The sequence below is a fragment of the Chinchilla lanigera genome, unplaced genomic scaffold (genome assembly GCF_000276665.1).
Source record: "Chinchilla lanigera isolate Chin_1 unplaced genomic scaffold, ChiLan1.0 scaffold00035, whole genome shotgun sequence".
In the NCBI taxonomy this organism is placed as follows: domain Eukaryota; kingdom Metazoa; phylum Chordata; class Mammalia; order Rodentia; family Chinchillidae; genus Chinchilla; species Chinchilla lanigera.
In genome coordinates this window covers 8567634-8639722 of record NW_004955436.1, presented here as the reverse complement: position 1 = coordinate 8639722, position 72089 = coordinate 8567634, and the positions used below count along the sequence as shown (strand labels likewise).

Genomic DNA, 72089 nt, shown 5'->3' with positions numbered 1-72089 from the left:
CATGCAGAATCAAGTACATAAAAGAATTTTTTTTTTTTTGGTACTGGGAATTGAACTCAGAACCTTGAGCTTGCCAGGTAGGCACTTGTGCCACTGAGCTATATCCCTGGCTGTAAAGAATTTTAGAAAGGTCACAAAAACTAATACTTAGAAGTGTATTCTCCAGAATCACTTACCCTTTATTTAAAAGAATGGATTAGGTGAGATAAACACAACTTCTTTTACTCCTCAAGCAAGAAAGCTGAATGCAGTAATTCTAGGAAAGTACAAAGTAATAAAAGAGCCCAGAGTTTGTCCAAATCAAAGCTCTGACCCAGATGCAGCGAACACATAGTTAACACAGTTCAGGATCCAAAACACATGTACCTATATCCTTGCAGATGCAAAATGAACCAGGTGTTGGGTGTGTTGCCAGTGAGCACAGGAAATACAGAAGATGATTCTTGCAGGTGGAGAAGTTTATTTTAGAATTCAGTCATCCTGTAACTGATATTCCATAGATATTGCATAGGTTTTTGATTCTGAGATATCTGAAGAACTGAACTGATTTTGGAACTGTTATTTTGTTGTATGTTTGCAGCTTTGAAAATTTTTACTTCCTTTCCAAACGAGTTCCATAATATTGCAAAAATTTGCAAGTTGATGTGTGTAGTTTGTAGCGTTTCACCTCACTGTTCTTTAGAACTGCTCCACATGTGTATCTTCTATCTTTGAACTTTTTAGTTGACTTATTTTCTCTGGGTCTGTACCTTACTATTTCTGCCTTCTCCTGGACCTACCTCTTTCCATTTCTATCTCAGTCTGAAGTTGGCTGTGTAGATTATAATTCTGCATCTTTTGTCTGTGATTCATTGCCTCTTCTTCTTGCAAGTTAACAGCAAGAAAAAGAGTTATGAGGATGAATCCAGGAAAGTCCAAATTAGATGAGTAAGGGTACAAAACCTGGGTAGGAATTTAAAGGAATATCCATTCACCCAATTTTCACGAAGATAGTAAGGCAAGACAAAAACCAAAGAATTGAAATGCTACTGTACACAACTAAGACAAGCAAACATGTGGATATCGGTCAGCTTCCACCAGGAAATTGTCAGTGCTCATTTGTCTTAATATATTGTGACAATATACTTTCAGACCTCTACAAGGTGAAAATATTAATCACTATGAGTACACCACCTTTGGGCTCTAACCATGCTGCAAATTTAGTGTAAAGACTTCCAAACTAAGTCAAAGTTGGGGCAATTTCTGAAAAGCAAGATCTAAAGACTGAATGAGTCAAACTGCTTTTTTTGGTTGATTGATTTATTCAAGAGATAGGAAGAGTTTGTGAGTGTAGACATAGATTAAAAGATCTAGTTCTGTGAACAGAGGAAGGTGACAATGAAAGCATCGTTGCTCACCTTGATCTCTATTCCGTTCATAACCATCTTTTGCTTTGGCTCATGGCTTTAAAGAATTCATCCATGGTGGGCTGTCTCCAAGGCAAGAACAGCATGGAAGCAGGGGATCATAGTTCATAGCAGGCAAGAAACAAGTGGAATAACAGTGCCAAAAGGCGGGGAGCACAGAACTCAAGGTCATGCCTCCCGGTCTCACTCAGACACACCCTATGTGAGCTCTGCAAATCCCCTGGCTGTCAAACCAGTCAAATTCACAATTAAGTTCAACTACCTCAGAAGAAATTAAGAAAAAAACTTAAACATTTCTTGAAATGCATGAAAACGGAGATGGAACATACCAAAATTAGTCAGTTACAACAAAAGCACTACTCATGGAGGTTTACATCAATCACTGTCTACATCAACATCTTAAATCACTACTTCTCAATCAACTAGTTAAACAAGAATAAACTAAACCATAAATTTAAGGAAGGAAGTAATAAATATCACAGCACAACTTGGTTTTTCAAAACTATAAACAAAATAGATCAACTGCTACCTAAAATAAGAACAAAGGAGAGAGGAGGAAAATAAATTCTGACTTAAAAAAGAGACAGTACTACTACCACCACAAAAATGCAAAGGATCATGAGAGATGATTATTAATACCTTTGTGCAAATAAATTTGGTAATCTGGAAGAAAAACTAATCTAGACAAACTCCTAGACACATACACTTACCAAGATGGCATTATGATGGAATAGAAAAATCTGAACAGACCAACAAGTAAAATCAGTAATAAAGCCACCATCAAAAAAGACCAGTTCTTTACTGACAACTTCTGCTGAATATTTAAAGAAAAACACTAATATGTATTCTCCTAAATAATTCCAAAAATGAAAATGAAAGAAATTCCTCTAAGTATCTCCTATGAGGTTAGCATTAATTGATTCCAAAAGCATAATAGAACATTCTGATGGTTGATATGTTATGTCAACTTGAAGAGTCTACAAGCTTAAATAAGTAACTTAGCAGTTTTACAGCCTGGGATGAAAAGGACATACCCTTACCCTAAGGTGTTGTTCACTGGGTCAATTTTAAAACTTTAAAAGTTCAACTAAGTAATTCAGCAGGGGGTCAGAGTCCTTACTCTGTAAATATCCTCAGCTTGTGAAGAGGAGGGCATGGAGATGGTATAGCCATGGGAAGATAGCCAATATACAACATAAGGGGATAAAAGATGATTTTTCTCATTCCCTTGTGGTCTTGCTGCTTTTGCTGTCTTCTGCCACCTTAAAGCGTTGCCTGTGCCATGTGCGATCCTGCCTTGGAGCTAGCTGAGTATGGAGGGAAACCTCCACAAACTGTGAGCTAAATAAACCTTTCCTTCCTTAATTTTGGGCATTGGGTATTTTGTCTCAGCAATGATAGAAAAGTAACTAGGACAAACACAATGAATAGAAGAAAAAAATACAAGCCTATATTAATCATTTTCCCATTGCAGGCATAAAATATATGGCACCCAGTACTTAAAGAATTGGGCTTACTTGGGCTTTGGATCAAGTTGTCTCAATCCATATTTAGCTGACTATAGGCAGAAACAACACAGTGGAAAGACAAAGTGGTGAAATGTTGCTCACCCCATGCCAACCAGGAAACAGAGAAACAAGGACTTGGGGAAAAATCATATGATCCTAGGTCACACTGCAGTGACACATCAACTAGGCTGCATCTCTTAATGACACATTCAGCTAGTACCTCATCCCTGGATTAATCCAACTATGAGTTTAGCACCCCATGATCCAGTCATCTTATGAAATCCCTTCCACTGAACACAGGAGAGTTTGGGAAATATTTAGATCTAAACCGTAGTGTAACTGTCTAAAAGGCTCATGCCAATCTTATTATGCAAAATTTTTGTGATCTCCACTTCATCTTTAGCTTTTTAAAAAATAGCCAATATAGGTAAAGTTGTGTGTGCTTGTAATCCTGGCTCCTCTATGGCAGAGTCAGCAAGATCACAAGTTCAAGGCCAGCCTGGACAATTTAAGGAAAGTATGTCTTAGTATAAAAAAAATTTTAAAGGGTGGAATATGTAATTCAGTGTTAAAATGCTCTAATTTCAATCCCAGTACTACAAGGAAAAAGAAAAAACAGAAACAAGGGCAATAAATTTAAATAAGCATTTCCTAAAAGAAGACATACAAATGGCTAACAAATGGACATCACTAATCATCAAGGAAATAGAAATCTGAACTACAGAGAGTTATCACCTCACTCAGGTAACAGTGGCCATCATCAAAAAAGACAAAACAAGGACGGGTGAGAACGAGGATAGAAGAAAACACTTGCACACGCTGGTGGGAATGGACATTAGTAGAGCCATTTTGCAATAGTACGGAGATTCCTCAAAAAATTAAACACAATACTACCATATGACCCAGCAATCCCGCAACTGACTATACAGCCAAAGGAAATGAAATCTGTAACTAGAGAAGATACTTTTGATATCTCACCTTCATAGCAGCACTATTTACAATGGCCAAGAAATTGAGTGAATAGATTTTTAAAATGTAGTACATATCTAGAAGTAGCAGTTAAAAATAAATTTAAAGAAAAAAATTAAATTGAAAAATGGCAAGCTATATGAAATGGAGTTCACAAATCAAATACTCAACCATCATTTAAAGATGAAACATGGCTCAATTTCTTTAGGGTGAGGAATTGAGCGGTAGGTTCATGTCTTACCCCATCCTAAGCAGAATGACCCTGATAATCATTTACTTAGACCAAATCTTTCAATAAACCATAACAGATCCCCTAGTAAATACACTAACGATGGAATGCTAGCAGATATTTGCTCTATAAAAATTTTTGTCAGTTTGTACATGGTACGTTTAAAATCACTTATTGCAAATGAACACACTTCTAGATTTATGGGGCCCTGCTGGTAACGGGAATTAATCGTGTATTTTGCAAGTAACAAAGTATAAAACTGGTTGGTGCCCACACTGCAATCACTGCCTTCCAGAACAGTGTGTGTGAACGCATTGTTCACAGCATGTCTGTTAACCCAAAGTCAAATTGCATATTACTGCAGGGGATGAGGCCATCGGAATGCAGCATCTGAACATTTCTTGCCCTCCAAAAATAAATTCTGTTTCTAGCTTTTGCTAGTATCCTTAAAATCCTTTGTTAGGATTGGAGCTGGGAAAATTTATAATTTATTTAAATATGATTTGACAATTATCCATTTTGCGTTAACATATTCAGGATAAGACAAATGCAAATGAGTACTGCTAAGATACCTTTTCTCTACTGAGAAATTATTAAAAGCTGGACAACTTAAAACCTCCATTCCTTATAGCAGTACAAGCTATTACAACCTTTACAGGGGTGTTCATATGTAACAAAATAGTAAATTATCTCTTTTTTAAAAAACACTTTTTATTTTGCAATAGTATGGATATGTAGAAAGTGGCAAAAGAATTTACATGGAAATTCTGTACATCCTTACACCTAAACTCTCCCAAGGTCAACATTAAAACCTCCCAAGACCTGGCTATTAACATGGCTTCATTACCAAAATCTTGGTGCTAAACTGGACTACCACCGCTGGACTCTCGCTGACTGTGACCCCTGGCGAGGACTAATTTGTGCTCCATGTTGATATTTACTCTATTTCACACATATTGCTCAGCAAATGGAATACATAGTACGTTTCCTTTGGCCATTGATTACTTTCCAACTCAAAAGACTTTCCTCCATTTCCATTCAAGCTGTCGCATGTACCAACAGATCATCCCTTTCTTATTACCAAGTAGTGTATGTCACAGATTGACCACACTATGCTTATCCATTCACCTGCTAAAGTAAATTTGGAATTATGGTTGTTAAAAAGAAAGATGTGAATATCTGTGCATAATTTTCTCTGAAAAGTAAGTTCAGGTTTCTCTGGGGTACATGCCTAAGAGTGTCACTGTTGAGTGATCTGCCAAGTACATTTTTAATTCTAAAGCAGCTGTCTGTTGTACAGAACAATTGTGTCATTTGACCCTCTCCAGTGAAACATAAACAATCCAGTTTCTTCACATCCTCATTAGCACTCACAATTCAGGATTTTTAAAATTTTACTCTCTTCAATAGATATGCAATAATGGCTTATGACTTCAATTTTTATTTCTTTCTAAAATTTTTATTTTTATTAGTATGTTTGCAGCACAGAAGGATTACATTGACTGTAGGAAGTTGGTACATGGACAAAACACATCTTACATCCTCTTACATCTCCTCTCCCTTCCCCTCCCGCCACCTCCCTCTGTCTCTTAGTCTTAAGTGGCTAATGCGATCAAACATCCAGGTATATATACTTATTTGACTTTGACTTCTCTCTTACCTTTGCTACTCTCTTTTGACCATTTTCTAATTGAACTGTTTTTAGTTTTAAGAATAATTTATATGTTCTAGTTAGAAGTTATTTGTTGGGTATGCAGCTTACAAACATTTTCTCTTAATCTGAAATTTATATTTCATTCTCTTAAGAAATTTTTAAGTTTGAATTTTTTTAGAACCTCCTGAAGTTTGATTTTTAATCTTTCTCATATAAATTATGTTTTATATACAAGTCTGCAAACCCTTTACCCAATTCTAGGTTTCAAGGATTTTAACCAATTTTTTCTAGACATTTTGTAGTTTTGTGCTCCTGATCTACTTGGACATTGTCTTTTTGTGGAAAGGGTGTGGATTATTTTTTTTTTTTTGTAGAAAACGTGAGTACTGTTTTCTCTTCTGGAGGATATCTGATTGCTTTAGGACCATTCATTGACATAGTTACCCCTGCTCTATTAAATTGCTTTTGTCAAAATACATGAGAACCTACATGAAAGCCTAGGTTTGATCCCTTAAAGAAAAAGAAAAATGTATTGGGCATAGTTGTGTAGATATTTTTCAAGAGGCTCTAATCTGTTTTATTAATCTCTGTGTGAATATATTTCAAGAGGCTGAAATCTGTTTTGTCTATGTACACATTTCTTCAGTAGCACTACACTGCCTAGATTATCATGCTTATATAGTAAGTTAGGAATAATAATGCCCCTTATTTTATACTCCAAGTTCAAAATAGTTTTATCTATTATATAATCTCTCCCTTTTCATGTAAATTTTATGATAATGTTATTTATATCTAGAATAAAACCTGCTGAGAGGTCAATAAAAATTGTGTTATTCTTATAGGTATTTTAAAATTGACATCTTTACTCTAGAGTTTTCTAAACTACATATTTCTAAACCCATACAGCTTTTGTCTAAAAGTCCTTCTTCTCTTTGAATTCTTTTATCAATATTATATAATTTTCATCCTACAGATCCTTGACAGATTTTCTTAGTTTAAATCTAAGAGTTTCATTTGTGTACAGTAGTTGCAAGCAATATTTTTTCAAATTTATTTTCCACTTGTCAGCATACAGAAATGCAATTAATATTTGCTTGTTCACCTTGTATCCTGGGGAATATTCCTGGTGTAATTTTAACCTTGATTGCTGGCTCAATTTCACTGTAGTGAGAGAACACATACTTTATGGCTCTAATTCTATTAAGTTTATAAAATTGTTTATTGTCCAGGGTATAGTCTATTTCTATGAATGTCCCACCAGAATTTGACAAGACTCATTTTCTGCTGCTGAATAGAGCATTCTGTAAGAGTCTGTTAGTTCCTGAAGCATTTTATCATGGTTGTTTAAATTCCTGGCCAGACAGTTCCAACATCTATTTCATCTTGATATTGGCATCTTGGTTATCATTTTTCATGAAAACTGTGGGGTTTTTCTAGTTCGTAGTATGTCTGATGGTTTTGACTCTATCCTGAAAATCTTTAGTATTACTCCAATAAACTTTTGATCTTATATAAATCTTTCATTTTTTGGCAGGCAGCAGCCCTGCTAAAGTGCTCAGGATGTGGATTGTGGTTTATTTCTGTGGGCGTTAGTGCTAAGTACAGTTATCTTCCCTTTGCCCTTACGATAAGATAGGACCTGCTTGGTTTTTCTGCTGTTGCTGGGCTACCCATCTCTACTGAGCTGTCTGTGGAGGTCAAAGTCACTTCCCTGAGCCACCTTCCATCACTGAGCAGCATTCTGTATAGGAACAAAAGTTGTAGAGGCAAAGGAGAAAGAGAGACAGGGCTTCACGCTGTTGGCCTCTCAGCAGACAAGACAGCCCTCTTGTTATTCTGTATGGAGCAGGAGGGCAACAAGGGCCTGAGCCTTCCCCCAGTTCCTCCTTTTCACACCTTTCTTCCTTTGGCTGGAGGTGAACACATCCTAGTAGACCAGCTGTAGTTGCTTAGGTTGAGCAGTAGGCATGGGTTTCACTACAGTGTGCCCCCTGGGCTTATCCTTTCCCAGAATGTGTTCAGAAAGGGAAGCTTTCTTCTTCTTGTGTATCCCTGTTGGCAGTTCCAGGTTGTAGACCTCTGTGCTCCCTGTCTCAGGTTCAGTGGAGATAGACAAGACATAGGACGTTCGTCCTGACATGGTTCTTAGAGTCCTGAGCCCACTAACCTCTTCAGATTCTATGTCTTCTTTCTCAGAGACTTTCATCCTAATTTCTATGATATCGGTTGTGTTTAGAGGGAAGCAGCAGAGAAATGTAAATCAGTGTCATCTTAATTGAAAACTGAAAATCCTTATACACTTACATTTTGAAGCAGCAATTCCTCTTTGGGGAATTTACCTTAAAAATACACCTGCTATGAAAGGGGATAGGAGAATATGTTTTATTCAGTGTAACATTTCTTGTATTTTAAATGTAGTGGAAATTACGGATGTCTTTTGTACAATATTAGATGAATTAAGTCCTGAACACCCTCACAGAGATGTTGGTCAGTAATAGTAATAAAGTTAAAATGATGAAAATCTGAGGACAGACATAACCATTTTCTGAAAAAATTAACTGAAAAAATCAAGACACCAAAGGTACAGTACTCTACCTTTTATGAACAAGGAAAAAGTAATAGGTAACAAGATATAGAACTATAAAGATAGACTGACACTTTAGATATAGAAACACATAGTTTTGAAAATAAATGTCAGAAATTAATGGATTGACCATTTGGCAAGAGTGAAAATGAATTGTAAAGGGATTGTGAAAAGAAGGAAATATTGAGTGTTTCTTTACATGTAGATTTACATTTGAAGCAAGAATATTTTAAATTTTAAAAATGAAATTAAGATAGGTTAAAGGGCCACAGCTGAGGCTTAATGTAAACAAATGAACCTAAAAGTACATCAAAACAATCAGACAAATGCACAAAACTTGCCCTTGGTGCAACCAATGGGGTATTGTACTGTTTATATATATTTGCTCTATTTCATAGTTGAGTCTACAAACAAAGAGAAATAAGGTTTGTACCTGAAATCTGGTAGGTACTAAATAAATTTGTTTCCTGGAATATTACAATGTCTTCAAATAAATATTTGGCCCCCTCTGCTTTAATGTCCACACAGTTCTTTAATGTCACTATTTTATCCTTTTCTCAGATTAATTTGAAGTCTGTTTTCTGAGATAAATTTGAAGCTATTGCAATAGTTTGAGTAACAGAATACAAATTAGATTTGAGCACTACAACTGTGTATGAAAAAGTATTGTTAGACACTTACTGTTAACTAAGAAAAAATATGGTCTATCTCACAAGTGTTCAAATGATTAAATATTAAGTGATATTAAAATTTTGAATAAATTAGAACTCACTAACAATTGGCAGGAGATCTCCTGCTACTTACATTTTTACTTAGTACAGGAAATTAAATTTTATTTTATGAATTGTCAAACGAGTATGCACTAAGGAGAACTAATAAATATAAAGAGAAATTTTTATAAGTCTGAATGCAACCATTCTGTATAGACTGGTTAACTTAGAGCTGAACATTAAGAGGTGTGGAGTTGGTTTAACTTTATTTCACTGATACTATCTTTTCACTTACTACTATCGTTTGGATGTGATGTATCTTCCAAGACTAATGTGTTCCTGATACTGCAATGTTCAGAGCTGATGGACTCTTGAAAGGTGATGGATCACCTCTAACCTCCTCAGTGGATTTATCCATTGATAGATTTATGATTTGATGACAGTTTCAGAGTTGGGGCCTAATCAAGGGAGTAGGTCATAAAGGCATGATCACAGGGACTATAATTTGTCCTGAGTGCTCTCTCCCACTGTGTGACTGTCTGTCTGTCTGTCTGTCTGTCCTTTCCTGCCCAGCATGAATGAGCACCTTTGCTCCACTATGCCCTCCTGCCATGACAATTCTACCTTCGCAGCAATGGATCTAGCTGATCATGAACTGAAACCTCTGAAATCTTGAGCCAAAATACAATTTTTGTCTTTTAAGTTTTTATTCTCAGTTATTTTGTCACAGTGAGAGAAAGCTAACTTATTTGCTAAGGACAAACGCAATCAAGCCCCTCTAATAAAGTCTATGGTATGCAAGGCAATGTGCTAAGATCCTGGGTCATGGAAGATATGTGGAGGAATAGAAATTTGAAGCATTGTCTGGCTTAGCTACAACTCATATCACCTCCTCAATTGAGAACACAAAAGGAACACTCCCTTACATTACACCTATTCCCTCCTTCAACTCTTTCACCCAACCTGTCTCTGCCCGCATCTGGAGTACCTGTTTTCAGGGTTAAATAAGCTACCTCTAAGAGAAGCAATCATGTAAACAACCATGAGTTCCAACTCGTGCTCTTTCTTTGTACAATGCTCCCTTCTCTGGTGACTATGCTATCAGAAACAGGCAGATCAGTACCTATTCTCTGAACTTAGGTAACTATTCATAATTTTCTTAAAAATTTTTCCAAAGACTATTGTTTGCTTCTTTGAAGTGAACCTTATTTTTCAGTTTCAGTTTCTGTTAATGTATTGTACTTAGCTGGTGCTCATTAAATGAAGAGTTAATGTTATGGTTTGTGTCTGGGTGTCCCCCCAGAGCCTCATGTGGCCATGGGACAGGCTTTTAGAGTTTGATTGATTATGGGTGTGAGGCCTACACCCATCCTGGGGTGGATAGTTTGCATATGTAAGGGAGAGCAAGAGGGTGCTTCTGGCCATTTCCTCCCTTGTGTGTGCTTGTCGCTTTGCTGTGTTCTGCTGCCATGAGCTGTAGCCCTCTGCCATGTGCCACTCTGCCTTGTAATCTGCCAAGTATGGACTGAAACCTCCACAAACGGTAAGCAAAATAAACCTTTCCTTCCTTAATTTTGGCCATCAGGTATTTTGTCCCAGCAATGAGAGAAAAGTAACCAAGACAGTTGATGAAAGAAGGAAAGAATGCTTTTCTTTCAGAAGAAATGAAAAATTACGCTTTTTATCATATTAGATTAATGAAGCGAGAAGTTATTTGAAAGGTCAGCCTGAGTTCTGATGATAAGTAATGTCAATATTTTCTGAAGGAATAAAATAGTATCAATACAATTTATAGTTATTAAAATTTCCTCATCACATTAATTAGATATAAACTTCCTTTCCCCAATGCCAGAATTCCTTGGACTAAGGTAGTCTTTCTTTGCGGCTTCCTAATGTTGCTTATTTGATTAGTTCTCTCTTATAATAATAAAATGGAAAGTTAAAAAATCAAATTAAGGGTAAAGTTCATTTATCACACATTAGATTCTTTCACCAGTATTTACATTCTTGAACAATACTTGATGCAACATCTCATAAACAATCTTTTTACTTCATTTACCACTGGAAGCTTGTGTTGGTGTAGCAGCACAAATGAAGTCATTCCTTGGTAAATATCTGCTGAATGAGGCTGAGGCTTGAGCATGATTTTACATGTATACACTTGTGAGCAACTCATCGTGATGAGAATAAACACACAGCACATTCCTACAGGAAGTACAGTACTGGGCTTATGGGAGCTCATCACTGCCATCACTAAGAATCTCATAATAAACAGTGTAAGGATTCCAAAACCCACAATTTCCTGTGCATCACTCCTGAGTTCACCTCCTCTTCTGACTGTGGTCACTGATGTCATACCAGGTCCCCACATATTCAGACCTGCTTCCCATACATACAACGTGACAGTTTGACTTCCATCATGTCTGTGTCTTTCAGCTACTCTGGTGTGAGTTTAATCTTCTGTTGCTTCCTGGGACTCCTGCAAGTATCCGCTTAGCATACAGGCTTATGGAATCAGATTAGCAAAAGAAATTTCTATCTATTTCTCATCTTTGATCAATGAAAGGAGATAGGTTAATTCTTCTTACTTCTGAAACATCTTGGTCCAGTGGTTCTGAGCTGTCTTTCATAACGTTTCTCATTATCCTACAGAAAATCAAGTACTCATATCTTTCTCTCTCTTTTTTCCTCCTTTCCTTTGTTTAGCCTGCTTCCTTTAAATTTTCTAACCCAAACCAACCTAATAGAAATGCAAAAGGCTTCAGCTCAAAGTCTGCTAATGTGGAATTTGGGTAAATGAGTCTTACATATGAATCTAAACTGACATGTGAACTGAAATTTAGAAGAGATCTGAAGCCCTAAATACCACAAAATTGTCTTCCAAATTATATTTAGAATTGCTTTCTTTATAATTTTGGTTTTAAAATCCCACCAATCAAACATTAATCAGATCAACAGTTTTCTTTCCAATAAAAGTAGCATGGTAAAAATACATGTAATTTGTTAAAGTTAAAATAAAGACAGATTAGGGTAACCATGCCCTGACCCTCCTCTGCACACTTATGGGAGCACGGAGAAATCCAGACAGCTTTAGCAGTCTCAGTGACTGCACCCTCAGCACTCCCTCACCAGTGTGAGAACCTCGCACTGTGGGTCCAGGACAGCTATGGGGGCTGTGGTGAACACACCCCCTTCCTGCACCCTCATGGAAGAAAGGCTGAACCCCAGACTGCTTCAGGAACCTCAGTGAGCCAACCTAGCCCCTCCTCCACCAGTGTGGGAGCCAGGCTATGATCTGGACAGATTCAGGGCCCTCTGTGACCAAGCCCTGCCCCATCACAACTCCTCGCAGGAGCCATACAGAGTACCCAAAGGCTTGGCGAGCATTGGAAACCACACTCTGCCCCCACACAACGTCACAAGAGCCATGCTGAGCACCAGGTACATTAAGGTCCTTGCTCTGCCACTCCCATGCCATCACATGACTCAGACTGAGCTCATAGGAATATCCAGATCTTCAAAAATGGCAAAATGAAGGAGCACAATGCAATCTCAGACCTCAATCCCACCCAGAACAAGATCAGTAGACATCAATACAGAAGAACTTGGAAGTAATACACTTGAAATTTCTGAAATGATAGCAACCAAAGTAAAGAAAAAACTCCATAGGGCAATGGAAGACATCAGATCAGAAATACTCTCTCAGGTGAAAAGAGAAAGGACAGCCATAATGAAAGGATTGCTCAGAAAATCTAAAGAAGACATAAATAAAAAAAGAGAGGAGTACAAAAAAATGAAGGAAACCTTGAATGAACAATATAGGAAACAATTTGAATGCATAAAGCAGATTCAAATTGATATCCAGGAAATTAAAAATTCCATCAAAAGCTGGCAAAGTTGCTTGAATGAAGCTCAAGATAGACTTTCAGACCTTGAAGACAGCATGGCAGCTAATGATAGTGAAAGAAAGGATCTCTTAAAACTAACAAGGAACCAGGAAATATCAGTTCAAGAGCTGCAAGACAAAGCAAAGAAACACAATGTAAGATTAATAAATGTCAATGAAACAGCAGGGGGTCAACACAAATGACATAGAATGGCTACTTGAAGAAGTAATAGCAAAAAAGTTCCCAAGCAAGGAAAAAGAATCTGACATAGAGTTAGTGAGGCATATGAAACACCAATTAGCCAGAACCAAAAGAAATCTACAACCAGACATAACAATCAAAATCCCAGAAATTCAGCAAAAGAATTTTAAAAGAATATTAAAAGTTGTTAGAGAAAAGAAACAGATCACCTATAAAGAGAAGGCCCATCAGAATCATGGCAGATTTCTCAACACAAACAATCAAGTCAAGAAGAGCTTGGAGTGAAGTATTTTAGGTACTGAAAGAAAATAACTTGCAAACCAGATTGATGTACCCTGCAAAACTATACTTCAAAATTAATGGAGAAATAAAATATTTCCATGGTAAAGAAAAACTGAAGAAATTCATGACTGCCAAAACAATCTTACAAAGAATACTAAAAGATATTCTAGAAAAAGATTTAAAAACCACTATTTCAAGAACAACAATAGGAAGGAATCACCAAGCAGAGCAACCAATTAAACAGAGGGGAAAAGGAGGAACCAACAGCATGAAAATAACATGTGGAGGCACCACAATCCCAAATTTGAAATTATACTACAAAGGTACTGTGCTTAAATCAGCATGGCATTGGGGAAAAAATGGGCCTGAAGATCAATGGGGCAGATTAGAAGATGCAGACACAACTACAAACACACTCAGCCACCTTAGCTTTGACAAAGTGGCCAAACATATTTACTGGAAGAAAGATATCCTCTTCAATAAATGGTGCTGGAAAAACTGGCTTTCCACATGTGGAAGACTGAAACTAGACCCAGATCTATCACTATGCATTAAACAAAAAGTCAAAATAGCTCAAATATCTAAATATTAAAACAGAAACACTAAATCGACTGGAAGAGAAAGTAGGAAGAAATCTTCAAGACATATGGGTAGGCAGAGAGTTCAGGAGCAAAAACCAAACTGCACAGGAACTATTTCAAAGAATTAACAACTGGGATCTCACCTTATTAAAAAGTTTTTGCACATCAAAAGAAATCACCAACAGAGTAAAAAGAAAGCCCACGAACTGGGAAAAAAATTTAGCCAACTGTCTGTCAGAGAGAAGACTTCTATCTAGAACATAGAAAGAATTAAAAAAAAAAAATCAGGTCCCCAAAATTCAAGGACCCAATCCAAAAATGAGGATCTGAGACGATTATACACTTCTTAGATGAAGAAATACTAATGGTAAATAAATATATGAAGAAATGTTCAACATCATTAGTCTTTTGAGAAATGCAGATTAAAACAACACTGAGATTCCATCTCACCCCAGAAAGAATGGCAATCATCAAGAAATCAACCCATAAGAAAATCTGGAGAAGCTGTGGGGGAAAAAGGAACACTTTTTCACTGCTGTTGGGAGTGTAGATTGATGAAACTACTGTGGATATCAGTGTGGAGATTCCTCACAAAACTAGGTTTAGAAGTCCTACTTAACTCAGCTCTTCACCTTCTGAGTATTTTCCCAGAAGAATTAAAAACATCATACCACAGTGATATATGTGCACCCAGGTCTATAGCAGCACAATTTGTCATAACTAAATCTTGGAAACAACCCAAATACCTATCAACTGAGGAATGGATAAAAAAGATGTGGTATTTTTGTACAATAGAGTATTACTCAGCTATGAAAAGATAAACTTGAGGCTTATATATGTAAATGCATGAGAGACCATACTCATAAGTGAAATAAATCAGACCCAGATGTGTAAACATCACATTGTCTCCCTTGTGTAAGAATCTGCAAGAGTAAATACAGCCCAAAACATACAACAGATATTATGAAAGGAAAAAAAAATTGCCCAAAAGAATAAATAACTGGGATGAGAGAAAGGAGAAAAAGAAAGAAAAAAGGAAGAGAAAATATAGATAGATTAGATAGATGATAGGTAGATAGATAGATAGATAGATAGATAGATAGATAGATAGATAGTAGAAGGATAGCTGGGATAATTGCACTGCTTATGTCTAATGGTTTATTGAAAGGAACAGTTAATGCTTAATTTTTTGATCAATTTTGCATTATTCTATCTGGTAATCTGAGCAACTCATTTGAAGACAACAATATGCAATATAACAACCATTACTGAATTTCTACTATCTTGTTTAGTGGTGCTCTGTATCATTTCTAATGTTTTTCTATTATTTTTATTCTCTTTAATTATTTGATCAATCTCACATTCTTACATCTGGTAATCTGAGCAAGTTTGTTGATGATAACAATATGTAATATAACCACTGTTAGTTCCTATCATTTTGTTCTGAAACCCTATGTCTTTTTATTGTTTTTCTTTGTTTTGCTTCTGTCTATGTTGTTGTTATTTTGTTATTGATTTTTTTATTCTCTGTAAAACAAAAATAAAATAAAGACAGACCAACAGAAGACAAAGACCTAAATAAATTTGAAAGAAAGTAAATCTTACTAAACATTGTAGAGAAGAATATCTAATTGCATTATTTATTTGGAAAACAATTTGCAAAGGAAGTACTCTGTTATGTTCAGTGTGGCAGTCTTATATCCTCCCAGTCATTGGTAAGCAATGGAATTGAGTGTTGACTGGCAGAGATGTGGAAATAATTACATGTATTACTTCATCACTTCCTCATAAAGTCTCATCATTGTCGCTGTCTGTGTCTCATGCACCATGGCCTTCAACCCTGCGGTGGTCTGTCTCCTGGCTGCCTGTATTTCTGCATCTTTAGCAGTATCTTCCAAGATTTCTGAGAAGTATCCCCCTCTGTGGGAGGAGAGCCCTGGTCAGGTCAGCGATTATAAAGTAAAAAATGGAAAGTACATCATTAATATCTGGAATTATTCCGAGAGATTAGGAATGTATAAAATCTTATTGAACCAGACAGCCAAATATTTTGAAAAATTTGCTCCAGAAAATGAACAAAATCTTTTATGGGGGTTACCTGTGCATCATGGATGGCAGTATCATACAGGTAAGAGTGACTGTTTTCATTACAGTGATATTTTATTTAATCATAAATTTTTAGGAAGTAGTATCTTGTATATAAAAACATCTTATTGAAAATTGATTGCTTCTACTTCCTATTTCCTTTCCACCTATTTTTCATGCTTCCTCTGTTATTTTTCATTTTATTCTTAACTAACCTTCCCTTTTCAAACACTGATAGAATCCTCTACATACACTGATTTTCTACAAGCACTGTGAAATAGAATTGTGTATGATGAAAAATTTTTATATATCCATTATAAGCAAGAGCAGTACTGTGCTCATATATTCATATATGTGGCTATTAAGCACTTGCAATGCCTAATACTTGGCAGAACTAAATTCTTAAATTTATTTAATTTCCATTCAACCAGCAGTAGCTAGTGATGATCACATATACTGACATGCAGCATATTACAAAAAACATAAATATGATTGGCTATAATAGAAACAAGTCTCCTAAACTGGCAGACTTGGGGAATGTGAGACTGTTGGGTGGTTAAAAGGAGAAAACTAATTGGGGCCAATTTGAGAGATATCTTCAAAAGGAGACAGGGTTTGGATTGGGCTCTTCAACAATAAGGACTTAATGCTTTCACAACACTTAAGCACATTGCGTGTTTGCTTTTTGCTTGCTTACTTGAGTTTTCTACTCTCCTAGAGGTGTAAAATACAATAAAATATACACTCTAAAGGTATTATTTGATGGGTTTTAATATATTTATATAGCACTGAATCTGTCACCACAGACAATGACTATATGAAGATTTTTTAACCCCCCCCCTTTGTATCACTGTCCTCAGGTGTTTTCCTAGCACCTATGTCCCCTCCCCCTATTTCTGCCCTTCCCACCACTGTGCTTCCCACTGTTACAGAGAACCACAAATCTTTTTCCTAGCACTGCACACTAGATTGTACTATTCACAGTTTTCATGGGAATAGCTATGTACTGTTTTGTGACTATTTCAATTGTCACAAATATTTTTAGTTCAGCTTGCTTAATTATAATGTTCTTATAATTATAATAAAGTATGCATATATTTATGGGAATGTGTATAATAAGTTACTTGTCAATATTTTATTAATTTTTACTTTCACATGTTAATAGTTCATACATCTTTTTCGTTCAACTGAAATTTTAATTGGGAAAATACCAAACTAGGAAGAAAACATTGGAAATCTGAGACAGAGAAAACGGCATGAATTATAGCAGGTGTCCAAGTGCTTGAGGCAGAGGTCAGGGCTTCCCTCCAAAAGCTTACAATATTTAGGAAGGAAAGTTAGAAAAACAACAGTAACAACAAGAGGACAATAAAACCTCTGAATCATAAGATTCTAGATAAATGTGAAAATACTGCGTGCTGGAAAGACCTTGGAATAAAATAGATTTGACCTTCTAAACCCTTAGAAATTTGGATGGCTCAAAATTGAAAGGACATGAAGACAGAGACAACGAGCTAAAGAAAAGAGTTTGGAACTGAGGTGGCACAAGTGAGAAACAAAAAGGGAGAATGAAGAGAGTATTGGAAACAAGATGCAAAGTTCAGGCTTCAGATATAATAGAGGTGGGAACAGGACAAATTCAGGGCAGGAATTTGGGTTTGACTTGCAACAAAGATTGCATTACTTTGCTCTTGGAAAAATGGTAAGAAAAAAGCAGTTTTTGGTCATTGAGAACGATATATTTCTTTCCAAGAGAAGGCAAGAAAAAACTTTTCCAAGAGTCAAACTATAGCAAATGGACATAGTGGCTATAAAATGGTCAGATATTAACTACAAAGAAGGAGAAATTGCTTAAGATATAAAGACACATACCTTCAACAAAGCAGTAAAGGAACCAAAAAAGTTTACAAAACGTTCTTGCTTGGCTCTTAAGCTGAAGAGCTCAGCTTGAGGCAAGCTCAGGGGAGGTGACATGGGGTTATCAGTGGAGCACCTTGTGGGCATTCGAAAGACGTGGGAGTGGGTGAAGTAAGGACTTAGGGCACAGAGTATGAAAGACAGCAACATAGGGAGTTGTTAAATTTCCATAACAGGCAAACATTCTCAAAAAGTGAATAGGCTCAAAAGGAGTGAATCCAAAAGCAGATTCAAACCCTGGAGTGACAGCTCATACCTGCAACCACAGCATTCTGGGAGGCTGAGGCAGGAGGATCACAAGTTTGAGCCCAGTCTCACAGATGAAAATTTAGCAACTTAGGACACAATATCTCAAAATTAATAAAGAAAAAAAAAAGTAGAAAAAGGGGGTCTAAGCATGTAGATCACTGCAAAGGCCCTGTGTTCAATCTCCAGTACAAGGGAGAAAAAAAATAATCAGAATTGCATTACCTATACATCTTAGTTACTTTCTTCTTGCTGACACAAAATACCCAGTACCCTCAAATTAAAGGAGGACAGGTTTATTTTGGCTCAGTGTGTAGAGGTTTCAGGCCACAGTCAGCTAGCTTCAGGGCAGAGTGGCTTGGCAGAGAGGCATCACAGCAGACAAACAGTCCATGGCAGGGCAGGCAGAGAGCAAGGCAAAGGCCAAGACAGCAGGAGGGACTCACCCAGCTCTAATCCCATTCATGGACTAATCCAGTCCACAGGCCCATGGCCCAGAACCACACACCAGTGATCCATGACCCAGTCACCTCCCCACACTCCACCTCTGAACACATGAGACTTTAGGGGACATCTGTATATTGGCCATCACACTATACTTTTCACATAAAAAGCTATGTGCTGTTTGTTGTCATTTATTTCTGTTCTCATGTATATGGTGACCTGCATCTATCCTGAAGCATATATCAGTCTTTCCACTTTATTATTCAGTAGAAACTCTAGTTGGAAAAATATCAGAACTGGAAAGAAATTCTTCAGAGTTGAGACAGGGTAAAAAAAATGTCATCAAAAAATTAGAAAAATAACTGTGGAACACGAAACCAAACCTAAGAACTACGAACACACTACTGGTTATTATTTTAAAGAAAGAGTGATGATTTTGAGAATCACCAGCATTACAATCCAGATCTTTCTTTTTGAATAACTTGAGAGGAACTAGGTCCAGAAGGCTGGGAGAGAAGCTGGAGTGAGAAAACAGAGGGGAAACCAAACAGGTTCGTGGGAGCCAAAGGGTGCAGTGGGAGAAGGATGAGCACGAAACAGGTGGAAAATGGGAAAGGGGAAAACACAAATCCTGCAGGTAAAGAGTTGTTTGGAGAAAGCAAGGGCATCCACCTAAAAGATGAGTGGGTAAGAGGGACAAAAAGTTCAAACAGTGCTTGGGGGAAGATAGAGCAAGGAGAAGGTGAGGAATGGTAGCAAATGTGGAAACGGTTCCAACTGGAAAAGAATTTGGCATTGATTCAAAAGATAGCTTTTAAGATAGCTCTTAAGATAGCTTAAGAAAGATGCCAGGAGCATGTTCAGAAGATAAAACACAAAAAATCAGATGGTAAAAGAGCCAGAAAGAAAATCTTGCTGAGAAAGAGTCAAGGGAGGGTTTTGAAAAGAATGGGGGATGAAACACAATAAAATACTAATATTTAAAAGCATGTATGAGTTCACTGCAGAGGACATCTTGCACATCCATCTCCATGTGAGATGGATAGCACTGCTCAAACCTGCAGTCGCAATTACTTTTCACTGTACATTATGTAGATGAGAAATTTGAACCCTGTAGAACTTACCTATCCAGGTCAAACAGTGGGAAAGTAATGGAAAGGGATTAGATTTTACACAAAGGAAGTCCACATCTTGTTTAACATACGTGGATATTGACTCCCTAACTTTGAGATAATAAAGAGAAGTTATTAAGCAAACACAAGAGCTAAAGGGTTAAAAAAATAACAGATAGAAGACAAAGGTTAAAGTATAACATGTGGGAGAGTCAAGGGGTGTTAAAAAGTAAAAGGAGGATAGGATGCAAAAACTTAAATGAAGGAGAGAAGTGATGGGAAAAGTAAGAGTTTTGTTCAGAAAAATAAATAATTGGGACATTCTTCCAGAAATATAACTATATCTGGTTGCTTTTTGTATACACAGAAATGTTCTTAGTAAATCCAACTCTGCATCCTCTCTTCCAGGCAGGCTGGCCGACCCCACCCAAAGGACGAGCTGTGGCAAGGAATCTGGGGACCGTCTGTGCCTCTCTGTGGACAGCTGGTGGGCAGGTGGGACCCATGTCGCGGATCTCAAACGCATCGTTGTTCCACCAAGAAGCAACTCAACTTAAAATCCCAATTACAGACAAGAGAATGAAAGCAAATATGTTTGGTTTAAATCTGAAAGTTTTGACATGAGCTTTTAGATGTTTTAAAAATTTACCACTCAGTATATTCAATTATGAAAATGTCAACTGGGGAAAAATAGTAACCTGGAAAGTTCCTCTAAATTAAGGATGTATACTAGGAAATAAGGAGAGGGATCTTTCACAAATGGGAAAGGGACAAAGAGAGGGAGGGACTGAGGAGGAGAAAGGGGAGTAAAAAGAATTAAGACGGGTTAGGTGCATGTGCCAACTCCCCACGGTGACTGTGTCATTATGTACTGCAAGCATGGAGTAAACAAGTTGATTTAAAAACAAAGGACAGCGGGAGGAATTTATGTTATGGTTCAAAATACAACTTTTTAATAAAATTCCTATATATTCATGTATTTTACAGAGATAAGAGACTTTCCATTTAGAATAAACATGTCTGGCCAAAGGACAGTATAAGATTCTGTAAAGTTACTAAAATTTTATTCATGCTTTAGAATGCAATTAGTATTGAGATGCTAGTTATTATTATTATTTATAATTTTAAAGAGTGTAGCAACAATATAGATCCTTTTTACTTTACGAGAGTAGGATTTTTTAAAGCAGAACACTGAAGTTGCGTAGGATCCTTAGGGAAATTTTGTTGAAATTTCCCAAGAGCCTTGAATTACTGATTAAATTTTACAACCTGTTTCTAATCTATGCGATTTACCTTTATGATAGTTTTTTGAAGTTTATTTGTCTTTATCAGCTATACTGATAACAACTTTCTGCTTATACAGATGTAAATTATTTTCTCTCCATAATACCCTTCCTTGCTGTGGGGGAGGCTGGGATCATAGGGATATCACCAGATGACGTCATCTTTCTGCCACCACCCAAGGATCAGAAGAATTTTTGTTACAATACTTCCAGCTGTCACTCATCATTTCCAGAAGCAATGAAAAAGTGGAATGAATTTTACCAGGTTTATTTTTAACATTTTAATTAATAATCTTTTAAAATGACAAGATAATTTTTTGTTTCATGTAATACTTTTAAACATTGAAAGATACATATGTTCTTAGGGACTATTCCTCAGTATAAATATTTATTATGATGTAAAAAATATGAATACAAATTAATTGTGGAATGACATCATATCTCATTAGCATCTTATTCTCAATACACTATTTTTGAGGCAGCACTAAGAACACTTCTTGTACATAATAAATTGTACACAAACATGTGAGCACAGAGAAATTATGGCATAACAGTTCATAAAGTGCTCAGGTACATCATAATTTCAGGTCAACTGAATAACAACTTATATATAGCTATAATTATGGTACAGGTTTTAGTGAATTTGATCATTTATTTTAACTCTTTTGACAAGTGATCATAAGTTGACTAAAATGATCATTTAATAATCAAATCAAATATTATTGTCTAAAATAATGTGTCATGGCTAAATATCAACTTTCCCTGTATAAACTGGGCATGATGCTGCATGGTATAATCCTAGGCACTTAGGAGGTGCAGTTGGAAAGACTGAGTATAAACCAGCTATGCAACATAGCAAGATCTATCTCCAAAATAAATAAATAAACAAACAAAAAGAACAGACAAACAAAACAAAGCAAACAAATGCAGTTTGCCTTTAGAAAACTTGCTTATTATATTGCATATGACTTGATCAAAGTCTCCTACTTTTCCAACCTATCTCTTCATTTCACTCTTGGGAATTTACAGGAGGTTCATTTCATGAGAGGAGAAAGATAATTATACAAAGCACTAAAGGTCTTCTTCTAAAAGGTTTTGAAAACTCAAAATAAACAGACATACTTGATTTATTCCTTTCAAATAGATTCAATATTACCATTAATTAATATAATAATGGTAAGATTCTGAGGAACTATTAAGTGGTAAACTTTTGATAGCTTAGTTCTTAGAGACAGTGTTGTCCTTTAATTTAACATGTTGAAAAATTATATTTGTAAACAATTATTTTGGGGGAAGGCATATTTTTATAATTACTTAAATATTAATAACATTCTTCTTCTTGGATAGCATGTAAAGTCACCATCTAGTAGCTTTGACGACCTGTTAAAGTATGTATGGGCTGCCCACTTCTCATCCTTGAAGATTGCTGGTAAAAATTTTCAAAGTAGGTAAGAATGAACTCAGTTGCATGATAACATAAAACCCTTTCCACCTTATGTTACATTTTCATTGAAGTCTTTTTCAAATTACTATTATGGAATAAATAATATTATTTATTAATAATATTATTATGGAGTAAAGAGAAAATAATGGAACAAATAATAAAAAGAGAATGCAAAACATTATGTCTTTTTCTGGATAAAGTTCAAAAAGTATTTTACAATAAGGAGGCAAACATTTAAAGAAAAGTAGACTGCACACAAATACAAGACAGGAAATCAATAAAATAAAATGTAACCAGCAAGAGAAGAACATTTTTGTAAAGGCTGTTTTAACACAAATTGGTGTCTAAACTAAAGAGGATGTAATGACAGGTAATTATGAAGTCTCTGCTCTATTTTGATTAGACACTGTAACTTGGCTAGCACATATCTGACAGAAAGTATCAAACAATCATCTCTTTTGTTATATAAGAGAAATAGTCTCACAAAATCTCCCCCATTCCACAGCAAATGAGGTTGAATGAAGCAGCATGACTGGATAAGAGATTAAATATTGCTGTATTAGTAGTGCTGCCTGCCAACCACAGTGAGATGTGGGGCAGAAAAAATTAGTGTCTAGTTTTTAAAATATATTTAAATATAGGCGTATGTAGATGAGAAGTTCTTCTTAGCCACCTGTTGTGATCTTTTCCAATTACCCTATGTCCAACTAGGGTGAACAAATCAGAGTCAGGAGACTTGCAGTGTTTTGCATGCTCTATTTCTTAGTCTTGCTTCAAGAGCTAGTGTTTATATTGCACAAGAGAAGAGTTTATCCCCTTGATCTGTCTGTAAAATGAGTGAGGACGAGGTCACACGGAACTGCTGTGACTAAACTCCTCAACCTAATTCCACTGACTACCAAAGAGGAATGAGGTTATTAGACAAAGAAGTAGAGAAAAGGTTGTCAGCCTCAAGACTGTCTTAGAAGAGATCACCTTATCTTCTTTCTATGACTTCATTTCTTCAGCTATTAAAAAGAATTAATTCATGAGTAATTTTTAGAGTAGCAGACTGATGTATATCCCTAAATTCACTCTCTCATAAAGGAAATAAAACCACAAATATAAATTGTTCAAGTCAATGTTCTCAAAATTAACAAAATTAATAAATGGCTTGCAAAAATCTGGAAAGCACTTATTTTTAAAGGTGAAGAACATAGGGTATTTTAACTTGACTTATCTCATTTTTTCCAATGCTGTACTTGTCCTAAAGATTAGCAGTCTAGGGCTGGGGTTTTAGCTCAGTGGCACAAGCACCTGCCTGGCAAGTGCAAGGTCCTGAGTTCAATTCCTGGTACCTAAAAAAAAAAAAAAAAAAAAGACTACCAGTCTAACAACCTCTATACCTGTGAAAAGTTGCAGCTACGGAGCCACAAGAGGGTCTACTGAGTTCATTCCTCATCAAAAGGCCTTTCTTTCTAGAGCTTTGTTACTATTCACTGCCTTATACCTCCCTGGAAAATTTCTTCTCAGATTGTTGCAGTTATTTAAACTACTCATTTTGTGGGGAAAGCCTTCTTGCCAGGACATTTTAAAACTCAGTATCAATTGCTTAACACACCAGCTACCTGAGACTACTATATCAGTTGGGGCAATAAGCAAACCAATAACTTAAAAATATAATCTGGGGAGTGGAGAGTAAGATGCCTCAGGGAAATTTAGAAAGCTCTGAAACATTCCTGAGTGTCTGGAGAGCTAGATATGTGAATAACTCTGTGGACATACTTGGACAAAAACTGAGAGAACCTAATCTCCAGCATCTGTCTGAGCTAGTCTTTCAACAAGAAGTAAAAGTAAGGTACAGCTAAAAAGCCTTAGCATTCAAGGTGTCCCCAAGACAGACAGATGCACACACACACACACACACACACACACACACACACACACATCCTTAGCATAAGGCAGAACCAAAAAGGGAGCTTCAGTAATGACTCACTACAGAGAACTCATCAGAGAATGCAACCTGAATAAATCCAAGAATTTCAGGTACCTGATTTTCACAGTCACTACCTCATGTGTTCTGAAGCTTCTGATTTTCAGAACAAAAAATTAGAAATATTTTTTTAAAAATAGGGAAATATCACACACACACACATAATAGGCAATTGAAAATATTCTTGAATAGGACCAGATAATGAATATATTAGGTAAAAAAAAATTGGTTATTCTAAACATACTCAAGTAAACTACATGTAAAGAATTTAATGAAAGTATGACAACCTACAATGTCTTTCCAAGTAGAGAATATCAACAAATGGATTTTATAGCAAAAGAAAAAGAGTAGAGATTCTGGAGTTGAAAAATACATTACCCAAAGTATGTTCAGTGGTGGGACTCAAAAGCAAATTAAACAGTCAGGAAAAAGAATTTGTAAACTTGAATATAGGTAAATTATGTTATTCGGTAAGAGAAGCAGGAAGAAAAACAGAAGAAAGAAAATGAATGCTATGATACATATAAGTACATAAGGGAGTTTATAGGAGGGACAGAGAAAAAGAGACAGTACATTTAATGAAAAAAATAGTCAAAGAACTCTCCTACTTTATTTAGAAATATTACACATGCAAGGAGCTTGGTGAACTCTCAGATGGACTCAAGAGGTATATTTAGACAAATTATAGTCAAGCTATCCAAAGACAAAGAATTGAAAAAACAACAAGAAGGAAATGACTCATTATAGCTGCTGAATAAGGTTAATAGTTGTTTCCTCATCAGAAATTATAAAGAACAGGAGACATATTCCCAATGCTAAAAGAAAAAACAATTATATGTCCAATTATCCACTAAGTGAAGCAATAATCAAGACATTTTGAGATAAATAAATACTGAAGTAATTAAAAAAAAGTGTAGTACTTGCAAAGTAATAGGTATAGAGAGTAAAATGTCACAGAATTATAGAGTCTAGAAATCAACTCTGAAATTGATAGTCTCTAGATTTTCAACAAAGATGCAAGAGAATTCAATGAGTGAAAATGAGATTTTTTTTCAATGAGTTGTTTTGGTGAAAACTGGAAAGTCACATCCAAATGAATTGTTTGTCTCCTAGAACAGCAAAATTAACTTAAAATGCATCATAGACCTTAATGGAAAAGCTAAGACTTTAAGATTCTCAGAGTAAAACTTTTTTATTTTTTGCTTAGACTCTTTTTTTCTAAGTTCTTACACTAAAACAAGGAGTAAAGAAAGATTGATAACAATTATAAAAAGCCTAACATTTTAAAAGCTTTAATGTTGTAAATGATACCACTGAAATAGTAAAACATAGGAAAATGAAAGAAAATACTAGCAAATCATATATACAATAAGATGCATGTGTCCAAGATGTTCTAAAGTCTTAAGCAATAATAAAATAAATAATCCAGTTTTCACAAATGAAATTCTTGAGGAGAAAGAAAACAGTGAAATGATCAGTAAAAAGAAGCCTCCAAGATTTGGGATCCAGACATGGGAAAAAAATAACTTGGGGAAGAAAAGATAGAGAAGTAGATCCCCAGAAGCTGGGAAGGATCTGACAGGAAAATTAACAGCTAAAGAGAACCCAAAGAGACAGAATGAAATGTGGAGAAGGAAAGAGACAGTCTGTACTTTCTCCCTGGTACTCAGCTTGTGACTCATAGGGAGGGGAGACCAAATCTACAGAGAGAAATTGAAAGCTGGGAACTCCAAGAAACCTCAAGGAAAAATGCAGGGGAGGAACAAACAGGCAGTTACTATGAGCTGAAGGGACCTTGGAACCCTGTGGCAGGCAAGAACTACCGTTCAGCTGCCTCAAGTATCTCCTGCACAGAGTGCTTGGCCAGGCATCCACATCAGAGCTCCCTGTGTTATGCTCCCACAGTGACCAGGTGAGAGACAGCACAGCAGCCGTCCACAGTCAGAGAGCAGGCTAGAAAGAGTCGCCCTGAGGGGCTGAACTAACAGAAGCAGGCCCAGCCCCCACAGGCCTCTTCTTCCATCTTTTTCCTTGCTTCCTTTTTGAGGTTTGGGGCATTTCCCTTTGTCTTTTTCCTTGCTTCCTCTTTTTTCTTAATCTTTTTCTTTTTACTTCTTTTTTTCTTTAGTATCTTTCTTCTTCTCCCTTTTAATTTTTCTCTCTTTAACTTTCCCTCATATTTTTATCCTCCATTTAATTTCATTTTTTTCCCTTTTCTCTTTTACCTTCAATTTCTCATCAGTTTTTACTGTTGCCTTTGTTAATTCTATAAACATCCTCCTACTTCCCAATAAGATCCTTTGCCCCATTTTTCTGCCCTTCTTCTCATATCATATAGCTTAAGGTTTTATATTTTTTTCCTGCATTCTTCTCTCCCCAACCCCTACATCTTTAATAGTACAGCCATAAAGTCTATGGATCTTTAGATAGTTAAGTCTACAAAGTTACTGTTGAAATCTTTTCTACCACTACCAAATCATACCTGTCACATTTAGTATACTATCTACAAGTCAATACTTGATTTCTCTTAATGTTTAAACTTTAATTGTGGATTTCTTTTTTAGCATTAAGGGTGGTACATAACTGGGTCTTATGGTATGCTAATATCTGCTTTGCTTTGCGCAGTACTATTGTAGCTGATTTCCTTGCTATTACAAGTGTTGCATAATGTTGCTTTTAATGGGTTTTCTCTGTAAACTAAAACCCAGATTATCTTTGTGGCATTGATGGTACTTGAGCACATTACCAAAGAACTTGGTGTTGAACTAGTTACTCCCTTCCAAATTAAATGAAGTGGTCATATCTTGGGACACAGGCAAAGAACTATAGATCGCCAAGTATATCACTACAAAAATCACCAAAAAAGCCAATAAAATCATGAGAAGACAAGGCAATACAAGGTCACCCAAAACTCCCAATTCACCCAATGCCAATCCTTGAGGATGCTGAAGGAGAGAATAGCATTAGAAACAAATCAAACTTACTCAAAATAACAAAGGACATTAGAAAACAGATCCTGGCTATCCTAGAAAGAGAAAGTGGCAGTCATCAGGATCACAGAAGATAAAAATAAACAGATAATGGAAGTATCACCAGAATGGTCCAGGAACATTCAGAACACATGAATAAAAAGCTAGCTGAGTGAAACAAAATGATACAAAAACATTTATGACCAACAAGGAATTAGAGTCCACAAAAAAGTTTCAATCAGAAATCCAGATTTAAAAATTATATTTAAGTCAGGCATGGTGGCACATGCCTGTAATCCCAGCACTTGAGAAGCTGTGGCAGGAGGATTGATGTGACTTTGAGGCCAGCCTGAGCTACAAAGTGAATTTATGGCCAGCCTTAAATGCATGGTGAAATCCTCTCTCAAAAAAAGGAAAAAAATTATACTGAATTTATGAAGAGCAGAACTGACCAATATAAGGACAGAATTTCAGAAGCATAAGACAGGCCTGGGGATATAACTCAGTGGCACAGCACCTGCCTGCAAGCACAAGGTCCTGAGTTTGAAAGTCCTAGTACCAAAAACCAAAACAAAATAAATATGCAGAAGTATAAGACAATGATCTCTACAAAGACCACCTACTCAAACACCTTAAAAGCAAAAAGAAAACATGAAGAAATGGATCCAATAGCAGCTAAAGGATGGAAAGAGATTAATCTAAGACTACTCAGAATAATTGGAAAATCAGAAAACAACACAAATGGCATTTAAAAATATTCACCAAAATAATGAAAGAAAACATCTCAAATATAGGGAAAAAACGAACATAGGAAAAGTGAAACTACAAATAACCATGAACAAAAGAGAACTACTTTAGGCTTCATTATATTTAAATTACAAGCCTATCTCATTTGTTATATGTAACAAATTGCATACAACATTAAACCTGTTACAATTACAGCAGATTTCTCAATACAAACCTGGAAGACCAAGAGAGTTTAGAGTGAGGTGTTCTAAGCTCACTCTAAAAGATAACATCCAACCCCAACTTATATATCTTGTAAAGTTTCCCATCAAAATTGGATAAAGAAATAAGATATTTCCATCACAAGCAGCATCTCAAGAAATTCATGACTATAAAACCAGCATTACATAAAAGTCTCAAGGACACCCTAGAAAGAGACAAAGAATCCAGCAATGCCAATAGGTAAAAAAAAATGAATACACCTAGCAGGATAATCAGCTAAGCAAAGGAAAAATGAATGAGAAAATCAAACTAGGCATGGTGCATGCCTCTAATGTCAGCACTCAGGAGACTGAGACTGGAAGACCATTGAAAGTTTGAGGCAAACCTCAGCTCCATAAAGAGTTCAAGGCCAGCCTCAACTACATAGCAAGACTCTGTATAAAAAAGAAGAGAAGAAAGAAAGAAAGAAAGCCAGAAACAAAAAAATAATGCAATGAGAGGAATAAATCAATACCTTTCAGTAACAGCTGTCAATGTGTTCATTTACCCATAAAACTCCCAAGTTTATCCTTATTTATGGCTGAGGAGTACTCCATTGTATTAAAATCCCACACCCTTTTTATCCAGTCAATGGATGATGGAATTTGGGTTGTTTCCAAGATTTAGCTATTACAAATTGTGCTGCTGTAATCGTGGGTGCACATATATCGCTATGGTATTATGTTTTAATTCCTCTGGGAAGATACCCAGAAGGGGAACAATTGGGTCAAATGGTACCTCTAATGCTAGTCTTTTGAGGAACCTCCACACTGACTTCCACAGTGGTTGTACCAGTCTACACTTTCACCAACAGTGAAGTTCCCTTTTTCCCACAGCCCCTCCAGGATTTGTTATTGGTTGATATCTTGATGACAGCTGGGGTGAGAGAGCATCTGTGTTCTTTTAGTTTGCATCTCTCAAATGACCAGTGATGTTGAACATTTTTTATATGTTTATTTGCCATTTGTATTTCTTCATCTGAGAAGTGTACATTTAGCTCAGATGCTCATTTGTGGATTGGGTCTTTGAATTTGGGAGGTCTGACTTTTTTCAATTCTTTATATGTTCTAGATATAAGTCCTTTGTCTGAGGGATAACTGGCTAAAATTTTTTTGCAATCTGTGGGTTGCCTTTTCATAATGTTGGTGATTTCTTTTGCTGTGAAAAAGCAACTTGAAGCCATACTTATAAGTGAAATAAATCAGAATCACATGTGTAAACATCGTTTTGTCTCCATGATGTGAAACTGAAAGAATAAATAAGTTAAATGGAAAGAAATTGTTCAAAAGATTAAAGGAACTATGATGGGTGAAAGGGGAAAGAACAAAAGGAAAAGGGAAAAAATGCAAGTCAGTTACACTATTAGTGTTTCTTAGTTCATTAAAAAGGCAGGATTGTGCTAATATCAATTGGAGAAATTTTTATACCCACATCTTTTTTTATTTTAAAGACAGAAAAAGGGCAATAAAAATGATAAACAATTTCAAAACAAGATGATAGGAAAGTAACAATGTTTACTATACTGCATATTGTTATCTTCAAAGTAGTTGCTCAGATTACCAGATACGGGCATGCAAAATTGATCAAACAATATAAGCACTAACTGTTCATTTCAGTGAACTAATAGAAATTAGTGGTACAATTGCCTTGTGTATATATACATAGCTTTTATTTCCTTCCTGCTTTTCTCTTTTCCCTCATCCCAGTTGTGCTTTCCTTTTGAGCACTTTCTATCCCTTTCACTATATCTATTGTACCTCCTGGATCTTATTTACTCTTCCAGTTTCTTACACTAAGGAAACAATATGATGTTTACACATACAAGTCTGCTTTATTTCACTTATGAGCAGAGTCTCTACTAGCATCCATTTACCTGTAAAAGCTTCGAGTTTATCTTTCTTTATACCTGAGTAGTACTCCATTGTATAAAAATACCACATATTTTTATCCAGTTAATGGTTGATGGACATTTGGGCTGTTTCCAAGATTTAGCTATTACAAATTGTGCTATTATAAACATGGGTAAATATATATTACTGTGGTGCAATGTTTTTATTTCTTCCGGGAAAATATCACAGAGGGAATAGCTGCTTTGAATGGTACCTCTAATCCTAGTTTTTTGACGAATCTCCACACCGATTTCCACAGCGATTGTGTCAGTCTACATTCCCACCAACAGTGAAGAAGTGTCCCTTTATCCTCACAGCCTTGACAGCATTTGTTATTGGTTGATTTCCTGGTGGTGGCCATTTTGATTTTACTTTAGTGCATGGTGATAGAGATGGGTCTGGTTTTAGTCTTCGGCATGTGGAAAGCCAGTTTTCCAGCACCATTCTTAAAGAGGCTATCTTCCTTCCAGTGAACATGTTTGGCCTCTTTGTCAGAGATAAGGTGGCTGAGTGTGTGTGTAGTTGTGTGTTCACCTTCTAATCTGTGCCACTGATCCTGGTTTTTTGCCAGTACCATGCTGATTTTAGCATAGTACCTTTGTAGTATAATTTCAAGTCAGGGATTGTGATACCTCCTGCCTTGCCTTCGTTGCCCAGGATTGCTTTTGCTATTCTGAGCCTCTTCTTGTTCCAAATGAATTTTAGGAATGTTTTTCTAGATCTGTGAGATATTTTAGTTGGGATTGCATTAAATCTGAATAACAGTTTTGGGAATATGGCCATTTTCACAATGTTGATTCTTCCTATCCATGAGCAAGGAATGTCTTTCCATTTTCTGAAATACTCTTCAATTTCTTTCATCAGATTACTGTAATTTTCTATGTATAGATGTCTTATTTCCTTTGTTAGATTGATTCCTAAGTATTTCATTTGGCAGGGGGGGATGCTATTATGAAGGGTGTGGTTTCCCTAATTTTTCTCTCAGTAAGTTTGTTGTTTTTGTAGAGGAATACTATTGGGTTTTGAGTGTTGATTTTGTACCCAACTAAGCTACTGAATTTGCTTATTAATTCTAGGAGTCTTTTGGTGGAGTTTTTGGGGTCTGCTATGTACAGTATCATGTCATTTACAAATAATGATAATTTTACTTCTTCCTTTCTCATTGTTATTCTTTCATCTCTCTCTCTTGTCTAATTGTTCTGGTTCATGCTTCCAGAACTATATTGAAAAGGACAACCTTATGCTGCATCTCAAGCTTCACCAAATCTGAATCAAGAAAACATAAATATAAAATTGAAAATACAATTAACAACTTACCAACAAAGGTCCAGATGAATTCACAGCTGAATTCTACAAAAAATTTATAGAAAATAACTATATTGAAAATATACTATAGAAAATATACTATAGAAAATTTATAGAAAATAACTATATTGAAAAGGTGATCATGGAGATCCTTGTGTTGTTCTTGATTTTAGAGTGAAAGCTTTCAGTTTTTTTCCATTGAGTATGATATTGGCTGTTGGTTTGTCATATATGGCGTATAACAAACTGTAGTAAAGACCATCTATTCCAATATTCTGTAGGGTGTTTTATCATGAATGAGTGTTGCACTATGTGAAAAGCTTTTTCTGCATCTCTTAAGATGATCATGTGGTTTTTGTCTTTGGCTCTGTTGAAATAGTGTATTACATTTATTGATTTCCATATGTTTAGCCATTCTTGTATCCCTGGGATGAATCCCACTTGATTGTGGCATATAATCTTCTTGGCAATTTGATGCATTCTGCTTGCTAATATTTTATTGAGGATTTTTGCATCTATGTTCATTAGGGAGACTGGCCTGTAGTTCTCTTTTTTGGTTGGGTCTTTCTCTGGTTTTGGTATCAGGGTAATTCTTGCCTACACAAATTAGTTAGGGAGAATTGCTTCTCTTCAATTTCACTGAAGAGTTTCAGGAGTATTGGTGTTGAATTTTCTATAAATTTTTTGTAGAATTCAGCTGTGAATTCATCTGGACCTTTGTTGGTAAGTTGTTAATTGTATTTTCAATTTCATATTTATGTTTTCTTGATTTAGATTTGGTGAAGCTTGAGGTGCAGCATAAGGTTGTTCTTTTGTGTCTGTGCTTGTTCTGTTTTCCTTTTTTCGGAGTTCACCACTGTCAGTTTTCCTCTGAGGACTGCTTTCATTGTGTCTCACAGATTCTGCTAAGCTGTACTTGCATTTTTGTTTGTACATATTGTTTAATTTCTTCTTTCATTTCATCTATGATCCATTATTTGTTCAGAAGGGTGCTACTTAATTTCTATGTGTTTACAGAGTTTTTGCAGTTTCTTTTGTCATTCATTTCCAATTTCATTACACTATGGGGGAATAATATTCATGGGATAATTTGAATTCCTTTGCATTTAATTAAGCATGTTTTATGGGCTAGTATGTGGTCTATTTTAAATAATGTCCTATGTGCAGCTTAGAAGAATGTGTATTCTGATATTGTTGGGTGGAACACTTTGTAAAAGTCTACTAAGTCCTTTTGTTCACAAATTTGGTTTAGTTCTGTTATTGTTTTGCTGATTTTTTGGGCTATTTAATCAGCTTCTTTTTGGACTATTTAATCAGCCTCTTTGTGACAATGGGGTGTTAAGACCTCCATTACAATTGTATAATTGGTTATTTTATTTTTCATGTCTATTAATATTTGTCTTATATAGTTGGTTATCCCTGTATTTGGTGCGTATATATTTATGATTGTTATCTCCTCCTCTTGAAGTTTTCCCCTAACAAGTATGCAGTGACCTTTTTATTTCTTCTGATCATTCTTGGTTTGAAATTCACATTGTCTGCAAACAGAATAGCTACCCCTGCTTTTTTCTGGATTCCTGTCACATGGAGTATTGTTACTTAGTCAGTACAAAGTACTTATAAGTACAAAGTTACTTAGTAAGTACAAAGTACTTATCCATCCTTTGATTTTCAGTATATGAATTTTCTTTTGAGTTAAATGTGTTTCTTGTATGAAGCATATTTGTGGCGTTTCTTTCTTGAACCACTCTACTAGTCTGGTTTTTTTTTCCCCCCATTGGTAAATTGAGGCCATTTACATCGATGGTTATAACAATAGCTATTGGCTTATCTTTGTCATGTTATTATCCTTTTGGAAATTGGTTCCCTACTTTTCCCCTCTGTTTAATTGCTTACCCTACTTTGTAGTTTCTTTTTGCTGTTGTTCCTTGAATTGTGATCACCTTGTCTCTTTCTAATATATCTTTCAGTAGTCTTTCTAGGGTTGATTTCATGATCATGAATTTCTTCAATTGTTCTTTGCTGTGGAAATACCTTATTTCCCCATCCTATTAAATGGACAGAAGATAAAAGCTACCCCTTAAAATCAGTAACAAGACAAGAATGTCCACTCTCCTCACTCCTATTCAGTATAGTTCTTGAAATATTAGCAAAAGCAATCAGACAAGAGATAGAAATAAAACAGATTTGGACAGGAAAGAAAGAAGCTAAATTATCAGTATTTGCAAATCATATGATTTCCTACATACATAGCAGATCCCAGAAACTCCTCCAAAATACTCTTACATATTCAGTAGCATAGCAGGAAAGAAATCAACACTCAAATATTAATAGCATTCCTATATCTCAATAATAAACTCACTAAGAAAGAAATTGGAGAAACAATGAAAATGAAATCTTGGGAATTAACTTAACCAAGGAAATGAAAGAACTCTATAGTGAAAAAGGAGATTGAAGAGGACATCAGAAAATGGAAAGATAGGGCTGGGGATTTAGCTCAGGGGCACAACGCCTGCCCAGCAAGCGTAAGCTCATAAGTTTGATTCCCCGTACCAAGAAAAAGAAAAGAAAATGCAAAGATAATCCCTATTTCTCCACAGGTGGAACCAATATAGTCAAAATGGTCATATTCACCAAACTGTTTTACAGATTTTATATAATCCTAATCAAAATACCAACAGAATTCCTCCAAGAACTGCAGAAAACAATCCTAAAAATCCCATGGAAACAAAAGACATACAATAGCAAAAACAGTCCTTGGCAGAAAGGGCAAAGCAGAAGCATTCCAATCCCAGAGTTCTGGTTACAATATAAAGCTAATGATTAAAAACAGGATAGTAGTGGCAAAAGACAGACTTGGAGATCAATGGAACAGAACAGAAGATGCAAAAAGAGTTGTGCTATTTTTGACAAATATTTTCACTAAAGGAAATGTAGCCTCTCTAATAAATGAATACTGGGAAAACTGGTTATGCACATGCCCCACATTGAACCTAGACCTATTCCTTTCACCATATACTAAACTAAGAGCAAAATGGGCCAAAGATTTAAATATTAAAATGGAAACACTTAATCTGCTAGATGACACAATACAGAAAACTCTTGAAGATATAGACATAGACAAAGACTTTATGAACAGAACCTTAGTTGCACAAAAATAGTACCTAGAATCAAATATAGGCTCATGTCACATTAGAAAGCTTTGCACAGCAAAGAAAACCAACAATAGGATGAAGAGATGACCTACAGTACGGGAAAAAACATTTTGCAAGCCACTCCTCAGACATGGGACTAATGCCTACAATATGCAAAGAACTCAGAATATTAGACCCCCTCTTAATTTAAAGACCCAATCAATTATAGGCATCTGAAATGAATACACCATTATCAAATGCAGAAGTACAAATGACCAATACATACGTAAAAATATGTTCAACGTTGCTGCCCATTTGAGCAAATGGGGTCTGACTTCAAGTGGATTCACCCATTAATGAGTTCATTCACTGAATGGGCTTGTTCAATGAGCCCTAATTAGAATAAACTGGTCAACAAGGGTGTGTCTTTGATAGTCTCTACATCCCTACTCACATCCTCATCTCTCTGGCTCCTTCCCTCTCTATGCTTCCTGGTAGTGAAACCTCTGAAAGTGGGAGGGAAAAAATATCTCCTTTAAGTGGCTTACCTCAGGTATCTCATCTCAGTGATGGAACATTAACATAGCTGCAAAACAATTCACCACAGACTTAACATTTGTTCCTCAACAAAATGCAAAAAAACTGGCTTTCTAGCGTATTTAGTCAAGAAAAAGTACCATATTTCCTACAAAGCAAGAAAAACTCTCTAATTTATTTTATTTTTCAGGTGCCATATGTTCTAAAAATCATATATTCAAGAAATGTTCAGGCCTATCAGACATTTTGCCTCACTTGCTTTGACTTTTTTATATTTTAAAATAACAACACTTGGCCACATTTCAGCATTATGTAAGTATAGCATGATTTAAAAAAGGACAAAATATTTAATGAAGATACATGTACCTCCTGAAATGGTAATTTCCAGATTTAGAATTCCATGTTATGTTTCCTCTCATGTCCAAATTAACAACTTTATACAATCTCTACTCTCAAAAGTAGAACAATATCGCTTTGGATAAGACCATCAGTTTAAAACTTGAGTTAGAAAACTCTGACTGAACTAATTTTAAATGCATACTTTTTTCTCCTCTTATTTATTAGGTCAAAATATTATTCTAAACCAGAAGCAGAGTTTCAAAGGAACTGGGCTTTATTTGTGGATTATTTGGCTCCACCACGCTTTCCTACAACTTTGGTGAGAATGAATGAATTCCAGAAAGGTTTGCCACCACGAATACTTGTTAGCAGGGACAAAGGTCCCATCATCAAGGACCTCACTGGTTTTCAGAACGTAGTCCTGCTTCTTCTAAATTTCCTCCACAAAGTACATAAGTATACAGGTAAGAGACGTGGAAGCTTCCTAATTTAGGATTTCTATGTGGTGTACTGATTGCAAAGAGAAGGTAGTGTTAAGTCATAATTATGAATCATTATAATTAACTATCCATAAGGGAATCTAAACTTTCTACACGTTTTGGTATCAAAGTTTTAGCAATAGCCCTGTGGGCTGATGACAGGTTTAAACAGGCACTTGCTAACGGTCCTCTCTAGCTTGGCATAGCTAACCGAGAATCCTCCCTAGAATGGACTCTTTTTCTTTCTTGACTAAATTTTATTTTGTTTGATTTTGATATACTAATATTTTTAAATGAAGATGTAATAAACATGGCATTGACACTTGCCATGATGTAACTAACAGAAATAAAAATAAATTGTGTTACATGAAACTTTTCCAGCCAATTCAATTGCTTACAGATATAAAGAAAGAATATCAGACCTAAAAAATCTGCTTATGGAGGAGATATATTTTCCTAAAAATTTCAAATGCTAAGCTTACTACTAGTATAAACAGGGAAGAAAGTATAGAATAGTAAATTTGAAAATTATATCATTCAATTTCCTACATACTATTGATTCTTCCTCCATTGAGAGAAAAATATGTATATCCTGTATATGTGTGTACAACTTCTGTTCCCTAAAGTATAATTCAGAAATGAATTAAAATTAAAGTGGACATATTGTATATTAAGTGTAAAAATTATGTGCGTTACCTAGAGTAATGCTTGCCGTTTAATACGTATACCTTCACATCTTAATAGCATGACTCTATAGGATTCCATTTGGACATGATTTAGGACGTTTATTCCAAAGGCTTTGCTCCATGTATTCAGGCACCTAAGGTTCTTCCATTTGTGGCTTCACCATCAAAACTTTCTAGAAAATAAAAGGAACTAGAGAAGATAATGGAGGGAACTTCTCTTCAAAAAGCCTAAGACCTGAAGTGAGAAATATAACTGTATCCCACCTTATGCAAGAACAGAGTGATACAACCCCGATTCATGGTTAGGTCAGAGGACTTGGGAATATTCTCTGCTATATGAGCTTCTCTGGTAAGAGAATCATAGAACTGGGTGTTCTTCCACACATCCTCACACATTATCAGACAGAAAAATACACTGTAGACTCAGATATTGTTTTTGGTTTTTTTTTGGTTTTTCTCCGGTACCAGGAACCGAACTCACGAAGTTGCGCTTGCCAGGCAGGCGCTTTGCCGCTGAGCTAAATCCCCAGCCCTAGACTCAGATATTATTAGCAAATTCTCACTTCCTATTTTGTAAATACAATAGGTGATTAGAATTGATTATATTTAAAGATTGTATATAGTATACTTCAACTTTTGTAAGCTCCAGTTTTGCAAAAACTAGCTTTGGACTTGTCAATAAGCTTTATTCAGTTCTCTAGGATACCATAAAATGAATACAATTAACCTAGTTACCTTATTTTCAAAGCTTCTCTAATAACTACATGCTTTGGTCAATGCCTGGAGTTTAGAAACACTGTTTTTGCATAGAACATACATAGTTGAGGAACAAGACACCCATAAGATGATTCTGCTGAATCAAATTTATTTACAGCATTCCACTCCATGAATTTAAAATTATAAAATATCTAACTATTAAGTTACAGCAACTTCATTAACATAGAAAGCCTCTCCATTTGTTAATAAGTGTTAATCTTTTGTCTTCGTTTTCTTTTGCTGCTATAACAATTGCTACCCACTTTGTCAGATGTTTTTACTAAGTCAAGTACAAAAAAATCGTACATAAACAAGATGCCATTAATGAAAATGGAAATACTTTTATAGTTAGGCATAATCATTCAGCAAAAAATCATTGAAGAAACTTATTAACATGATGTCCAACTGCATTTCTGGTATCACAAAATTGAAAATTTTACTTTGCACTGTCAACTGGACTAATTATTCTTGTATTGAGGCCTTTATACCTTGAGATTACAGAGGCTTTAAGTCTCCAAAATGTTGACACGTTAGAAAATATTTACTTACTGCGGCAGACTTGGAAAAGCACAAACTTATTACGAACAACAGCGCACTTGCTTAAGGATGCCTTGCCTTGCTTCTGGCAGGGCTGGGCTCAGAGATTCTGCATGTTTTCTTCTTGTGCGTTAACTGAGCAATCTACTTGCCATGGCTTTTTTTTACTCAAAATCCATATTATTGCTCAACCCTTGGTCTGTATTGTAATAATATTTAGTTTTATGGACATAATTTTACTTATTTATTTTAAGTATATCCTCACCATATGTTTGTTACTAAAAATTAAATTGCCACGGAAAGTTATTAAATGTAAGTAAAGCTTAATTTTTCCATCTTTACCTCCTAATCCTCATACTTTGATTATTGACTGATTCAATTTTTTTCTTTTTTGTAAGGTTCACTGCTAAAAAAAATTTAATGTACTAATGAATATAAATAAATGTATTTTATTGAAAACATTACAGTTGCATGAACAAGATCATATATATAGTTTTCATACATTTTTCATTAACTATGTATCTTTTAGTTATTAGTAAGTAAATATAGAAACACGCTGTTCTTTTTAGATACTATGTATGTTTATATTGAATGGATTTATAGCCTGTGCAGTCTTATGTAAGGCAAAAGTAGAATTCAGTGTGTACTTTTACTAGTTGAGCTTGTTGGAACAATGATGGAGTGTACCACTAGAAATGAATCCATGCATCAGACATTGCCAAGTGGTAGCCCAAAGTATGAGCTACAGATTATGATCTCGCCAAAAAGAAAACAGGCTAAAACAGAAATAGCACAGAGCCTTTATTAAGGCCTATATTTCTGCACTATACATCAAAAGTAGTATGCATTAACAAAATTTTAATATAAATCTGATATATGAAAATATCACTTCAATTTTTCATAGATGTATTGGAGAATATGTATAAACATTTGCTAATTTTAATTTAATGGAATTTATTTCAAATAATTTCCATATTTGAAATCAAAATTTAAAATTTTTGCCTATAACATTTAAATATATTTATTACCTTCCTAGGAACATTGTCTTTTGTTGCATGGAAAACCTTAATGAAGTTAAAAGTTGCAAGAAAACTTTTTCTGGAGATTATGGAATATATCCTTCAGTTATTAATTTAAATGTTTTTGGAAATTTGTGGTGAAAGAAAACCCTACTGTGATGACTTCTTGAAAATTCATCTTTGGCTTTACATGTTCACGTAATATTATCATTATATATCCTTGTAGTTTGAAATTTGAATTAAATGCTGCTGTAATTTGCCTAATAATTATTAAACTAAAATCAATAATGAGAAAAATGTTTAACATTCAGTGTGGATCCAGTTGAATAACTAACAAATGCTGATAAATTAATAAAAGTCATAAAAATTAATTGAGGATTTGGGTGGTTTTTTTCCTAAATTAGTTCATGAAATTTAAAGGACTCTATTTTACAATGAAGAGTCAAGAAGCAGATTTCAAATAAAAGTCTGGATGAAAACCTCAGATTTTTAAAACACTCAATATGAACTATAAAATGTTCTTCCTGGCAGCATGGTGAGAAGTCGGTCAGTTGTCCTGAAGTTTGAAAATTTGTGTTACAAGCATTTCCTTTTTAAGACACAACTTTTAATGGAGAATTTCAGACTCATAGGGGAACATTTCTCTTTTTTAAAAACAGAAATTGTGTGGACAGGGGTACAGCTCTAGCTCGTTTGTCCTCTGGGTAATTTTCCTTCAGTAGCTTTTATGAAACTTCTCTACATAGATTTATGCATGACCATGACCACAGATAAAATATGTCCCCAAAGAAATTACTTGGAATAACAAAGCAAATACACTGAATGAAAAGGTAAAAAACATAGTAAAATATTTGAACGTTGAGGTAATCAAGAAGACTGCATCTATGTGGTCACTTGCCTACCGTTTTCAGCTGGTTTCATACCTAATACATGTGGCAAATTCCACTGTAACTCATTATACTTATTGTAAAAATGAAAGTTATTAAGAATTAAATCCACCAGCTTTTGGTTATAATACATTACTAGTTCAGCACCCTGAAGGTAATGAGCATCTAGTATAATATGTAAAATCTAGTAATTGTTGCATTGAGTATATACATGTTTGAGGGACAAGACACCAATAAGACAATTCTGTTGAATCAAATTTAATTGTGGCTATACCATTCCACTCCATGAATTTTAAATCATAAAATGTACACCTATTAAGTTACAGCAGTTTCATGAACATTGAAAATGTCTCTACTTGTTAATAAGTGTTAATCCTTTGTCTTAGTTTTCTTTTGCTGCTGTAACAATTGCTACCCACTTCAAGGCTAAAAGCAACACACATTACGTGAGTGTTCTGAAGATCACAGATTTAGAAAGGACTCATGAAGTTCTCAGGGCTGAATTCCTCCTGAAGTCTCCAGAGACCGGAAAATAAAAAACAAAAGGACTTGAAGAGAGGGAGAGGAAGGGAAACGGGGGAGAGAAGGGGGCTACAGAAAATATCAATGTTTAATTGGGATAACTTTGATCAGACTCATGTATTAGATGGACCCATAAAATTGGTGCTTAGGGATTGAGGTGTAATGGGTCCAGGTTTCTGCCTGGTGGTCCATGTGCTTCATTTCTTCCTGCACACAGATCTCAAGTGCATAGCAAAAGTCCTATTGAATAAAAAGGGGGCACAAATAATGTTGCAGTGCAATAAATGTGGACAATTTCTGAGTGCCTTATTACAAGCAGTATATATCTTTTCTACTAATAGGTTTGATATGATAAACATTGTTCTATTCCACATCAGAGGTGGTAGTTGGTAGCATGTTAATTATTAGTTAAATTATCAAATGAAAAATTAAAGTAATTCAGTTTCATGGAGTGAAATATGTGCAGTAATTTTATTTTAAAATGTAAGAAAAAGGAAATGGATATTTCATGAAAACTAAGAAATGAAAGAAGAGACAGTTATCATTGAACATTAGGAGCAAGAGGTGAAACATCATCAAGAGTCAAATAAAACACGCTTTCCCTTCCTTGGATTTGTGAGCACTCCTTTCCTTTTCTCCTTGTGCTTCGTGTTTGTTCTTCTCTGAGATTACCCAGATTGGCCTCACAGCTCACTGGCTTCACGGCACCAGCCTCTCCCTCTGCTCCCAAAGATATCAGTTTAAAGCTATGGGGTCAGAGCCCAAACTAACAGACTCATTCTTGTCAAACTACAAACTCTTCAGGAATAGATTTTTTTTCTGGCAGAACACAGCACCTGAATTATATTCCCTGCATTTTCTGGCTCCAATGAACTGTGAGCAAAGCTAACATAGTCCCAGAATAAAAGTAATTACCTAGAGCATCCCACTCTGTGCAGAGATTAGGTGTGATGTGTTTTCAAGAAGGAATGTGGGAACGGAGTATTTGTGTATAGCCGGGGACATAGCTCGGCAGCACAGTGCCTGCCTGAATATTTGTGTATAAAGTATTCCAGATGCCCAGCCACATCCGAGGCTCAGGTCAAATAAAGAGATATTCTGAAGTGAATTGTTAACACAAATAAATGTTATCATGTATTTAAATTTACAAAATATGTAGACTAAATCTCCATGACAAATTACTTTTTAAATGCTTTTTATGATCTGTGTGTTCTCATACTCATGCTATTGCCTTAAGAAAATCAATTTCCAAGTAGAAAGTTAGAGAGACTGGAATCCTGCCAAATTAATATAATCATCCTAGCTTATCTTAAATACTTACTTTCATCTCTATCCTATCTTTATGCTTATCACAATCTTAAGTTTATAGCATTTAATTCATTCTTAATTTTGTAAGCAATCACTAAGATGTATATAAGCCATTCATATTTAATATAATTTTTTACTGCTTAGATTCAGTCTACCAACAAGAAAACAACATGTCCCTGTGTTATGGTCTTTGCCTTTTTTGGCCTTGCTTTGTAATATTTACTAAGATTTTATTTGATTTCTATTAACTCACTTTTGCTCGTGTTTCTCCAAAGTATATTATGTGCACATGTTGCCAAAATGGAACTTATTAACTTGTGTAATCAATGTACACTAGTAAAAATGTCATGAAATAAGAATGAAAATTTTGTAAAAATCCATATTGTATAAATATTGCAATGTAAAACTTAAATTAAAATTTACTGTCAAATATTGTGTGACTTCCTGGGTAGTACTAGACTACTGAAACAGAATAAAACTATTTTTCTCTTTTTGTGTTATTGACATACATTTTACTTTTACATAGGAAATAAATACATGCTATTATATTTCCCTTACAGTTGACTGTCATTTAAAATTATTAATAAATGTGTAAATTTTACATTGCTTTTTTTATATATCCAATGACCTTTTTTAGTTTCTATCAATCTTTTTGTGTCTGAAGTAATTTCTTCAACATTTTTACAATACAGTCCTACAAGAAATGGGTTCTTTGGGACAGGGTTATAGCTCAGCAGCACAGCAGCTGCCTGGTAAGTGCAAGGTCCTGAGTTCAATTCGTGGTACAAAAAAAAAAAAAAAAAAAAAGATTCTTTATTTCACTGTTGCTAGAAATTTTTTGGTGTTTCTTTTCATTTTTTCATTTTTCATTTTTTTGGTGTTTCATTCATTTGTTTCTCATTTATTTGATATTTTTTTTTCACACACAGATTTCCTTGGGTTCTATATGTTTGCTGATGAAATGCCTGTTGGAATATTTTCATTTATTTTGCATAACTTGTATGTTTTAGTTTAACAACTGTAATATTGTCTCATAAAGTTTGGATTCCACCAGTCTGAGTATGATAAACGTAGCTGTATTTTGAGGAAACATTTGCCTTTCTTGGTGTTCTCTGAGATTCTTTGTTTTGTGGGACTGTGAGATTCAGCTCCCTCGGGTTCAGCTTCGGAGACTTGTAAATGTGAGTTTTCCCAGTACAGCCAGAGAGCACTGTGGCCAGCGATTCAACGCTTTCACAGCCTGGTCTGCAACATTTGATCTCACTGTTAAAGTGATTTTCCCTTTCCAGTTAATAAAATGCTCTTTTCCCCTTAACACTGTACCATGCAAATCATCCAGCAACTGTTCATAATGATCTTCGTCACTTTTTCAGAGAAGCCATTATATTTGTGTCTAGATGTCTTCCCAAAGCCTCATGGGGCTTTTCAGAGCTGGTTGTATCTAGAGTGTGTGGCACTGGGATTAAGGGAACAGTATGAGTGTTAGTCCACTGCATGATTTAACACGGATGTGGCTGTGGATAATGGGAAGGCTCACCCTGGGTGTGCAAGGCACCATCTAAAAGGCTTGCAAACTAAATGAGACAAAAGAGAAAGAGAGGTTTGCTGCTCACTGCTTCCTGCCTGCCTTGCATGGACTGTTTCTCCTTTGCCTCGCCCACTGCCACCACCACCCTAGCCTTGGAGCCCGCCAATTGTGGACTCTACAAACAGCAAGCTGGAATAAACCTTTCTTATAACTTGTGTATGTTGGATATTTTGTCTCAGCGACACAAAAAGTAGCTAAGACACAATCATCCTTCTTCTCTTCCTCCTCCTTCTCCATCTTGTTTTCTTCTCCCTCATCTTCTCATTCCTCCTCCTCCTTTTTTTATTTCAATTACTACCTTATTTGGGATACATATATTTTTTTACACTACTTGGCAATTACACTAGTGTCACAACATGTAAATTGCCCATTGTTTTTGTTACTGATGAAGATCTGTCCTCACAATAGGTGACAAGTACAACTTGTGGGTCAAAGGGTAAGTGCAGAAATGATTTCACTAGGTCTCTTAGACTTTCCCTACTGAAAATGTACCTGATGTCATTCACACCAGCAACAGATCATAACAGGCTTTCACCACACCCTACCAATGGAATGGGTCTCATGTATCCCAGTTTTTCTCAGTTTTGTGGAAAGAACACCATGATATTTTAACTTGAAGGCCTATAATTATGTGTCATTTCAAACATTACAGACTGAGTAATGGGGGGGATTACAGATTATATTTACTTTGTCATTTTTTATTTTTAACATGCTTCAGTTTTCTTTTTTATTTTTAAAAAAGATAATAACTTTATTGAACTAAAATTTGAACCATATAGAATTTACATACTTGAAGTGTATGGTTCACTAGATTTCAGCATATTGAGAGCTGTACAATCATGATCCAGTGTTAGTACCTTTTTGTATCTTTGTATATTTTGTTGGTGAATTGTTTTTTCCTGTCTTCTATTGTTTCTTCAATAGTGTTTAGACTTTTATCCTTCAAATTTTAAAATCACTTCTGTATTTGAGATATTTTTCCCTTTTTGTGGCCTCCCATATGAATATTTTCTGCCAGTTAAATTATATTCTCTGTTTGTATTGCTTTTGTTATAACAGTTTTTCAGTTGACTATGAGCAAGACCATTATTTTTTGTTTCCTGTAGACTTTTACTTATGATTAAAAATCCTGTGCCAAAAACCAAAAAGTTGAAGAGAAATTCAGTACTTTATTCAGATCTTTTAGTCATGATTTTTGTTTGCCTTTACATTGAGATACTTTCCTTTGTGATTATTCTCCTGAGAAAGTATGCTGTAAGAAGCCCTGTCCTTATAAATAAGTCCTCCCTTAGGAGTAAAGTGCCTACTTCTAAATCGCAGGCTGGAGCCCGTAAGGTCCTCCTCCTTTGAGCTCCATGCAGGGGTCCTCTGCTGTGGCCCCTGCTATCCAGTCTTCTCGAGGTCAGTTCAGACTTAATCCTTGCGGCCTTCCTTCCTTCCGCTCTCACCTCAACCAGCCCCTCCTTCCAGGGTCTTTACCCACAGCCGTGCCCCACCTTTGTTTCATGGGATGGAATAGAAGCCTGTGGGACTGGAACAATGGTATGCACTGATTTTTTTCTCATTTTAATTTCAGTTATTTTGGTTTTTTGACACTGTCTTTAAGTAATACTGAGGGTTTATAGACATTTCCTGGCTGGGCAGTTATTTCATTGGTTTGAAGAAAAGATTTGAGAAAGCCTGTATTATATTACACCCCTTGTCCTTACCAGGAAGGCCTGTGTGAGTTTTTTAATTCAACAAAAGCCATATTCATTTCTTGCGGTTTGTTTTTTTTTCTTTTTTTCTTATTGACTGTGCTATCAACATAGTGGGCTACAAAAACCACTCTCATGAGCTTCCTGTGCAACCCAGAGAAAAATTCTTTTGATCCAGGCCTATTTTATACCAACATATACCTGCTGTGTATACAGAGAAATGCCTTCTTTTGAGAAGGAAGAGATGATTTGCAGAGAAAGACCCCATGGACAAGGTGGTACCCTTTCATAACTCTATGTGCGTGATCAGGTAGGTGTTCCAATTAAAACTCGAAAATGTCAAACTAATTTGATATCATACTCTGTGTGTGCTATTTCTCCTTGACTACTCTGTTCATCCCAGTGCTTAGAAAATAATGTCCCACTTAGCAGGAGTTTAGTACACCCATCTGAAATAATATTTAATACATTAGATACACCTTCTGTGGTTAGACATCACGTCCTATATCTCGTTGAAGTTCCTTGTGGAAACAGACAAACCATAAAGGAAGGATCTGTGGAAAAGGATAAGGAGAAAAATAACGATTATTAGGAGACAAATGGAGAAGAGAAAGAATCAATTTTTAAAACCCATCTGGGATATACAGAATCCCATTTTCCAAATAGGTCACGGTTATACTCACCGACCATTAGATTGAAAAGAACTATCTTCTCTTACCTGAACTCTATTGCCAGCCACATTGAAGAGGCAGTCCCCATAAAATGTTTTTTCATTTTCTGGAGTGAATTTTGCAAAATAGGGAGCTGTCTGCCTCAGTAGGATTTTGTACATCCCCATTCTATCAGTGAATACCCAGGGATCAATAACGTACTTTCCATCCTGTTCCTTGTAGATAAGGAACTGACCAGGACTCTCCTTCCACAGATCTGAGAGACTGGAAGCTCCTGCTAAAGCAGCAGAAACGCAGCCAGTACACAGGTCCAAGAAGGAAGGAAATCCATGATGCCACAGCTGGGGTGAAGATCGTGGCAGGGCTTTCATTAGAGAGTGGAGGAGGAAGTCACAGGTTTGTCTTACACTGCATCTTGTCTCTGCTTTGCTTTGCTTTGCTTTGCTTTGCTTTGCTTTGCTTTGCTTTGCTTGCATAGGGTGGAGATGTTTGGTTTTTTGTTTGTTTGTTTTTGTTTTTCTTCCAGCACCAGGAATCGAACTCAAGACCTGTGCTTGCCAGGCAGGCTCTTTGTCGCTGAGCTAAATCCCCAACCCCTGCATAGGGTAGAGATGCAGAGAAAATTGGTGCGTTAGTTCACATTTAAGATAACTGAGTTTTGTCATCTTTTCATTGTCAACCACATTTTGTCAGGACACAAACACAAGGTTAAGCTTGGTGTAAATACTTTGGATGTAAATATTTGAAATATTTTATGTAGATATTTATGTAAATGAAATATTTATGTAAATATTTGAAATATTACTTTGGATGTAAATATTTGAAAACTAGAAATCTTTCCAGAAGTACAGTAGTCTGCATTCTGATTACAAGAGATATCAGTGTTACAGTGTTTCCTCTCATAAAACAATGTAGTATATTTCAAGGAAAATGTTCAATAGGTGGGAATGGAAACACTAGGATTTGCAATAATATTTAAAAGCATCTGAAAAAGTATCTGAGTTTATAATACAAACTTCTGCTTCAACAAAGAAGCATGAAATATATCCAAAGAACCCAGGCAGACAAAGCCTGTTTGCTGACAATAAAAACTGCTAGTTAATTTCCAGTATTCACCTTTCATATTTTTCAGTAAAAGAATCTTAGGTCAGAACACAGTCTCCCCACATCAAGGCTACATTTCCTTGCACAAACATCCATTAAACTAATTTTTTATGTCCAGGATATAAACAGAAAGTGGCCACGACTTCTGGAGCACATCCTTAAGTGGAGCATTGGATTCTGGGTGCAATGACTGAACTCCAACTTGGTCCCCTGGCACCCAGCACTATTTAAGGATTTCAGAATGCAAGCCTTGATGCTGCCCAAGTCCCAGAGGACTGTAGAACCATAAGACAGCCCATACAGATACAGTGATGCTAATAGTGATATTGTTTTCAGATGTGTTGCTTTAATGAGGTAATTTGAATATATGCAAAGGAATTCTAAGTAACATTGATGGAAATGAGAGCAAGATGTCATCCTCAGGTAAGTTCCAATCTAAGAATTCAAGGCTATCTCACGGTTCCACAGTCCTCTGGCTTGCTCTCACAATGATTCAACTTGTTATTCCTGCCACATTACTTACCCAAATCTCACCTGACCATTAATTATTAAATTTCAGATATAATAATGAAAAAAGAAATGGTAGGAAGTGCTATCATACCCTGTATCTAGAACACAAGCATTCTGGACATTTAAAGGGTACATTAAATCTTTATAAAAAGTAAATACATGAATAGATAATCTGTGTTTCTATGTGACACCAGGCTCACTCTCAATGCAAAACAACATGAAGAACATTTCTCTCAAAGTCAGAAATAGAAGAAAAATGATCACTAGAATTACAATCATTTAACTTTTTTTGAGATTACTATATGATGGAGTTAGTAAAGATTGAATAAACTAAAAATATGAAAAGGACAGTGAGGATATAACTATACAATTTTTGCAAATGATATGAATATATTTGGCAAATATGGGAAAAAAGAAATTTAGTAGTGTAGTGAGAAAACCAATTAGTATGTACAAATCAGTAACGTGTACTATTGGTAATAAACTGGAGGAAAGCTGTAAGATCTGCCTGTTCAGATTTTCTTGGCATGTGCGCAGCATAGCTTTCTCATGGGCAAGTCTCCTAGACTTGCCCTGAAGTGAGAGCCTTGATACCCATTCTCAGGTGAGGTGGCCACGACCCCTTCATCGCCAGCTCCCACTCTGAAAGGTGTGGTAAAGTCAGAGCCATCTTTGTTTGGCAGGTTCCTCAACTGCCAAGGTGCCACATTCAGAAGCCCTGTCTTCCAAGCCTGGGCACCACTGTCCAGCAAAAATACTCTGTTGCCTTTTCTCTTGGTTTGTCATTTTTTTCAAGAAATGCCTCCAAGTGTGTCGTACCCCTCAGGTTTTCACAGCCTGCCTTGCCAAAAATAGCACTTTTTAATTCAGCACAATTGGGTACAGAACAGTATGCCTTTCTTCCTACCTCGCCTTGAGGACGAGGTGATGGGTGACACACCATCAGGCCAAGATTAATTTAATGCCGTGATAAACGTTTGGATCTTTCACTGATCACACGCAAGTTACTATCTTTCTTTGGTGTATTCATTCATCTGTTTATCAGTAGTGCTTATCAGATGTATTGTTTTTGTAACTTTTAATATATTTTGGCACTTCTACTCAAAGCTGGTTCTGCGCTTGAAAGTTTCACTGTAAAACCCACAATCCAGGTTTGTTCTTCTTTTGTATAATGGTGCTGTTTCCTCAACAGACCCGCCTCTTTCACAGCTTCAGTAGAACCTCCTTTCCTACACATCATCTGCAAGAAAGATGCCACCTTTGTGGCTTACTGGCTCCTTTGCAATCTCTTGTTTTATTTTTACCATTGTTATGACTGTTAAAAATAAGTGCACTACATTATGGATCATGTATAATTTTGATAGCTGTATGTGACAGATTTCTGGAAGAGGCCCGAATATGTGCAGATTATCATTTCACAAGTGATCATTTTTAAGTTTATATATCAATAAAATTGTGTGCCATCTGTTCTCAATTATACTGAAAATGTTCTCGAGTCACTTTATCTGCAAAATGTACTTCTTTCAAATAAGTTTTCCCCAGATGGGCTTTTTATGCATAAAGTGTATGAACATGAGGATGAACATACTCTAAAATGTACACAAAAATATTCCACTACGAAATAGTTTTCAAATCTTACCACACCCACCAGTATGATTCAGAGTATAAATTATATGACAGAGAAATAAGCTGTTATCATTTATTTACAATTAAATTTGTCTTGTGTAGAAGAAGTGAGATGACCAAGACTTCTCAAGTCCAAGGTCATTGTTTCCACCAAAGCAGTACCAAGCAGACTCCTCTCTCTTACTGTCAAGAACCTGTCTCACTTTTAGGAGTTGTGTAATTTCAGGACACAGCTGACCGATTCTAATGCTGTCAGAACTTCTGTGTCTCCTCTACAATGGGTCTATCTGCACCCAGCGAGGAGGAGGAGGGCTCCCGCATGCTCTTCTCAGCCCGTCTGCTGTGTGGCTCCTCGGAAGAGCTCAGTCTGAGATTTCCTCCAGAACATGCCATCAGTTTTCTTAGCCTGCTTGAAAGAGCTATGTCCTCATGTTCAAAACCTTTGAAATACTTGTATAATTTTGTTTTTCCATGTGGAACTATGCTTTGATAAACACGAATTTCATGTCATCTGTTAAACTGCGATTCACAGTGATGCCATTGTGTGCAATGCAGTATTGTCACAGGAGAACAATGAAAATGGCCCTTGGCAGATTATAAATCATGTTGGACTAGAGCGACTCTCATAGGTCATTCAAGGGCATTCACTAAGGTCATCACAGCAGTGGCTACCTGTGTACCCAGGACCAGACATGCAAATACAACTTGACAAAGTGAGTGGTAGGAAGTAAGGCCACAGGCTGCAGTCCTGCTTTGAAAAGGGCATTGCTTTGACGGGGAGGAAATGGAGTAAGCAGGGGCCAGTGAGTACCCAGGCCAGCTGCCATTGCTCCCAGGCCCCTGTGGGTTGAGCACATCTTCCACTGGGAAGTGGGTCCCAGAAACTGAGATATTCACCCAAAAAAGGCTTTCTGGACCAGTATATTGCAAAAAGTGCAAGCCAGAGAGACACTGAGAAGGCAGCAACAAAGATGGAGAGAGGCACGGAAGGCATAATTTTGACCTGTGCTATTATCTTCCTCGTCCCAAGCCCAGGGCAATCTGCAAGCTACAGAGAAACCTAGGAACTAGCAGTAGCTAAGAACTGTGAAGACCGAGAGTGCAGAAAAGACTCTGGAGTGGCTCTGAAAGGAGCTGTCTCATGCCAGATCCTGAATGCCACCATCACTGGGGGGCTGGAGAGAGACTTAGCAAGCAGCACACAACACCAGCAAGTGGGCTCAGGGGTGGAGAAAAGACACCAGAATGGAACAAGAAGGCGCTGTCTCCTCCTGACGCTGGACACACTGAAGTATAGCCCAGAGCGAGGCTCAGTGAGATGGGGCATAGCTCCAGAAGCAGCATGACTCAGGACGCTGCGGCTGGCATGCCAGAAGGAGGGCACTAACGCAGGGGTTCTTCCTGAGAACACCACAGGCTCCTGTGCATAATTAACTAAAGACAATGGTGTAGTGAAGTTGCCTTGAAGCAGTCATGACAACCAACAGAATGGATAATGATCTTCTTTCTTTTCAAAAATTTTGTTTGCTTTCTTGATTAGGTTTGATCTTTTTATATGTACTTGTATGGCATAATTGTGTGCATAAGTTTTCTGTTCTTACTCTACGCTGTTCTACGTAAGTCACATTCATCCACACTTCTTAACAACATCTAATCTGCTTGACTGGAGACTCAAAAATTGGATATGATACACTTATCTCATCATAACTCCCATTTACACACCATTCCTTTCTCTTACTTGTTTATGTTTCCCCCACATGCTGTCTTTTCTCAGCTCTTCCTCCTTTTGTTTTCTTTCAAAAATTTTTGTTTATGTTCATCTGAGTATCATTACATTTAATTTTATACCATATAATACTTCATGACCATCTCTGTTTTCTTCCTGATATAATGTAAGAGAAAGGATCTCTTTAAATAAATTCTTAAGAATGTCATTATATACTGTTAGTTTCTCAACTGATGTTACTCTGCATACAGTACTAGGAACTGAACTGCGCATTCAAAATAGACATGGAAGACACACTCACAAGAAGACACAACCACCACACTGGACACATCACAAAAAGACTCCCACTCAACAGCGGGAGAGACTGTTTCCCATTTCACCCACAAAGCAGAACACAAACTATCATGAGAAAATGAGGCAACAAAATGCTTCAAAAATGTATAACTCCCTCAAAACTGATCCACTGCCATAGTTAATAACATCAAAGATTTTCCAAAGAATTCAAAAACTGATTGCTAGAATGATTAGGAAATCAAAAAAGAGATAGATAAGGAACAAAATGAATCTATTACTGAAATGACTAATGAACTCAGAGAAGATGCAAATAATGAAATGATGAAGATAATGAAAATTATGAAAGGCAACTTCAGGAAGAGATTTCGAGAAAAGAATCAAGCAAAGGTTCTGAAAGTAAATACCTCATTAAGTCAAATAAAATCTAAGTTTAAAAGAGGAAGGAGACAAAAAGAATCATAGAAAAAGACATCAAGATTTGAAGACAAGTTTGATGCCCTAGAACGTTCAGTTAGCAATAATGAAAACAAAAAGAAACCTTGAGAAAAGTAAGAGCCATTAGACAACTCTAAAAGAACAAATTTAAGAAGCATTGGCATTGAGGAGGTTGGGGAAGTACAGGTTAATGACATAAAAATCTATTCACTGAAATTATTGTGAACATTTCCCAAACCCGGAGAATGAAATGGACTCCCAGGTAAAGAAGGCATTTAGCACCCCTAATGGACATTATCAGAAAATATTTCTCCATAACACATCATTGCATAATGCAGGACAAAACAAAGAATATCAAAAGTAGTTACACAGAAGAATCAAGTCACTTTTGAGGGCAAGCTCATTAGAATAACAAACTTCTGAACAGAAACGTTAAGGGCTAGGAAAGCTTGGAACCACGCATTTTAAGCCCTGAAACAAAAATAATTACTAGCCCAGATTACAATATCCTGCAAGATTATCCTTCAAATTCTGAGGAGAAATAAAGGTCTTGAGTCTTTATAAACTACAGAAATTTGTGTCCACTGAACTATGATTGCAGAAAATACTTGAAGGAATTCTAGACACACATGAAGAACACAGAAACAATCAGAAGACTGAGGGGAAAAAAAAGTCTCATTGAGAAAACAGATAGAAGAATGAAAACCAGAAATGAATGAAATATCAGAAAAACAATAAAATGACAAGAATTATTATAGACTTTTCAACAGTGATTACTATAAATGATTTTAATTTTTTATTTAAAAGATATAACGACAGACTGAACTTAACAAGAAAAACCCTACCTTGCCTATAAGAAACACACTTTATCCACAGACACACAGACTGAACAGGAAAGGATGGGAAAGGATGCTACAAGCAGCTGGTGCCTAAAAGCAATCCTGAGTAGCTATACTCACGTCTGACGAAGTAAACTTCAAGAAAAATTGGCTGGAAGAAGAAAAGAAAGCCACTATATATTGGTAAAGGGAGCAATTAATGAAGCAAGGATGACGATTATAAATATATACGCACCAAACATCAGTTCACCTTTTATAAAGCAAGCACTCACTGGTTTCAAAGGACATGAAGACCCCCATACAATCACACTGAGGATCTCAGCATCCAACTTTCACAAGTAGGTAAACCAGACAAAAACTTCAGCAAGGTAATATAGCTCAGTCATACTGTAGAGTAAGTGGATCTAACAGACATCAATGGGACTTCATCCAATAATAACAGAATACACATTTGTTTTCCAGAATTTTCAACAAAAACACCACAGTTTAGGCCACAGAGTGAGTCTCAATACATATAAAAGAATTTAAATAATCTCATGCATTGCATCAGATCAAACTGAAATGAAACTGGAAATCCAGAGCCAATGAAACTACAGAAACTTCACAAACACATAGAGAAGGAATAATTTACTCCTGAATGATAAATGGATACTGGAAGAAATCAGAGGAGAAATTTTAAAATTTCTAGAATCACACAATAGTGGAAACACAACATTTCAGACTCTGTGGGACACAAGGAATGCAGCCCAGGAGGGAAGTTATAGCTGTCAGTGCCTACATTAGAAAATCAGAGTAACCCCAAATAAATGATATAATGGTGTGCCCTAAAGGTCCTAAAAAAGTAACCACCCCTGAAGTCATTAGAAGGAAACAATAATAAAGATCAGTGCAGAAATTAATGAATGTTAGGGACTGGGGATTTAGCTCAGCGGCACAGCATCTGCCTGGCAAGCACAACGTCGTGAGTTCGATTCCCGGCACCAGAAAAAAAACAAACAAACAAACAAAAAAAAGAAATTAATGAATGTTAAACTTTTCTAAAAGTCAGTGAATTAAAGAGTTGGTTCTTTCAAAAGATAAACAGTACTGATAAAAGCTTAGACAAACTTCCAAGCAAAACAAAACAAAGCAAAACAAAAAAGGACAAAAATCAGAAAAGGCCCAAGTTCGAAAAAGGCAAATTTCCCATAGAGACCCTTGAAATTTATAGGATTATTAATAATTATTTTGCAAATTTACACTCCAGAAGTTGAAGAATCTAGAAGTGCATAAACCCCTAAACACATATGATTTATAAAACTGGAATAGAGAAATATTTAAAATCTAAATAAATCATTAATAAGCATTGAGAATGATGCAACAATAAAACTCTATCAACAAAGAAATGCATTTACTTCTGAATTTTAGCTGATATTTAGGTAAGAATTTATAGCAATGCTCTTCAAACATTCCCATTTAACAGAAAAGGAATGAGTGATTCCAAACTTATTCTCTGAAGCCAGTGTTACTTTGATAGCAAAACCGGGTAAATTCTCAACGACAGCAAAAAACAAACAAATTAACAAAAAACTAAAGGCGAATATCAGTGATGAACATAGGTGAAAAATACTCAATACGACTCCTACAAACAGAACTCAACTCATTAAAAAGATCATATTCCAAGCATACAAGATGGTTCAAGAAATAAAGAATGGTTCAACATATATAAATCAAGATTTGCAATACATCACATAAATACTATCAAGAATAAAATTCAAATGATAATCTCAATAGATGTACAAAAAGCCTCTGTCAAAATCCAACCTTCCTTCACACACAAACACACACACAGAAAACCAATGGATACAAGTATAGAAAGATCTTACCTGAAAATGATAAAAGCCCTCTATAACAAATTCACATCATATTTAATGGGAAAAATATTGAAAAATATTGAAAGAATTCTCTCTAAGGACAAGAATGAAATAAGGATTTTATTCTCACTACTCTTTGTTCAATATAGTGATTAAAAAATTTAGTGACAGTACTCAGGCAAGAGAAAAAATACAATAAAAAGGATATATATATAGGAATGGAAAATGTCAAATTATTCCTACTTGGAGATGATATGCTTCTTTACATAAAAGACCCAAAATCTAGGTGCTGGACATAGAGCCACAGGGCTTGATGTTAGGTTTGGGCTTGCTTTGATCTGATTCCTTTTTATTTTGCTATTCCTTTATTTTGGAATGGAAATGATTACCCTATACTTTTGTACCTTTAAATTATACAATTTGTTTATTTTTATTTTTATGGAGGCAAACACCTAAGAGATTTCCTTGAGTCTCTGAAGGGACCTTTACTTGGACTTTTAAAAACATGCTAAAGTTCTTGAATCTTTGGGAAAGGAATTGCTACATTTCCAGTTGTACCTATGATGTTTGTATTATCCTAGGTGGAACTGTGAATGGCTGGTTTTTTTTTAGTTGGAGGTTAAGAAAGGTTTAAGGAGATATGTTTGGGTACCATGTTGAGGAGTGATAGAATGTGGCCATCAGACGAATACCAGCATGACTGCCTTTGGGATCCCCTGTGGAACTGGTGAAGCACATGTCTGGGTGTGTCTGGGTGGCTGGTGAAGGTGTGGCCTTGGGATCCCTTTCTGGTCTCCATCCTCTCCCTTCCCAGCACTGTCCCCATGATCTTCTTCCTCGAGCAGCCTTGCTCTGTCATGCCCTTCTGGCAGGCCGTTTCTGCCTGGAAGCCAAACATCTTGGGCTGAATCCTCTGAAATCATTAGCCGAAACAGACCTCTCCTCTTCTGCTTTGAGCGTGTTGGGTATTTTATCTGTGATGGGAAATTGACTACTAAAGCAGATACTTGTGAAAATGGGACCATTCAAATCTCTGCATTACAGTGACACTGTTTTGTAACCCACTGCAGATTACATGGGTAGGCTGAGCTCACAATCCTCATCTCACCCCATCCTGCTACCCACGCTGCCCTGATCTTGCTTCTCCCTTCCAGGTTAGGTGCCCAGGAGGAGAGGAAAGATGGTGTTCAGATGCTGCCACCTTGCAGCAAAAGAGAACAGGCAGAGGGACCCAGGGAAAGTGCAGACAGGCGACCAGAAAGGCCAACATCATTTCAGGTTTTGAGCAAGGTTTTTATTGCAGGTGTTTTACATTTTACAGCCAATTTAGAAAATCATGAAAACATTTAAACACTAAAATCTTTCCATTAATAGTTTTTCTTAGCATGGTTTTCTCTTCATGCTATTGGGGATATGTAAAGAATAAAGGAACTTCAAATTAGATAGTTAAATGTTTAATGATCTAATCCTAATTAACTCATTTAAGCACTCAGTTAGGCCTGTTGATAAAAATAGAAACAATTTAGTGGTAAAATTTTGGTACATAGTTTTCTGTACTCTTGCATACACAACCATAAATTTCTTTTACCAAAATAGAATTATAACATAGTTTTTAAACTTACATTTTTATATATAATTTAATCCTGTATATTTCTCCTAAAATGTTGGTAAATTAAAAGTAATTCCAGTACTTAAAGACTTATTTTATTTTTCTAATGTTGATATTCATACTACATTATAAATACACACTATATTCAATCTATTAGAATGAAAGTTTAATTGCTTACAATGTTTTATATTTAAAATTATTCTACATTAAACATTGTTATTTATTCTCAGTACTTTACATAGTGCCTGGCACATAATAGGTGACAATGAATGCTTACTAAATGAAAAATACATATCTGAAATAAGTAAACGTTTCCATCAGGTTAAGTATTTATATATAACTTTTAAGGTTTGTACAAACATTATAATATGGGACTCCAGAACAGATATACTAATTTATGCTATCTCTCTTATTAAATAAATTGATGCTACTCCTCACTTCTCAGCAATTCTAATCTGCTGCAATATTTTTTGTCTAACTGATGAAAATGCTGTACTTGTTATATCACCTATTTTATTGACATCAACATATTTTATAAATTACTTTTAGCAAAGGCCCCCTTCACTGACAACGTTCGTGTTACTTAATTTCTATTGAACTACTTATTTCCTTAATGAAAGAAAATCCATTTACAAAATGTGGTCTCGATGCTGCAATTTTCTCTGCAATAGAAGAAAAATATTTCAACTTTGATTATACAGGCTTGAATAAAAATATAATTTTTTTTCCTAATAGGTTCACTGAATCTGATATGTTGACTACAGAGTTTCTTATAAAATTAAAATGATCAAACAAAAAAGAATATTATTTAAACTATTAAATAAATTGAAAGAATCAAGCCCTTTTACAAGGATATTAGCTATTAAATTCAACTTCTGGAGCACATAGGCTTAAAATCTTACAATTTTGTCTGATATTAGTCTATTTGTCTAAACTCTTCAGAAGACAATTCATGTCTTACTTATACCATCGTGTCATGCTATCTTTACTTTCAAATATCAAAAAGTCTCTACCTAAATTTTTGTTACACTTATATACCACTTACTAAACCTTTAAACTGATTCATATTTTCCAGTTACAGATGCACACATTTTTCCTTATAGAATATGAACTCACTCTTCCATTGAACCATTACAAGTCTGCATTATAAATACGACCATCAACTTGACACGTTTGCAACCTCTCTATTTATAGGATAAACTTTAGCAGAAAATGTTTTTCTGAATGAGTAATATTTTTGCTAGATATCCTTGAGTTTCTTTTTTCTCAAAATGGTATTGACAATGCTTTCGGTAATGTATTTGTCATTATAAGCAAATGAACACAAGAATTAAGATTATAATGAGTATACCTGTTAGAAATTGGGATACCTGTAAGAGGATTAACTTATTACTCTCCTGAGCTCAGACATGCCCTACTTAACATTGAAATGAGGAAAACTGGGAAAATACAGCAAAGATAACACATAAAAATGACACAGAGAAACTCCCCACCTGGGACTTTACCAATGATAATCTCTGGCTAAAACAGATAAGGATTGATTGAAAAACCCACCATGCATTCCATATCACAAGTACATGGAGTTTACGTGCCAACACAGTTTACGTGTATCATCCAATGTAAATGAGACAAATCTGTTTGCAAACTCTGGTCTAGAGGGAGGAGGTTTGTCAGGGTTCTCCAAAGTGAAGTTGTGATTTTCCTTGTGTTGTACTGCTGTCTTTGCAAAGTCTACTTATGTGGGAAGTTCTTTATTCCATCATGTATTGATAGTAGTATGAAATCATATATATTTGTTTTATATTTGTGCTTAATCCAATATCATCATATTTATGTTGCTCCTCCAATTGATCCAGATGTGGCCATAGAAAATGGATCCAGTTAGCTGCTATGATTCTTTGATAGCTACCTGTTATTATGTTTTATATGGGTTTTTAAAGTTAATTTTTAGTTTTGTTTTTGGAGTGTATGTGTGTGTATGTGTGTGTGTGTGCTCCAAACATTTTTGTTTCTTGGCACTAAAAGACATCCCAGGCTCATCTCCTGCACGTCTTTTCACATTGCATCTCCTCCTCTTTTCCAAGCCCCTGCTTCTTTGTACTGGAGAATGGTATTAGCTACAAAGATCTGTGTCTCGGGTGTGTTTGTAACTTCTGCCTTGTCATTTCTTCTACAACCCTGCAGCTCAGAGAAGACCATACTTGTCTATATTCCTGCATGTGTGTACTCTAATCCATGTTTCTACAAATATTTCTCTAAATTTCTATCTGTGTCTCTCTCAAGCTGAGCATGAAGTCGTATTAATGTCTCTGATGCCAGTTGATTACACATACACCATTCTTGGGAAATATGGCTTACACTGTGTATCATTCCCCTGAGGAATTTATCTTTCGAGTGTGATAAATAAAAATCTCTTCTAGCAGAGGTTGCTACTTTAGCTTTGAACCACTAGGTGGGGATAAATTACATGCAGAAAAATAAAAGATAGCTGGGTAGGACTTCATTTCTTAGCAATCATGACTTGACAGGTAACAACTTCCTTCCGTGCTGCTCCAAGCAGCCAGTGGGCCAAGATACCAAATTATCAAGAGCTTCATCCTGACATTTTTGTTTGCAAGCGTGGTGCCCTGTGCCAGCAGTCCAATCTGCAGGGTGAGCTGGACATAGTTGTGGCTGTACAGAAAAAACATTTCTAAGCAAGAGGTATACTTTCCACCTACACAGCAGCTGTGCCTTTGATACTTTCTGCTAGCAGGAGGTACACATCTGCCTTCTCAAAAAAAAAGTTTAAGAAGTTACCAGATTGGTAAATCTAAATCTAACCATCCTTTCTATGTCATCTTTAGTTACTTGAATTTAAAAATTATTGAAGTAGGAGATATTTGTATACCTCTTAAAAAAAACTGCAACAATCCCTTAATTATAGAATAGATTCATTATCATCGACCATACAAGATAGAGATCTAAAAAGGTGAGAAATACCCAGTATTCACCTGCTTCCCTATGCTACAGACTCTAAGCCGGAGAACTGCTGCCTATTGACATGTGACTATAGGAGAATGCTGAAATTTGATTGCAGACCGACAGACCTGGAGAATCCCTGAGACTTTGGGTAGTGGAGCAGAGACACAGTTCCCCAGAACTAATCACTTGGCAGCCAAGCAGAGAGCAGATGTAGTTTGGAAAGAGGAGAGCCTAGTGAGCACCACCACATAGAAGTGCAGTCTCAACAGACAGTGGACTAAGGATTTGCATAGCAAACTGGCTCTGGAGTCCTCTGCGCTTCCCAGCCTATACTCAGAGAGCAGTCACGTGGTGTAATCTTGACAGGGTCTTTTCTGAGCTCCTGTTCTTGAAGTCAAAGACAAATGTGCTTTTCTGACTCCAGGACCCCACAGAAATATTCACTAACCTGACTTTGCAGACATCTGCCTTGAGACCCAGTAAGCTCCCTCCCAGAGGACAGACCCTGAAATATCCACTCAGAGTTCTGAACAATGAAAAACTGGTCTGTGATGCATATGGGAAAGGAAAATATTTTTCCTTTAAACCAGCAGCTCTGGAAGCCAGCTATTTGGAGAAAGGGGCAGTAATGTGTGATTTCACACAAATGATTCGTGCAGTGGTAGAGTCCCGGAATATGAGGGTCTTGGGCACTGGCTGGTGCCTAACCAGCCACTACTTACCATGTACTTACAACTCCATAGCCTCTCTCTACTCTTGAAGTGGGCAACAAAAACAGGTGTCAGATTCAGTGCTATTCATGGGTTGGACAGAGTAAATAATTCTGACATACATCTGTGCTGAGAGAGCTCTGTGTTCTATCATAGTTCTCACTGGCATGCAAGATACCAATGCGATACTCCTGTAGAAATGATTGAATTGTGGGACACTAACCTTAACCATTGATAAATTCATACCTCAGAGAACTACTAAGAGGCAGGCCCCATGTGGAGGAATTGGGCCATTGGGGCATGACCTTGGGGACTATATGAGCCCTGTCCACGACTTCTGGCTCTTGCTCTGTTCTCTGCTTCCCATGTGCCATGAGTTAAGCAGCATTTTCTGTCACACCTTTCTGCCATGAGGTTTCTGTTTTGGGCATGCCAACCAAGGGCTGAAGTCTCTCAACCTGTGAGCCAAGTAAATCTCTCCTTTGTTTATTTATGGCTTCCAGGTACATTTCCCAGGAACAAAAAAGTAGCGAAGGTAGGAAATTGGTACAGGGAGTGGGGTTATTGTTGTTACTTTACCTTATTATATAGTTGAGAATATTTTAGAGCTGGTTTGTGGGGAAAGTTTGGACAGTGGTGAAGATACAGGCTAAAGAAAGCATGTAATGCTGTAAGCACAGACTGACAGGTATTTCTGGTGGGATCTCAGAAAGCTGACAGAATGTTGGCAGAAAGACAGTGCATGAAGCTTCATGTGTGATAAACTATTAGGAATTGGTCTGGAAGCCACATGTGTTACATTCTGGCAAAGAACTTGTCTACATTGTGTTCACTCTCTAAAATTTTGTAAGACTTTGTTTAAAGACAATGCACTAATTAATCTAAAAGACAAAGTCTCAAGTCAGTGCAATGTTCAGGCTCTAACATGGGTATTGCTGACTGATTTTAGCAAGATACTGGGAAGAACTAAGAAGAAAATTAAAGCAGAAAAATTTGAGAAACTTTCATTTTGTCTAAAAAAAGAAGCACACATAAAGCTGGGGTGGGCTAAAGAAGGGGTGGTTGCTGAAGGCATCAGACCATTATAAAGAAATCAAGTACTTTGAACCAGGCCAAGATGAAAGACACTTTCAGGCCGTTTCAGGAATCAGTGATATCCCACCAAGCTCAAACTCAAGATTGCAATAGTGTAATCATTTCATTTGAGAACAAATCCTTGGAATGCTTCCTGGAGAAGGACCTCCTGGTTAGTGGGTTCCCCAGGATTCATTTCATCATGCTTATACACCCAAGCATTTACAGGTCCCTACAGCCATGGTCTAATGAGGATCTGGCTATAACCCATGCTGGCAGGAGATCCTGGCATCCTTCATATGATGCTGGCTTTACAGCCATGCAGAATGCAAGAGGTAGTCACAAAACATTCTAACCAGATGTCAGCAGAAGGCCTGCAATTCCATATATGATATGGTCAGAGTTCCTGGAGCAACCTTTGACTGAGTGGCATGTAAAGCTATGAGAGTGAAGCTAAAGTTGCAGTGGAGAAACCAGGAAGTTGGAGATGCCAGGAATGTGGAATACCTGCCAATATACCTTCTAAACTAATTATATGAAAGTAGCATTATTCTGATACCAAAACCTGGTGAGAACATAGCAAATATAAAAATGCAAGCCCATATTATTGATGTACACACATGCAAAAATACTCAATTAAATTCATATGAATTGAATTCAGCAGTATATTAAAAAGACCATAAACAACAATCAACTTGGTTTCATTCCAAGCATGCAGGAATTGCTAAGCATATAGAAATCAATAATGTAGTGCAGTACAGTAGTAGAATGAAGGATAAAAATCACACAATCTTCTCCAGGGGTGTAGAATAATCCTTGGATAATATGTCTGTTAAAAAGTAGGACCAGGGCAGAAGAGGTGGGTCCCTGAGGTGGGGCCAAGAATGGTGCATTCTCCACAGAATCCTGCTTTCTTACTCTGCTTCCTAGTTGCCATGGTTTAGAGAGCTTTCTTTCAGCAGGACCATTCATCATGCTATTTCAGTGGCAAAGAAATAAATCAGTGGCAAAGAAAGCCCTCCACTTTTAAAATGTTGGGTGTCAGGTATTTCATCCGGCAATGAAAAAGTGACTAATGCACAAAACAGTAGTATCAGAGAAGTTGGGTCTTTGATGTGACTAAACCTGACTACCTGGTTCAGAAGCTTTCAGACCTAGCTTCTGGAAGGAACTCAGTGAAAACTGGAATAGAGAGGCCGTGGAATTCTGTAAACAAAGCTTGATGGAAGATTCTGGCTGGAGCTCAGGCCAGAAGGCTGATAGAAATGTGAAAGGTCAGGTTTATGAGGTTACAAATAGAAACAAGGATTATTACTTGAGTTGAACTACAGACAATGCATGTCGAATTTTGGCAAAGAGCTTCATTTGCCCATGTCCCGAGAGTCTGCATGAAGCTAAATTTAAAGGTGGTAGACTAAGTAATCTGGAAGAGAAAAACCCAATGCAGCCCAACTTTCAGGCTGTGGCATGGGTACTGTCAGCTACTTTTAGTCAGATCTATAGTGAGAATCAGGAGCAAAGACCAAAGCTGAGGATTTGAAAAATGTACAGTTTGTCCAAAAAGAAAGTACATGTAAACTTGGATCCATGGAAATTGTGGTGACTGAAAAGATTAGTGCCATTAAAAAGGGGCCAAACACTGTGCACTAGGACATTGGAAAAGATATCTAAGGGCATTGTAGGAGATGGCCAGATTCCACATATCACAGGCTGAAGGGACTAAAACTGTGAATTCTTTTTAAGAACTTTGCTTCAGTAGGTGAGCCTCCTAACCCACTGTTCACTAGGGCTGCCTAGGGAAATGTATTTCTCAATTCAGCTATACAGGTACTCAGAGGTCACTGTAGCTGTGGTCCAAGGGAGTTGAGCTACTGCTAGAGATGGTGGCAGATCTTGGCATCAACCACATGATGCTAGTTTCATAAGCATTCAAATACAAGAATTTTAGGGTCATAGACATTTCAGCCATACTTCATTCCTTAATATGGATATGTCACAGCTCATTGAACCGTGATTTCACTAAAGGGCATTCAAAAGTGGTTGTAGAACATGTTCTCTATATAAGTTTAATACACACGCTTTTACATCTTTATTAGTAAAAATGGAAGAGCTTCATAGAATTTATGAGAATTTATGCATAGAATTTATGTATAAAGTTAAGAAAAAGGTACAACTTTCCTTCTTTCACAGCATGCTCAGTAGATGGATTCAGTTGCATAAATGTAATAATCTTTTCCCTCATAGTTTTAAGGTACTACATTTATAACATAGTATTTTTTATGAGCACAGATTTGCCTGTGAATTATTTTATTCCAGATTCATTTGTAAGCCTTTCTGATGGCTTATCCTAATGTAAATATTTATTCTTTTTGTGCATCCCCTAGTATCCTATCTCCAAAAACCATGTATAGTAAATTTCAATAGCTGACTGGACAAGCCCCACACTTTTTTTCCATTAAAAACTTTCCTGCTACTCTTACAAACTCATTTAAAGTTAAGGTTGTCAACTCTTAAGAGAAATTGTGGAACAAATTAATTACAACGCAGTGGAGCTGATTTTGGCTGATCAGAGTTGCAATCAGCAAGCACAGAGATACAGACAGCCTGAATATGTGCTTCAGGAATTAGAGATTTCAAACACATTTTAAAGACAGAAACTACGATGGAAAAGGTGGATTGCTGTTGGAGACCACTAAAAAGTAGCTCTGAGCAGGATTTAATATTAACCAACTACCTTTCTGTGTTCACTTGTGAATCTGTCCAAGGTTAGGCTCCTTATTTGGAAATGGCAGACTCCTAGTAAGTGAACCTCTGTGAGTCACTAATCCCGACTAGAACCTGTAGTGATGGATGAAGCCAGAAAGCCTCAAATGATAAGACAAGATCACAGCCAAGGACACGTGGGTCAGATCTTAACTAGATGAAGACTATAGCCTCAGCCATCTCATTCTTCAGTGGATTAACTTCATACCTTACTTAGAAAAGTCCTTGTGTGAGTCCAACCTTCTTGAGTGCTCCCCTCCCTTCTTCTGATAACCAAATAAATACAGGCCACCCAGAGAAGTTCATGGTCTTAGCCCAGAGAGAATCTTGAATTATGTGAAAGGGCTTTGATCCTCCTGGAGCCTGAAATCATTCCATTTGCCTCTTTCTATCTAGCCTTCCCTGTACACTCATTCAGGAGACTGTGGACCTGATCAGCCCACAATAACAAAGGGATATTATTAATCCCATAGATTCCATCTGCTATGTGTTAAGAATTTAGTTTGGTACAGACTGGGGAGCAAGCTGCCTTGTAAGAAATGAATTGGGTCACTTAAAGAGTATATAAAGCAGTTCCCAGAAATGAGGAGGAAGAAGGACAAGAACAAAGAATTTCATGGGAAAGAGAGAGAGATAGGGGTCAGATGACCATGTTGTCTGTGAGACCAGAATGTCCCACTCTGGTAAACATTATGGTTCTCAGTAAGGAAACTGTAGGATGATGCAAGGTTTGGCCTGCTGGGTTTTCCAGACTCCCTGGGAAGAAGATGCAGAGGATGCAGAAAGCCTAGTTTGTTTTGAGGTTGGTGCATGTGTGAAGCCTGGTGTCTCATGTGCTCTCTAGCAGTTTATGGTATCTCAATCTGCCCTTTGGTGTTGATCTTAATTTTTCTACAACAATCTTATTTGCAACACTTTCCGCACATATGTTCAGTGCACCCAAATACTTCTTGGACCTCACTGTGATCTTCTGTATTTCTACAATTTTCCACAGGTGATTTGTCCTCTGGAAAAGCTATTTTCTGTTCATTGTTTCTATATCAAAGAGAACCTGGTTCTTTCACTTCACAGAAAACACCCATTGTTAATAAATTTTCCTTCATCTGAGCATACAGCATTTCATACTTCTAAGTAGAGTCCCTGGTGTCATTGGCTTTGATCAATTTGCAGATACATCTGGCTCACATAGGAGGAAGGAAACAATGAATTTGTCCTCATGCAACAGTGCACAGCTCAGGTTTGGCATAGCAGCAGGTTCTAGACAGCGTCACTTCCCAACTGAATGAAATCACTGGACACTATGAAGTACTGTAAATACACCAAATATTTTATTTCTATCCAGATGAACATCATATTGTTGTTCTTCCAGAGAAGGCAAAGGAAGTGGTTCTGAGAGTTTTTGCTCCTAAGAGGAGCTAAAGAAGGGAGAATCCAACCTGTCATTCTGTGGCAGAGCCACCTTTGAGATGCCCTTGTGGTGTCTTGGTGTCTTTTTGGTGTGATTTATACAATAAGTTTTGTGCGTCTGCTTCACTCTGTCCCTCCCTTCTCACCCCCTCCCCATCCACTCTGCCTCTCCCAAATGAATGCATCTGTGCTTTGGTATATGAAATATTTTCCATATGTTCTGGAAGTTAGCTTTGTAAGATATCTATTATAAGAGGCCTCTGATACTCCTTTTTTCTAATTTAAAATCCTAATATTTCATTTTCCAGGGTTAAACCACACCATTCAATTCCTAGTTATGGGAAAATCTGTGAAGATTTTCATGTGTCCTTATCCAATTTTGCCACTCCTTGTATTTTTACTGGTTGCACTGGAGAAAAGATATCGGACTGTGGTGAATTTAAAATTATTTTTCATGTTTGCTCTTGCATATGACATTTTTACATACATGCTTTAATGTATTTAATATTTAGTGTGAGTTCTCCTCCAAATTTATCTAGTGGTTTCTTGAGGTTGTAATGTAGTGGATTCCTCAGGAAAAAGCTGTTAAAATGAGAAAGTGGATGACTCTTCCCACACGTCTGACATTTGGTTGACAAAACAGTAGCTTCTAAAATTTTTTATTGATGATGAAACAAGAGGTGCCTATCAATTCAGAAGTTTTTCATAGTTATTTATCCATTCCTAAAAGACAGCGATTCTGACAAACTTGACCTGAGAGCATTCACTATCAACTGTGGGTAGAAGAGGAGGACTCTAACAAGTAGCGTCTATAAACTTGGGATCATCAAAAACACAGAAAACTGATAAATTGGTATATTCTTTTAAGCAGTTTAGTTTTCTTTTTATTTTCTGGTACGAAAATTAAACTCAAGACCTTGCATTTGCCAAAAAGGTGCTTATGCCTCTGAGCTATATTCCCAGCCCATAGTTAAGTTTTATAAACTTTAAATATTTAAATTGTCTGTCACTATTTTATTTCAAAATATTCTGCATGTCACAATGTCATCAAGATGAAGTTGTCTAATCTTCACAAAATGATGTTATGTAGGATAATACCAAAAGATTCATACGAGTCTAATATCTGTTTATTAATTCCTTGGTGATTTTTGGTACTTTCACACAATCTTAAAATGTGAGTATTGATCAGTTCAAAAATCCAGAATTATTACTTGAGTAGAATAATCATAATATTAATTTGAATTTTCTTTTAGAAATGCATGGAAAATTTTCTAACAAATAAGCAACAGTGTAAAACACAAAAAAATGATAAAAAACTACATGATTATAGTTATACTACCTTTTTGAAATTACTGGTGATAAAAAACTAGAGTTGTTGAGAATTTTTAAGGAAAGAGTCAAACACCGTTTCAAAGAACTCCAGAAATTGCTGCCTTGCAGTTTGTGTCATCATTAAAACTTTCCATGTGGCCAAAGTTAAGGAATCTGGAAAACATACAAGGATTATACATAAACTCCCATGAACATTTTTAATTTCATCTTGCAATATACGATTGATTGATTTTCTTTCATTTACCTTCCACTAGTTATTGATAAAATCATAAATTATACCAAGAAAAACATAGCATATCTTTGTTAGAGTATTAACAATATATCATTTGGCAATGTCTGATCTACCAACTTTATTTCATCCTATCTATTATTTTAGTGCTGAAGTCATAAATTCTGCAAGATAAGTATAGCTAGAATATCACTGCTGTATTATTGGCATTATTTCTTTTTTCAGTTGTCAAAAACTGTACCAATCAATGTTCTTAATTATACTACTTTTATTCAGTCAAACTGCACATCTATTAGACAAAATGAATTTTGTCTACTCATTTTCTGGGATAGCCCTTGGAGGAAGATTTCCACAGCTGGAAGTAGACTCACTGTGCTATTCTTTGTGTGAAAGAAAGCTGCCTTCTGACTGATTTGCCACGTTACATCCAGGACTTAAGGAATAAGAAACTTTACACACCAAGTATCATATTTGCTACTCAAAGCAATACCAAGGATTGTTTAAAATGTATTTAATCTGTTCATGTCAATTTGCTTCATTTACATCTTCAAGATTCAAAGTTTTATGTTGAGAAAACACTAATAGTATAATTATGCTTTTAGTGTGGCTCGAAGTTTCAATGCATGGGTGGAAAATGAGAATGACATGGTAATTTTCAAACTTGTAATTAAAGAATTAGTCTAACTTATACTCTGCTAGGAGGCTCGGTATGTGCAGTGACAGAGCAAGAGACTCTTGCCTTGACCGGTAGTGTTTGATCTAAAGAATTGTGGCAAGTCCATTTGACAGGAATTCCATTAATCACAGCAAGACTTTTTTTGGAATTCCTTTATCTTCTTTTAAATTAATAGCAAAGTAGAAAGTTTTTTAAAAAGCAGTGCTGATGAGCAGGTGAAGCATATATGTGGGTATGTGGAAGAAAAGTATACACTCCAAAGTCCAGTATGGGGTCCAACGAAAGAACAGGCTATGGGTATGAGAACCATGATTGTTTGGTAGTCCTGCCATATAGCAAGATGATTATTGCTTAAAAAATGTAAGAGACCATCAGAAATCATGAATTTCCTTTTGGAGTCTGTGTTGTGAGTTTATGCCTCTGACTGAGTTAATCCTTTGGCTATCCCTTCAGTAGTCTTGATTATTCAAACTTTTTGATTCAGCTCTTACCTGTGTCTCTGTTCATGTCACCAATAATGTTTAGAGCCACCAGGACGACGTTCTGCAGATCAGTGAAGTTGCCAATGGAAGGGGCTATGTCAGTATTGGTGAGGATTCTTGGCGGGAGACCCTTTTGGAAGATAGAAGACCTAATCAAGGTGGTAGGAAGTCGAGCTGCAGCCAAGTAAAGCACAGCAGCAGCCCAGTTCTTCCCAAAATTCGCTTCTTGTTTAGAATAGTACGCGTACCTAAAACAGAATGCAAAGCATTCAGTTACGGTTAGTCAGCACAGAATTTCAACCTCACTTTCTTTGGAAATATCATCTCTTCCTAATACACATATCTAATACTTTAACTATTTAACAGTAGGTTTCATAATGTGATGACTTTAGCCTGTCTATCAGGAGATGTGAAGGTACATAATTAAAAGTGAAATTCTGGGATAAATCATCCCATCTGTTGATACTTTACTTTGCATTTTATATTTTTGAATTAGTCTATTTCTACTTGAAAACCATACAATAACTAGATGTAAGATTGCTTAAATAAATATTATTTTTAGCAATGTAGGGATTAATATCAAACATCTGTGTCAAACTTTTTGCTAGACTCAGGCATCCTTTTTAAAACTCTTGATTTCTTAAAGCAGGGAAGTTCCCAAAACACTGAGCATTCTAATGAAATAGAACAATTTTCTTGTTAATTTTCAAAATACTGGGAAGTTTTTCTACTAGAGGAAGTGTCTGTAAGGCTAATGTTTTGACTCATTATTTTTCTCACTCATTTTGGTAGGGCAAATGATTTCAGTGGAAAGTAATAAACAGGTTTTTCTGTCTGTTTGATTGATTTTGCACTACTGAAGGTTAAACCCAGGCTAGTCTACCACTGAGCTACATCCCCAGACCTCTATTATTTTTATTTGAGACAGTGTCTTGCTACATTTCCCAGTCTGGTCCCTACTTTGCAATCCCTCTGCCTTAGCTCGGAGAGTAGCTGGGATTACAGGTGTGTGCCACCGCACCCAGCTGTAGTTTTATGATGGTGCAATTCATGGATAGGGGCTCTGTAACCCATCACAGCATGGTGATAACTAGAAGTTCTCCAAACATTCTTCTGTTGTAAGATATGTTGCACACTGTTCACATGACTCACCGGGAGCATCAAATCTCATCTCAGATGTCATCTCCTTCACTAAGTTTTCCAGCCCCCTTGAGTTGAAATCAACCACTTCCCTCTCTTCTATGTTCACAAGGCACCGTCTCCATAGTTCAAGATTTGTTGTACTAGATCATTTTCTAAATTTCACAGTTTACATCATCGGCTTTAATTTGCCAACACTTATGGAAGATTCACCAGATGCACGACGTATGTATTTTGTTTACCAAGGTAAGGTAAACCATAACATAGACCAGAGAACACATCGTTTCTGCTTGACTCCCATGTGGGTGGGATTCTCCCTGCCAGAGGTGGTGAGGTGGGCAGAGTTAGATCCTTAAGGACACATGACTGGTGTGGGCTGAATCCTACTGATGCATTACAGTTGTCTATCAAATAATGATTACAGGAAACATCCATTCAGAAAGATTTTGAGCAAGGACCACATAACTGTAAAAACACTATACCTGTTCCAGACAGTGAGAAATACGTGTGAAAGCCCCTGCCATAGTAAAGCATTTTTAAGATTAACAGGGAAATCATAGCCAAGAGATTATCAACCACTAATTTTTACCATACCCTGGTCCAGACAACCAGTAGGGTGCTTACAAGTCTCCTGTTGTTGTAAACCTGAAGGAGGACCCATTCTTCACCCCAGTAACTCCACATTTTTCTCTACAGGTTTGTTCTTTCTTTGAATCATTGCCTCCCCAAGCTATCTCACATTCCTGGGCAGAAAACCTTTCAGGCAAACATTCAAGAATTAGAGAAAAACCTTCGTGGCATTGCTGTTTTGAATCCAGTTTGCAAGCCTCATCCATTGAAGGCAGCACAGGAATTTCAATGCTAGTCCTACCATTCACTAGCTGCTGGATTTTAGTTACCTTACATCATTAGTATAGAAAGAGCACTGGAGCCCCGCCTATCCTGAAGGCTACAGCCCCAAGCTATATCACTGTCAAGGAACAGTGTAGACACTGCCAATGCATTAAGCTTCTTCACTGTCCAATTTATTGGCAAGTAGCTGGAGATACAGGAAGAGGAGGATAGCCCTGTGAATCAACTAACCACCAAATCATTTATCTTGTAGATTGATAAGGTAGGTGGGCAAAGCAAAAACAAGTGCACTCTGAAGACTCAGACCTTTCTGCCTGGATTTACCCACCTACTTGTGCAGTGCCAACGAGTTCTTTCGTTGCATCTGCTATTTGCCATGCAAGGGTTTCTATCCTGTACCTCACTCTGGGTGGTAGATCTCAACCTCTAGAGAATGTTCTTTACTTGGAAATCAAACTTGCTTCTATAGCTGCACTTCCATGGGTTACAGTAAATGGGGTAGTTTCTTAATTATCTAGGCTCTTTTCTCTGCTAATCCTAACACTAGCTGATACTTTCTCAACTGCATATGAATATATTATATATTTAAAGTAATAAAAATAATAAAAGTTATCCACATTTGTAAATTCTGTTTTGTTTCCTACAGTTAGAACATTCCTTTCATGCTAATAGTGTTGTCAGCAATATTTTTGTCTCGCACTTTTTGGGCCTTCTTCATTCAATACGTCCTAATTTACATCCTGCTGAACTATTTTCACCTCATCACTCTAATCTCCAATTATTTAATATTAAGTTTTATTATTATTTCACATTGTCTTAAAATCGCTACCACCCCATCAGAGGAAAAATGCATAAATAAAACAAAATAGATAAAACAAACAAATGCATAAATAAAATAAATATAGCATTATTAAGGGCCAATATTCACTCTTACCTATCTTCAAAAATTTTAATAGACTCTTTCAAGGATGTGGTATGTGCCTCCCATAAGTATTTCAACAGATCTTCGAAGGTACTGGAAGGTTTCTGCACATACTAAAGGAAACAGGAGAGACATTATATTCCAACCCCCTGAAATCTAACCTTGCCAGGCATACATTTGACCAATTTTCTATAAGATGGGAGAGTTTTGTTTCTGACAATTAATATGTATAAGGCTTATTGGTGTCTAATACTTTATAAAAGGCCATAATAGGCAATAGTTTTAGCAAGGCACATCCACCCAGAAGTAATGAACTTCAAGTATTCTCAAAAGCTCATATTTTATACTGGCTTGGAGTTCCTTTTGTCATTTTTTCCATAAACATAATTAAAATGATCATAAAATCTTAAGAATATAAGGCTGTCTTTTACAATGTTGAATTTAATGTTTAAAGTGATAAATTGATAATATAACAAAGTGTTAAATCTGTCATTTTATCAATGACTTTAGTCGTTTAATCTGTTTAACCAATCTATTTTCTTTTCACCATAAAATATTTAGTTCAGTACAATATATAATTATTTCATTCTACCTACATATTATCATTTATTTATTTAGTTGAATTACAATGATTTACTGGTCTGAAACCAATGCTATATTCACATTTCCTTATAGTTCTCATAGTTGACCTAAAGTTCCAATTAACCATGATTGTCAGTTAATCTTATAAGAAAATATCCCATATGCTTATAACTTATGATATAATTTATTTGAAATGATAAAATGGAAAATTTTGTGTTAATATTATACTGGAATAGTGGGTATTACAGTTTACTTCTAAAATGTGTCCCAAAAGTCTCTTGTGTCAGTGGTGGGGCTTTCAGAGGGTGATTACATCATAAGAACCTTATCTAGGGACTAAACTCTCTGGAGCTGTGAGTCCAAATACATCTTTTATCCTTTATAGGGATATTTTTCAAGCATTTGGTCCCAGTGACAGAAAGACAGCCCAGTGTGTTTCAATAATATGTAACGCCGTACCATACCACTAATTATGAATATACTTAGTATAACAGTTTGTGTTTTCATTTTATGGAAAATATTACACAATGTAAAAAAAAATCCCAGACAAAATGCTATACTTGGAGGAATTTTCTTGCCATCTATTAAGAACATAAACTGTAAAATTTGCACAAGGAACCTGGAAAAATGTTCGCCACTTGCTCACTATCTCAGGGAAGGAGGAACGACAGCCAGAAACATCATAGCAGAACCGCATCTGGTCCTCGGCTGGTGGCAGAAGTGTAACTTGGTCTGGCGATATCTCCATTATGCCAGAATCAAGGGCAGCAAGAAAAGGTAGGACACTCAGAAAATAATTCATATCTGAAGGAACAAAAGGCTTGTTATTACCACCACTAGTGATAAATGTCAACGACCAGAATGTACTAAGAAAATAAAAACAGCTCTAGAAATATTTGATCAAAGTTAGGCACTGAAAAAATCATGAACAAAATCCACCTTAGAATTTAACTTCTGCCACAAATTCTATAATCACTTGTGTATATTGCTTATAGTTCTTGATATACTCATTTAAAACAAGAAGTAATTTGAGTACATCTAGCAATAATCATTTTCAAATCATTAAGTAATGCAGGAAGAAAACTATGAAATCCACAGAATGATAGAAAACATTATCTAAATTTGTACTCTGGATT

At 36.2% G+C, this 72089-nt stretch overlaps 2 protein-coding genes across 2 annotated transcripts in view; one reads left to right on the top strand and one right to left on the bottom strand.

The window, feature by feature from the left end:
- Positions 1 to 15838: 15838 nt before the first annotated feature.
- On the top strand, positions 15839 to 39406 carry LOC102028677 (protein LEG1 homolog). The gene is made up of 6 exons (XM_013516597.1): positions 15839 to 16139; positions 20224 to 20310; positions 21179 to 21363; positions 22446 to 22546; positions 35900 to 36138; positions 39169 to 39406. Exons 1-6 carry the CDS (start codon positions 15839 to 15841, stop codon positions 39267 to 39269), a joined length of 1014 nt encoding a protein of 337 aa, XP_013372051.1. The 3' UTR covers positions 39270 to 39406.
- Positions 39407 to 65847: 26441 nt separating this feature from the next.
- Positions 65848 to 72089, bottom strand: part of LOC102010304 (protein LEG1 homolog) — a 9120-nt gene continuing 2878 nt past the window's right edge. Inside the window, exons 3-6 of the mRNA XM_005389173.1 lie at positions 71573 to 71757; positions 70384 to 70484; positions 67467 to 67705; positions 65848 to 66223 (exon numbers count right to left, since the gene is read on the bottom strand). Coding sequence (XP_005389230.1) covers positions 66105 to 66223; positions 67467 to 67705; positions 70384 to 70484; positions 71573 to 71757 — 644 coding nt within the window. The 3' untranslated portion in view covers positions 65848 to 66104. The remainder of the gene's footprint in view (positions 66224 to 67466; positions 67706 to 70383; positions 70485 to 71572; positions 71758 to 72089) is intronic.

What these genes read in the sequence shown, in the direction of transcription:
- LOC102028677 (XM_013516597.1), top strand. Translation starts at nt 15,839, where the DNA reads ATGGCCTTCAACCCTGCGGTGGTCTGTCTCCTGGCTGCCTGTATTTCT. An exon ending in TGGATGGCAGTATCATACAG is followed by an intron (nt 16,140 to 20,223) that starts GTAAGAGTGACT and finishes CCTCTCTTCCAG; the next exon opens with GCAGGCTGGCCGACCCCACC. An exon ending in TGTGGACAGCTGGTGGGCAG is followed by an intron (nt 20,311 to 21,178) that starts GTGGGACCCATG and finishes CTGCTTATACAG; the next exon opens with ATGTAAATTATTTTCTCTCC.